The sequence below is a fragment of the Phoenix dactylifera genome, chromosome 17 (assembly GCF_051530095.1).
Source record: "Phoenix dactylifera cultivar Ajwa chromosome 17, Ajwa_hap1_PhDact_Kaust_v1.1, whole genome shotgun sequence".
Taxonomy (NCBI): domain Eukaryota; kingdom Viridiplantae; phylum Streptophyta; class Magnoliopsida; order Arecales; family Arecaceae; genus Phoenix; species Phoenix dactylifera.
Window position 1 is genome coordinate 5633591 of NC_143206.1, and position 72089 is coordinate 5705679.

At 41.1% G+C, this 72089-nt stretch overlaps 2 protein-coding genes across 2 annotated transcripts; one reads left to right on the forward strand and one right to left on the reverse strand.

Moving 5' to 3' along the window:
• Positions 1-4481: 4481 nt before the first annotated feature.
• LOC148699603 (non-specific lipid transfer protein GPI-anchored 12-like) lies at positions 4482-5160 on the forward strand. The gene is made up of 2 exons (XM_088713797.2): positions 4482-4812; positions 4893-5160. The coding sequence occupies exons 1-2, from the start codon at positions 4500-4502 to the stop codon at positions 5078-5080; spliced, it is 501 nt and encodes a 166-aa protein (XP_088569923.2). The 5' UTR covers positions 4482-4499; the 3' UTR covers positions 5081-5160.
• A 15825-nt stretch (positions 5161-20985) lies between these two features.
• Positions 20986-22203, reverse strand: LOC103695755 (hyccin). The gene has a single exon (XM_008777161.5). The coding sequence runs from the start codon at positions 22132-22134 to the stop codon at positions 21058-21060; it is 1077 nt and encodes a 358-aa protein (XP_008775383.4). The 5' UTR covers positions 22135-22203; the 3' UTR covers positions 20986-21057.
• Positions 22204-72089: the final 49886 nt, after the last annotated feature.

A 72089-nucleotide genomic window follows, 5' to 3' on the forward strand; every position in this document is an offset into this window, starting at 1 on the left:
TGCATCCAATTCTTTAGCATCTCTGTCATATATGAAGTTTCAACAAGCAAACAGTTTAAGCTTAGAACTTAGCTGCTGAGTTATTTTGACACAATCCATCGACAATAAACCAAATCAATAGTTCAACTTTTGGAAAGGGAAAAAATAATAAAGTACACAAGGAAAAAGCACAAAATAGATTGATATACTGGAGACTTGCATAATGCTATCTATAATTATAGGTTAAATTACAGATCCAAATTAATCGGTTGGCTCTCTGACTTGCACAATGCAAGTAGTCTATATATACTGGGTACCTAGGGGGGCCTGTTTAACCACCTTTATTCTGCATACTTAAGCTCTAGATGGTTTAGTTAATCTAGAGATTGCATTGCACGGTGTAATGTTGCACAAATAGATGAAGATTTATCCACTCTCTCTTCTTAAATACTGCTAATCTTTTTCCTTGAATGATAAATAAATCATCGCTGATCTCTGTTTTGCATGTACCTTTTTCATCTAAGAACTGCTATGTATGAATTGGGAACTCCAATGAGATTCTTATAGGTCTTCGTAAAGCAAAATCATACTGTTTTTGACCAGTTTATTAATGGAATTATGGCATTGGCAAATGCCCACATGTTTGGCTACAAAGATTGTGGTAGCATGCTAGGTAGGAGGTAATTTCAGTTCATGTCATGAGCATCCTTTCTTCTAACAGACTACGAGATTTGAGGAGGAAGCATGCTGTCTTCACTCTCCTATATGGTGGGAAATAGGTGGAGTTTCTTCACATATAAGGAAGATTAAAAGTTCCACCATCTTTACTCTGATCTTGAGATCATTGTAGGGGCTTTCATTAGGAGAAAAATATTTCTAGATCTATGGTTAGCAAAGGCAAAAAATTAAACTTTTTTTGTAGGCTTTTGTATTGGTGGGGTGACCTTAAAAAGAGACCTTTCCTGTAGTGTAAGAATTAGCAAAACTCGAAGAAATCACTATGGTGGATTCTTGTAATATTATTGGTGGAAAGGTATTTTGGAAGTTTAAATTCAGAAATTGCAACATCCATCTGTGTTCCTGCATTAGGTAATGAAGTCTGTACTGGCACCACCTACATTATTCAACAAACGGATCAACAAACACAACATACTGTGCTAAGGGAACCCACCAAGCTTAAAATCAGACAAAACATAAGCTACATTAGTTAAGCATGTATAACAGTGAAAACTGACCAAAAATGCATGAGAAATGATAAACTGAATATTTGTTGCATGAAACCTCTAGTGCATTTGATCTCTTTTTTTACTTTCAGTGCCTTTTCCCCCTTAATTTGTTCCCTTTCTGGTGGTCCACAAAATATACAAAGGAGTGCATGGTTAAATTCTCCCATGTTCGCTCTGATGTGTAGGACCAAACTGTACATATGCATATGCACGAGGAAAAAAAATAACCTTGTGAAAAATCCAAAGATGAATTGTGCCAATCTCTCTTTGTGCCAATCTCTCTTTCCAGCAATACAGATAAGGAGAATTAATAAAAACAAGTGCTAATCTTGTTAACACTATGAATTGTGCGAATCTCTCTTTGTGCCATTTGCCTTATGTCATGTTGGCGATAGAAAGGTTATTTGTGATTATAGGATTGTTATATAACAACATGCTGCGAGGAAAACGATTCAGAGATGTTGAGTTTCAGCACACATCCGTGGGATCTTCTTCCAATCAGTCCTTGCGGTCCCAGCAGCCCGATGAGCCCCAGCAGCACGAGTCTCATTCTCAGCATGAGTCCCATACTCAGCACGAGTCTCAGTCTGAGCACGTGCCACCGGCTGATTATCCAGATATGGATGACATGCACATCCAGGGTAATTTGATTTACATTTTATATATTAATTTTCTTACAATCTAATTGTATTAAATCATTTATCTTTAATATTTTAATTAATGAATATTTTATTTTATTTTTATAGATGGACTGGGGAGAGTGAGGAGGACACGAGGACCCACTCGAGCACGGGACGTGTGGAGCCTACGTGAGGATGAGAAGATCGTGGTACATTGCAATGAACTGGGGCAGCCCATCAAGAGGGCTGCAAGCATTTTATCGACTTTTCTAGGATCGATTGCGCGGAAGGGTCAATTGTGTCCGCTCAACTATACGAAATGGAATGAAATACTTCCTTCGTATAAGGTTGAGCTTCTTAAAGTTATTGAGGTAAAGAATTGAATTTGCTTACTATCATAATTTTATTTTTTGATATAACATTCTTTAATTACTTTGGTGTAGAAAAAATTTTTGCTCCCTAAAGAGAGCCATGATTGGGTGCTGAAGTCCGTCAATCGCAAGTGGAAAGAATATAGGGCTAAGTTAAAGGCGGACTGGAAGCACGATGGTATGATAGAAGAGGAGGTTGCCCGTGTTTGTCCTCCTGATGTAATCCCTCATCAGTGGAGGGAGCTTGTCCACTATTGGTTTTCCGCGAAAGCTCAGGTTGTATATATTTTTTCAATACCTTAAATTGTATTTACTAATAATTTAGATTACAAATTTATATTGCTTATTCTCTTTTTGGGAAGACATATTCCAACATTGGTAGAGCTGCACGAGCCTCTCAGACTGTTCCTCATACTTCAGGCTCGATGAGTTATGCTCGACGTAGAGCTGAATTCGTAAGTTTTTTTGAAACTCTTTGAAACTATTTTAAATTGTTCTATTATATAGCATGTATCATGATAACTAGCTTGCCAATATACCTTTTGTTGTAGATAGATGATAATGGGAGGGAGCCTGGTAAGGTGGAGTTTTATAAGATGACTCACACCCACCGAGATGGCAGTTTTGTTCGGGAGGAGTCAAGAGATATAGTTGTATGTATTCATCTTTGAATCTTTCAACGATATTTTTATTAGTTCTATTATTGGCATACATTAATATGACTTTTTCTTTTGAGAATATAGGACAGGGCAACAACTCTTATTTCAAAGCGCGTCGGAGAGTCATCATCATCCGACGCGACTAGTAATGTCGAAGCTCAGGTGCTCGCTGAATTATTGGGCCCAGAGCGTTATGGTAGAGTGAGGGGTTATGGCGTTGGAGTTACCCCCACTCAGTTATCTGCAGTAGGCATGTATACAAGAAATGCTGGGGAAGGTAGTAGCAATGCAGAAGTTAGTAGACTTCGGGCAACAATTGAAGATATGAAGGATCGCCATCAGGCAGAGTTGGCGGAGTTGAAGCAGAACCAACAAACTTTACAGTCTTAGCTTGAGCATATTTCATCTATATTACAGCGATTTCTCCCTCCCCAGGTAAATAACTATATGTATTTGATGACTTTACATAATTATCACTTATTTTGCATGAGTCAATGATTTTCATATTCCTAACTTTTAAAGTTTTTTTTTTTTGTAGATTCCTGATACTTCAACAGCTCGTAGAGATGATGATGGCGCTAAATCCGGTCCCTGATACTTTTTAGATTGTTATTTAAGGAGTTTTATATGTATCTTTTTTATATTTTTCAAAGAACATTGTAATTCTAAACTTATTAATCATATATGACAATATGAATGTTTTGAATGATTTGAATATTTGTGTTGATGTAAATGTAATGCAGATTCATATTGGCGTAAATGTTGATTTATGATATGCATGTGTTTTTCTAATATTTTTTTTAAAAAAATTCCACTCCCGACGCTTTAAAGCGTCGTTAAAAAGGCTTTTGCCGACGCTTATAAGCGTCGGCAAAAATCAACAACTATAGCGCCATGCAAAAGTTGCAGTCTATGCCGACGCTAATTCGCGTCGGCAAAAGATCTACAGCGACGCTTTACTAAGTGTCGGTAAATCCCGAGTTTTGCCGACGCTTTTCTTTAGCGTCGGCAAAAACCTTTCCCACTCAGGTATCGTTGACGCGTCTACAACGCCTGCTGTTGCGTCGGCGGGATTTTTGCCGACACTAATAAGCGTCGGTAAAGGTCATGAAAAGCGCCGGTAAAAGTTACTATTCCCGTAGTGTGATGTCGAAGGAAGAAAAGAGAGAAAAGGAAGTGCGATGATTGTCGGTGGAGGGCTATAAAGTGGAGGGGGTACTTTGTTATGGTGGAGTCTTAGGGTTCCGGTGATCTTAGAACTCCGTCTTCATCTCGAAGATATTGGAGAGAAGAAAGATTTTCTTTAGGAGCCTTTCCCTGCTGGGTAGTCTGCCTGTTGGCCAAGCATGAGCTGGTCAAGTGGATCTGATCACAAGGCGAGCCTCCACAGTCATTCCACAGGTACCGGGGCAATCTGCTGGTCCTACATGCCAAGCAATATAAATTCTGTGTCAGCTGTTCTCTTGTTTCCCATGAGCACGTCTGCCATGCATGTCCACAACGACTAGCTCATGACTCCACTTTAATGACCCATAACTTACTACACGAAACGCAAACAAGAAGGGAGGAGAATTAAGTAGAACGTTTCCATCTCCGGTGAAACCCTCCATGACGTCGATCATCCGGTCGCCAGCCCTTCTGCTCATGGTTCTCCTCTCTATGCTTCAATGCACGCGTTCCCAGGGACCAGCACCGGCGCCGGTGCCGGTCCTCGACTGCACCGATGCTCTGCTGAACTTGTCGTCGTGCTTGACATACGTGGAGGAGGGCAGCAACCTGACACGGCCCGAGAAGGGGTGCTGCCGAGGCCTCGCCGGACTGCTGGCCGCCGAGCGTGTCTGCCTGTGCCAACTCGTTGGCAATTATGATAGCTTTGGCATACAGATTGACACTACTAAGGTTCTCATGCTGCCTACTGTTTGTCGGCTTAATGCACCGCCGGCTAGCCTGTGTGCAGGTTAGCGATAGGAGCTATCTCTTGTGCTTAATTAGATTGTTAAGAGATGATATATGTGACTGTATGCTTGTACTCTGCAGTCCTTGGAGCTCCACTAACAAGTCCATCTCCAACTAGCGGTGGGCCTGGTAAGAGAAACCCTTACTGCATCTCCCCTCTTCCTACTTTTTCTGCTCCACTTTTTTTAGGAACATATAGATTCTCTTTTATCAGGAAAAAAAGAGGCAAAAAGTTTTATTGTGGTTTTAGTGATCTACTGAATGACTAACTTCTAGTGAGTTGGCCATCCACCTAGCTTGTGTAGAGTCCCGCACACGCACATATATATAGCCTAGTAGATCTCTTCAGGTTTCCATGAAAGGAAGAAATCTAGATAGCTTTTGTTTCTGTTGAGTTTTCCGTGATTTTTTTTTAAAATGAGAAGTTCTCAAAATCAAAATTGTGTAAAATGCATACAATGATTGTATAAATTAAGTTGTAGCCGCGATTTTATGCAAACTCCGCTGTAAAATGGTTAAAACAGTGGTTTGGTTCTATTTTACTAATATGTTTATAAGGAAGAAATTTAATACATTTTGGTTTTAATCTTTCTTCCAAAATCTTAAAATATATTGGCAGACTTTTTTTTCCGATACAAAAGAGACAAAGCTGCTACAATCATAAGTTCCAGTTTAAGACCAAGGTTCAAAGATCTTTTCTTAAAAAAACCATAGTATTTTGTTCTGGTTTAATAATGTGTTTATAAGGAAGAAATTTATAATCTTTCGCGCAAAATCTTTAAATATATTGTGAGTTTTTTTCTTTTTTTGATAGAAAAGAGAGGTACGTAGCAGCTATAATCATAAGTTCCAGTTTAAGCCCCATGATCAAAGATCTCTCTGAAACAAGCCATAGAATCATAGAAATCCAAGCTCCTTCTTTGCTCGACATAACCAACGTCATGGGTCAATCTTCTATAAACAAAAATACTAACACTATGGTGTCTTAAAATCTCCAGTAGGATCCAGTCCTGCAACGCCAGCCAGCGTCTCACCAAAAAGCAACAGCGGCAGGTCCATCTTCAGAACCACGGGCTCAGCATTCCTCTCAGCTCTCTGCTGCACCGCCATGGCTACCGCTACCTTCTGAGTTGCCAATGGTTGATCAGAGAACGTATACTGCCTGCCTCTTATGAAAGCGATGCTGAGACTTTCATTAATTTCCTACATCACCTTGTGATTTCTTAACACGCTACCAACAGATCAACAAAATTGTTCTTTTCTTGGTTTATCCAATACTATATTAAACTTTCATTTATTAATAACATAGGTCAACAAGCATGTTGAAATCATTATTTGTTCTAAAAACTTAAGCTTATAGGATCAGGATCTCTGCTCTGATCATACCATGTTGAAATCACGATTTGCCCTAAAAATTTAAGCTTATAGGATGGGATAGATTTATTTATATATTTTTATATTTTCTTACGAAGCCGTCTTCCATTGCTTTTTGGTGATCATATGCAACGTTTGATCTGCAGTTCTGGTTTCATATAAATTTCTTGGCTCACCAGTTACATGTGGCCTCCCTTAAAGCCATTCAACTCCCTGCCTGCCTTCCCTTGCTCCATGAGAGGTGCAGGCATCGAGGCGAGTCCGGGTTTCCCGTGGCCTCGTCCTCGTGGACGCATGGCGTCCATACAATGGTGGGTCCCATATTTGGGGTCCCCAAGGTCTGCAGCAATCAGCGTGCAGCTTCCACAAAGGATCAAGACTCATCCGTCAATTGTCGACAATTGTATCCCGTGACACATAAATCTCTTGAAATTTGTCAGAAGGAAACATGATGATCACGGAAGAAACATGATTAGTTACTCTTCCCAATTAGGTTAGGGATCCCGTGAAAGCTGATAGGGTGCGGCTGTTGGAATTTTATAATTTTTATTGGTTATTTAATAAGTAACTTTGACACAGCAAATAAAAAAAATGTTAATATATGCTATCCGGTTTAAGGCACACTATTGAAGGCATTCCCCTTATAGTAGAATTCGTTGGTCTAGGTGCAAATAGTTGATGATGATCTATTCCAAACATCAATGAATCACTACTTATTCTTCCTGAAGTGCACTCTAATAAAGAAAAATAAAGATCGAACTAGAACCAACCAGATCTATATGTAGTGAAAGTCAGCAAAATAGATTGATGAAAATCCCTCTCAATACTCTTTATATAAATAAATCTTCTCTTCTCAAATACTCAAAGGATATATTTGAGTTTATTCACTTAATAATCAATTTACTCTCTCAATTCCTTTTTCTATACTCTTGTTGCTCGATGATGGGAACGATGATCCCCTTCCCTATTTATAGATATGAGAAGGTAAGTGCAAGTGGGTGTTTATACATCCTTTCATTGGATGCATCCCTACACCACATGATCATTAGATACAATCATCCAACACAAGATCCATTCGATCATCAAGCTTTGCATCCTTTGAAATCATTATCATATTAGATGCATCAAATCAGATGCATCGAGATGCATCTTTTTGTAAGAATGAATATCATGGTTTACGAAAGAATGATTATTTGTGAAGGCGTCCTTTAAGCTTCTCTTGCGTGAGAAAGAATGAAATAAAGATAAAAAGTAAATATTTTTCACTTAACAAACCATATTATTTTCGAGATTACACTATCTAAAATAAGGATTTATATTTAAGTGGGTATTTGTTTAGTTTTATATCCAATATGGGACTATTCTAAAATATCAAAATTTTGAATTATTTAATTAATAAACCAACAATCTCCCATATAATTCAAAATTTTGAAAATTATATGACACATAAAATATATATGGATTAAGAACTGTTACTTAGTATTGATATATTCCATTTGTAGAGTTTGTAGTAAAGTCTTGAACTATACCATTTGGTACAAATCCCAGATGCTATACACATGCCGTGTCCATTTAGGTAAGCACTTTTCAACCTTGTACTAGTATTTTGGTGTTATGAGCGCAATTAGCTACAGAACCATTTAGGATAATTACCTTTCCTCTTGTCATTGCATTAAAAACACTTTTACCAGAATGGTACTATGAAGCAATTCTCTTTAAATTATATAGTTTTTCTCATATCATCATAAAATAACTTGTTAGTACCTATTGGACTTTCTTTTTAGGTTCCCCAATCTATAAGGTTGGGTTGCTGTTGTTTGTTGATCAATCTTAATCAGCTTTAGTCCTGTTCATTTCGTCAATTCTTTAACTTGCCCTCTTACAAGTCCTTTTGTTAGTAGATCTGTTATGTTGCTAGCATACCTAATATACTCCAATATTGTCTTTGAAGATATTTTAATATTTTTAATATCAAGACTAAGATCAAGCCCCCAACCACCCGGCTACAGCATGCAATACTTCCTCATAAAAGGATCTTATTTTACTTTTTCACTTATATTTAGGTTATTAAATATATATTATGATATTTCATATTTTAATCATTATTTTTTGGACATAATTTATTTTAATTTTTGATATTTACAAAGTTATATAGTTGAAATATTTAAAAATTAACTTCTATGTTTTACTATTTTTATATAAATTTTCTTAGAAGATCTTCATGATTATTTTATAGATTATATTAATATTAATATTTTATATTATATTTATCTTACATATTTTTTGATTCTTAATATTTTAATATAAATCTATTGAATTGATGAACTAATCCTTGACAAGATTAGTCTTCATGTTAGTTTAATAATCATGCTTTAAATCTTACTTATATGTATATCATGTGCGATCTACATCATGAATTCTAATCTCATCCTTTATGATTACAAAATAATATTAGTTTTTATCACTGAATTATGCTAAAAATTTAGTTTATATCTGAATAATATTTATCTTATATCTATATCCAATTATAATAAATATGGATATGCTTAATATCCGATTCATATCCATAATTGTTAAGAATAAATTTGGATACTAGTTTTGGTATCTATTTAATATCCATGCTTATATCTGTATTTACTAAAAAATACATATACAAATATGGACATACCGTGCCAATCTATATTCGATATGTTTTCAGTTCCAGAAACCAGAAGTAGAGGTTTTGACAATTTTTTTCAGAAAAAGTAGTGAAGAGGAAAAATTATGCCACCTAGTTAGTTCAATTGTGGCAAAAGGTATTAATGGACTTGATTGCATAGGCATGATCTACAAAATTTTGAGGATATAAGTGTCACGCTCTAAACCCATCATCTAGGTCGTCCACGTGACATGGCCATACAAATCCTAAAGTAATGCCCTAGAGATCATGCAAAGCCTATATTGAACATTTTCCAAATAATTTTAGAAATTTAATCAATAGTTAATCACAAATTAATCCAACTAAATAAATCCACTATGATTAAATAACTGTCATGTTCAATTACAAAATTTTCAAATATTTATCGATATCAGAAAATAAACTAACTAACGAATTAATAACTATAATGCTCGAACTCCACGCCTAACCCATCTGAGCTAAAGATCTTGTGACTTTGGGAGAAAAAATACAAGAGATGAATATGAACTTTCCAACTTAGTAAGAATTCCAAACCATTATACCCAAAATAAAATAATAGACATATAATCAGATAAACAATACGAGATAAAATAATTGCATAACAATATTCAGAAAGCTCATTCACAATAACATGCATATAAGTCATCAATATTCACCTTTGCGAAAAAATACATATATATGTATATCTAATTTAACTAATTATTCAAACAACAATTTCATATGTCATGTCATTCGTTTCTCATAATTTTAATTTTAGGTTCCATAGTAATAATTTTTTCAGCTTTGGAATAACTAAGATCATGACTGATAAATAATGTTTTCAAGAAAATATATATTTAGCGACTAAGATTCTAGTTGCCGAATAACCATATTTGGTCGCCGAAACCTTTTCGCGACTAGCATACCCTTCGTCACTGAACCCTAGTCACTGAAAGGTTTTGGCGACCAATATTGTGTGGTCACCTAAGGTATACCAACAACGACTAACGTTTGGTTGTCGAAGAAAATTATCAGCGACCAAATCTGTTGTCGCTAATTTCAACGCCGACCAAATAGTTGGTCATAGAAGGTTTGTCTTCCGCTGCCAAAAAAATGGTCACTGAATGTCTATCTTCCCCCCCAATAGTTTGGTCGCAGAATGTATTGGAATGTATTGGCAACAAATATTTTTTGGTGGCAGAAAGTATTAACCTGCGTTTAATTAACAATTCAAATTATAAGCTTAATATTTATTTTTGGGCTCGTTCCCAATCCTGTACAACCAACACAGCCTATCCAATATCCATATTGCACAATACATTTTCTTATCCAAATAGAAGTATACACAATGTTGGAGAATCCATAATCATTTATTATAAATATCATCATCTATAAGTCTAAAGTCAAGCATACCTATTAACCATACATCACAACGTTTCATCCATACCATATGTTAAGGTGATAATCATCACCAAACACATCAAAATGTAAATTAAAAATTTCAAAATATCTGATCTTGCTATTCATCCAAACAACCATCATGTAGACAAAAATATTCTTATACCAAGAGCTGGATTCTGTTTGTAGACAACTCCACCATGATCATCTGAACAAAAGCTATCCATGTACCAGAAACTAGATTTCACATGCTCATAACTCGACCATGTATCCGAGAAAGCAAAAAAAAATACACAATCAATAACCACATGTGAAAAATAATAAACTAAAATTCAAGTATAAGTTCACAATGACATTTTGCTTAATTTGGTCAAAATCTCTAAATAACCTACGTAATATAAATGAGAATATATACCAACGAGTATTTGTACCACCAGTTGAATACATGGCCCCATCATGATGGATAGATGACTTGTGTGTTTGAGTCTTTTCCTTTAAGAACTCTGTCACCAAACTTGTAAGATGTGCAATTTGCTTCTGTTTTTCCTCTCGCTCTTTCTTTTTCTCCTCACGCTCTCTCCTCTCCTGCTCCAATTGCCTCCGCAGCTCCTCACGCTCCATCTTCATCTCCTCCATCTCAGCTTTAAGTTTCTGCAACTTCCCAACATGGTTTTGTGACACACGATTAGGTGTGGAAGAAGATGAAGAGGGCTTCGGCCCAACCTCAAATCCAAGAATGTATCTCTTCCTTTTTCCAAATGCCTGCCTAGACATCTCCTCTCCTGCTCCATCTTCTCGCAAGCTCAATATCTTTGACTGTCAATGCAAAGATAACAGCAGAATTAAATATATATAACCTTGCAAAAGCAGAAACTGATTTAAATGATTATTGAGATTTTAGATACCTACATGTTTCACGGCGCAAATAGGATCAATCCACTCTTTGTTCTTCTTGGTATGAGTTTTCTTATAGAATTCTGGAAATTCAAGATTTTCAGAATCATTAAACTCCGGCTGCAAAGTATAATTTAGATTAGTATATAGCCACTATATAATAAGAAAACTAGAATAACTGTCAGATCTACTTGCATAAAAGGATTCCAAAAATATACTTGCAGCAAACTAGAATAAAAAATCTACTTGTAGCAAATTGTCTATTTTACAATAACTAAAACTATCCCATAGACTATTTCACAGGCAGTTCACTAAAAATATAGCCAGTACATACTCAAAAATATATTACCGGTATAGTCATTGTTGCAACAAATGATCGAGATCCGGAACAATGATTGTACTCAAGCTTTTTTCTATTCTTTTTGCCAGCTTTTGATCTCACTTTAAAAAAAATACAAATTAAAAATCTAAAGAAAACATTATGATCAAATATTTTACTTATAACTCTGAAGCACTAAATATGTAAGTTACCTTGTGTTCTTTGCTTTTCCACACATCGTCAATTAAGTGGCGCCAATCCTCTTGAGTCACATGTTCGTATGGATGACTATAAGGGTCTACATGTAAAACATTCTTAAGATGCTTGTAATGCAATTTCATATTGTGCCTCCAATTTCTGTGAATATTGTAGCATTTTCTGTGGACAGCTTGCTGAGCTACTAGATTAACATGATAATCATCCGAGATTTTGAACTTATCCTAAAAACATAAGTAAAATCATTATGTAGTATGATCAATGCAACTAGTACAAGTACCTAAAAAAATATTGTGCAATAAATAATTACAAGGACAGATTGTATGATAGCAGATTGAGTAGCCTCGTCTACGTGCCGCCACGTCGATATGCCCTTAATTGGACACATTCTCCTAATATATACCCCCAACAAATTGGCTACCTTTGGACATTAATACCACATAAAGCATTCCACTCATCAAGCACTGGAACAGAGAGCTTTTCTCCGCCATTCTGGGCAATGAGCTTATCAATTCCTTTCCCAACTGTCTTACCCCGCACGCGCTTTGATGATGAACCTGCTAAAATACTTAAATACTTTAGGCCATAAGACAAACCTGCTAGTGACAGACAAAGAGAACGCAAAAAAAAACACAAAACCACTGAAATGCCATTATTTTACCAAGAGTATCTTAGCAATAACAAGATTCAGAAAGATGAGTTTTCTCACCCACGCTGTTGGCAATAATAGGTGGACTTGAAAGCTCGTGGGTTTGCTGGGTAGAAAAGGTGGGGAGCAGAGTAGGTTGGGCAGCCATCACGGGCACAAGTTCAGCATCTCCAGAAGAATTCAGTCCTTCATTATCAGATGGTAGATACTCTTCATCATCATCGCCATTGCTAGTCTTGTTCGGTCCTTCATTACCATTTTGATTTGAACCAAACAATGCCTTGGACATGCCCGGTATGCCAAGAGCCTCTAATCTCATTGAGTTCATTTTTATCCTTTTTTGCCTTTGCCTTTCGTATCCCGTCAGCTTCTGAGACAAGCACCCAGGCTTCACAAATTTTTTACCTACTTTGTGCATCTTTCACAATAAAGACCAGACAGATACATTACATTCAGCCATAAAGAAATATGGAGTAAAAAGTACATCACACTCTCCATAAAAAACAGAAGCATGTAAGATAAAAATGGACGATTTTCATTAACATAAAAATGTGTTCATCTTTGCTATAGATAGATCATTAGAGAAATATATCATGGCTCTAAATCTAGATGTATCACTGTCACTATCAATCTCTTCTTCTTCATCGCTAGGCTCAACAATTACTTCATCGACACTCCCCCCGGCTTGATCTCGCCCACGGCACTGCAAAATGACCTCCTCTTGAATAATTTCAGCATCAATATCATATCTTCACAAATCCGTTGTGGTTGGCTCTTCAATGGAAATTGGTTCAACGTCATTGGTTTCATCTTGTTGGAACGCATGATTGAGAACAATGGTTTCTTCAACATCATTGGGTTCTAAATCACTCATCTATGGCACATCCCATATACCTCGATGCTTGAATCTTTGGACAACTTTCCAATTGCCACGTCTCTCTACAGTGTCATTAATATAGAATACTTGCTGCACTTGACTCGGTAGTACAAAAGAATCATCTTTGTACCATCGACTTCTTGTATCAATGCTAGTACAATGTGCATCAATGCAGAAAGTTTTTTTACTTCCAGTATTGAACCATTCGCATTGGAACAAAATGACTCGTTGTCCGAACAGATATGTTAATTCCCAAACTTTGCACAAGTAACCGTAGAAGTCAATCGGTTGCCCTTCGTGGTCCCCTTCAACAACTAACCCACTATTCTGGCTTTTACGATGGTTGTCACGTTCGATGGTATGAAATCGGACACCGTTACAAAAGCACCCTGAATATATGTTAACTATCGGACGAGAACCGTTGGCCAATGACCATAATTCATCAGTAACTTCCGATGATCGCTGGTTTCGAAGTTGAGTCATCTATAACCAAAAAGTGATATAATATGTTACTTCACTTTCAAATACAAGGATAACTCAAGGTGCCGACATGTTAATTAATTTTGCTTACGCGATCTTTGAACCACTTGAGAAATTCTTTACATTGTCTGTTTGTGATGTCAACTTCACTCTCACCTTGTATGTAGTTCTTGTGTTCCCTATTCGACATTCCGTAACGTATAAGTAACATATAAGACTAAAACAACTAAATATACAATAGCTGAACCTTAATAAGCAAGTTAAAAAAACATACTCTTGATATTGATCCACTTCTGAACTATTGTATAAGACAAACCATTCAGCCATCTCAAGTTCATTGACCGGCACATCAGGTCCCCTTCGGATTAACCCAAATGGTTGGGCACTTTGAGTGAAGACTACTAACCCCATGCCACGATCATCACCGTCATCATTCCTTTCTTCTCTGTTAAGCACTGTTTCGATTCCATCGAGGTACATTGAGCAAAATGTTGTACTCTCTTTAGAAATATAAGCCTTAGCGATAGAACCTTCTGGGTGAGCTCGGTTGGCAACAAATCCTTTTAGAACTCCAAGTAACCTATGATAAATAATAGCCTTACTATACGTATGATAATAACCTACGATAATTTCTTACATGTACAATAATATACATGATCACTATTCCTACCATACGGTTGCAAACAATTACCTTTCAATTGGATACATCCATCGATATTGCACTGGCCCTCCAAGAATAGCCTCGCGAGGCAAGTGAATAGCTAGATGAACCATGACATCAAAGAAGGCAAGAGAGAAAATCTTCTCAAGCTTGCAAAGAATAAGAACAATTTGGTCCTCTAATTTTTTCAAATCAGCTATTTTTAATGCCTTGGAGCACAATTGCTCAAAGAAATTGCTTAACTGAAATAATGCAGTATTAAGTTCTTTGTTGAGGTACCCACGTATTCCAATTGGAAGAAGGCGTTGCAAAAGAATATGATAGTCATGACTTTTCAGACCCGATAATTTACTACCTTGAGTACTTACACAGCTAGAGATGTTTGCCGCATAACTATCTGGAAACTTAATCGATTTTAAAAAATCACAAAACCCTTGTCTCTCTTGCGGGGACAATGTGTACAATGCTGGAGGCTTCTCATAAGATCCATTCGCCCGCTTTTTTAGGTGTAACTCCTTCCGTATACCCATATCTGCCAAATCCATGCGTGCTTTTTCTATATCCTTGCATTTTCCATCTACACCCAGTAATGTCCCAACAATATTTTCTGCAATGTTCTTTTCTATGTGCATGACATCCAAGTTGGATGCAGCTTGAGTGTTTTCCAATAAAGAAGATCAAACAAAATACTTTTTTTGGCCCAAATCGTGTCATCATCTTTGCCCATTTTTCTTTTCTTATTAATGCTTGGATGCTTGCCCAACGGCTTGTATGTCCCTGAATTAATTTGCTCCAAGATCTCTTCTCCCGTGAACTCTCGTGGCCTTGACCTGTCCTCACTTTTACCATTAAAGAGCTTGGTGGAAATATTGCTGGAGTTTTCAGATTTAGTTTTATGTTGCTGAATGTCTAAAGGCTAGTGGAGCTTCATTAATGTTCTAGGAAATTGTCTTCATTAATTTCCTAGGAGATTGATCTTTGACTAGTGGAGTTTCATTAATGTTCTAGGAAACTGTCTTCATTAATTTCCTAGGAGACTGAACTATGACTAGTGGAGTTATTATTGTTCTAGGGATTAGACTTTAATTAAAGGCTGGTAGGTTTCCCTTTGGGCTATAAAAAGGGTGTTCCTTATGTAAACAGGCAGATCTGAATTGGAATTAAAATTGTGAGGTTATTCACTTCTTTGGTTCTTCATTGAACTTAGAACTTATCAAGGCAACCCTTGTGGCGTTCAAGTGACTTATCATCCTGATTCTATTAGGGTGTGGCGTCAATAACCTTCTATACCTTTGGTTCATGTTTTGCTAAACATCAGGTCAAGGTTTCATCTCTTCCAAACTGATTTTCAGACTTTCTTGGGTTATTCATCAACTTGTTCGTGGGTTTCTAAGAATCTATCTTACAGGGTTCACATCAGTCCCTCTCAAGCTTCAAGTTGCTCGATCTTTAGGTGGAGGACCCCCGCCTCATACCGATGGCCGGCGATATCGGAGCGGGCCTCGGTCAGGCGCGCCTCAGAGGCGCGGAGCTCCGACCAGGCCAGTGTGTGCGAGGCCCTCTCTTCATCAAGGCGATCGACCGCATATTGCAGCTCGGCCTCAGCGGCCTCCATCCTCGCAATAGCCTCTCTCTGCGAGGCCTCAGCTTCACCGAGCCTTTTCTCGGCCTCTTCCCGTGCTCTTTGGCTCCTCCAAGAAAAAGTAAGCGAAAGTGAGTAAAGGTCGAGAGGACACAGAAATTGAAGCAAGGAGACAAAAGCGAAGAGATGATTTACTCGGATGGCAGCGCAGTAAGTTTGATTGACGAGACTGGTAAGGTTGGCAGCCTGGAATTCAGCCCGGTCAGCTGGGAGCAGCGCGCAGTGGAACATCTGGCGTGCAACGTCACTGTTGTGGAGGTTCGAGTCGTCCTCATAGACCGACCACTCTGGGCTGAAGGGCCTCCTCTCAGGGGGGCCCTCGACCCCAGACGAGCTTGGGGCATCGGCCCTCGACCACCTCGGGCGACTCGGTCTGGCCGAGCTCAGAGCAGAAGGACGAGAAGAGCTTGGGACCCCGAGGCTGCTAACTGGATCGGGACCCGAGCGCCGCAGGCGAATAACCTGGCGACTCGGCCGCTGAGAGATGGGGGCCGGGCAGGCTGGAGTCGCAGAATCGCCCGCGCCCCCGGAAGAGCCCTAGCTCGCACGCTCGGCAGGAGGAACTTCCTTCCGGATGAAGCCGGAAGTCTCGGCTTCAGGGCCCCTCGCCTCGGTAGGAGCAGAAGTCGAGTGTGACCTGGCCTTCTTCCTGGGCTTGGGTAGAGCCCCACCAGCCTCGGTTGCCCTCTTCTTTTATTGGGCAAAAAGAGCTGCGTTGCTGGTCACCATTTGCGATATGTCTGAAAAGAAAAAAGAGAAAAATCCCAAGTGTCAGGTCAGCACAAAAAATGATGATAAAAAAGAAGAAGGAATAAATAAGACAAAGGATGACAAAATGGAGGAGCAGTGCAGCTGCCCTTACCCTCGGGGCGCGCTGAGCTCAAGCTAATATTCCCCAGGGCCTCCTCGCTCAGGAGGTCGTTCAGAATAATGTCTCCCTCGAGGCCATGAAGAGCGTCGACGACCCTCTGCTCGTCCGCCGAAAGTGTGGGGAGCTTATTGATGGCCTTGAGCCGGGGCTGCCCCCACCTCGGGTCAAATCCCCACGAGTGTTCGGAGGAAAGAAAAAAAAATTCTCCTTCCACCCACGAATGGAGGAAAGAGCACCTCGGAAGAATGGCCTACCACCCCGAAGGGCGAGGTAGAGCCATTCCCCATCTGCCGAATTGGACTTTAACATGAAACACCGGCGGAAGACGTTCACCGAGGTCGGTATCCCCGTGCGTGAGGAAAAGGGATAAAAAACGGATGATGGTCCTCCACGAGTTCGGAGCGAGCTGCGTTGGGACGAGCTGATACGCCACTAGGAGCTCATTCACGAACTCGTGCAGAGGGAACCGCAGGCCGGCTTAGAGTGTCTCTATGTACACCCCGATCCAACCTGGAGGAGATCTCGTCACTCGGTCTTCCAACCCAGCGGGCCCAAGGTGAAACCCGCGTTGAGGGAAAAATCGGGCGTGGATCAACTCCAACTCCTCCCCAGTCAAGCCAGACCCAACTTCGTCCGGACCGTGACCCATCTCCGAGAGAAAGACAAAGGAGGAGGAAGAAAAGAAAGAAGCAGAAGGAAAAAAACCCTCCGAGCAAACGAGGGAAGGAGACCTACTGTGGGTTTCACTGGAAATGCCGCCAACCAAAGGTGGGAGATCAAGGCGACTGCCGGAAATCGCCTTAGAGCATCACTAGGAAAGACTGAGCGTCGACTCGAGGAAAAATGAGAAGAAGATGGAAAAAGAGGAAAGCAACAGCAGTGGCGGCCAAATGAGAACTTTTAGGGCCAGGTCGGGGTTTATATAGACCCCCCCAACGGCCCAGATCGACAGCGCCAGACCTAGCTTCCTGTCAAGATCGTGCCACGTGTCAACCCTGAAAATTGAAATGGCATATCGACTTGGATCGATGCTTTAAAAGTAGAATCGAGGCGGCGTCCCGTCGGATCCCGGGGCCTCATCATGAGTCCACGGCTCAAAACTGCCTCGAAAAGCGAACGGGCGTCGCCTCATGCACACAAGCCTTCATTAAAGACGCCCCAAAGCGCGCGGAATAGTGGAGCAATTTAAAGCTACTTGGTTCCATTGGCATAATAAAGACAATTGCTCCCTTCGCTCGAGGTCGCGAGCGGCTCGGACTCGGAAGTCGGAGGGTTGTGTTGGAAAAAAAATGGATTGTCACGAAGCACGTGAATGCATCGCCGGCACGTGATGACGGACGCCACGACAGCAACCCTCAAGGCGCCCGACCTCCGAGCCGCCCGACCCCAGGGTGCCCGACCTCAAGGCGCCCGACCCCGGGGCGCCCGACCTCAAGGTGCTCGACCTCAGTGGCGCCCGACCTCAGTGCGCCCGACCTCAACGGCGCCCGGCCTCAGAGGCACCCAACCCTAGTGTGCCCGACCTCAGAGCTGACAGCTGATCTAATTCCGTGATCTTCCGAACGACTGCCAACAATTAAATGCGCACGATCTCCACGGATCTTCAGCTTACTCAAGATCTCAGGCCATCCACGGCAACTAGTTGACTCACTCAACCCCGTCCAGTCATCCACGACAGCCCATTAATTCACACGATCATGCCCAATCATGACGGTAACTCATTAATTCACCCAGTCACATCACAAGTAACCCTGTATCCTCCCTATAAAAGGAGAACTTCTTCTTCTTGAAGAGGATTCTGATTTGGAGACTTAGACTCTCTCTCTTTCTGCACTAAAGTCCCTCTCTGACTTAAGCATCGGAGGGCCGGCGCCAGAAACCCCGACCACCGGCTTTTTGCAAGTCCCCCGGAGGACACGTCTCGTCGACGTACCGCCCGTACCGGAGCTCCTCCTCCTCAGCCAGTGGTCACCCTCGGGTCCAATTTCCAGCAATAAGACCTTTTTTTTTCCCCCTTAGATCAGTGACGCAAGACATTACATTTCATAGAACTGTTCAAGATAAGGCACAAACACTTGCGGATAAACGTGCTGGCCCTACCAAGTAGTTTATCTAATCCCAACACATTAAACTAGCAATGCTGGTAGCTTTTATTACTACGTTTCAACCAAGACTCAACTTCATGTGCGGTAATGTGCTCATGAGATTAATCTAGCAACCTCCATCTCTCAGGGGAAATGTTTTTTAATTGCATAACAAAGAGAGAACAAAAAAGAAGCCATACTATTTTAGTCTTGTTATCTATAATATACTTTAGTTCACATGCCAAAACTCAAGATTAATTATATAAGGTTCGCTAATCGTCCAAGTCTTGTGCTTGCTGAACGATTGTTCTTGTCATGAGATTAGCATTAAAAATTCAGAAGAAAACCTCAAAGCTTAAAGTATGATTAAAGAATATCAAATATGGATACTAATGGAATCGTCCAACACCTTTTAGTCTTGTTTTTTTTGTTGATCTCTTCAATGGAGTCTAAGAGTTCCTCTGACAGTAACATATTTGTTTTTTGTTTCAGAACCATCTGAAATATATTGGGAGAGCCAGTGGTTTTGGTGAAACCACTTTGGAAACAATGAAAGAGACTGATAAAATACAACTACGGAAGCTTAAGAAGGGATCTAGATAATCTAGCAGATTATAGGCTTTAAAGTTACGCTTCAATTCGAACATGTTCTAACTTACAACTTGTGCATTCTAATTATCCAAGTTTAAATTTAACAAAATGGATTAATCTTCTCTGTTGCTTGGTAAATTATGGATTTGCCCAAAGATAATAACTAATGATCGAACTGCTGTTTGATTATGTACTGGTGGTATAACAACCTCTGGCACAGCAGTTTTCTAATATTACTCGTTGAAATCGTTCTTACATTTTTGTTCTTTCTTCTCTTTCCTCACCTGGGACGGTACAAACAACCTGAAAGCATAATTCCATCTTTAGAAAGCTAAATAGCTAGCTATCATCAAAGTAGACTGCATAAATACATACATACATACATACATACATATATATATATATATATATATATATATATATATATATATATAGCCGGTGAAGTATGTATGTATGCATGCATGCATGATAGCTTTCATCAAAGTAGACTACATAAGTGCATATATAGCCGGCGAAGTACGCTTGCATGGACATGCATATTCATGTCTATGCATGCATGCACGGATGCATGTATATATGTATGTATATATAGATGGATGGATGGATGGATGCATGCATATATGCATGCATGCATGTATGTATGTATATATGTATGCATGTATGGATGGATGTATGTATGTATGGATGTATATATGTACACATGCATGCATGTATGTACGCATATATGGACGTACACATGCATACATGCTTAAATGGATATATGCGTATATGCATATATGCATGCATGCATGGATGCATAAATGCTTATATCCATTTAAGCATGCACGCACACGTGCGTGCATGCACGCACGCAATTTCTTCCAACATTCCACTGTAGTAGTTTCTTTGTCCAAAATATTTAATACAATAAAGAAATGTTAATTGCTATATAAAATGATTCATCCTAATACTCAGTCACCTAGCTTTACTCATTTTATTATATTAATCCTTTAGAAAACTCTGTTGGAAAGTTCTTAGGTAATTGCATATATATATATATATATATATATATATATATATATATATATATATATATATAATTGAATATTGTCTTTTTGAGAAGATCACGCTAAATGGAAAATGTAGTGCAATAAATATGTAAATTCACATCAATCTAATGTTTTAATACACAAATATAGCATTTTTTTTAATGTATGAGAAATTTTTGCAAGCTAAAATGGTAGTCTTATAAAAGACAAAAGGCCGACATATTTTATATATCATATACTCATGTAGAAGAACAGATTCATATCTATCTCATGACTTAATACATAAAACATGAGTTTGAGTGTGTGGGAAAATTTTGTAACTTTAATAAATATGATAGTTGATATAAAATTTTAAGCATATTCATAAAAATATTAATACGAGTTGAATGAAACAATATTTTTATAACATTTTCAATAGGACTTGCCTTGGCCGGTTGGCACTCCTCTTCCCTTTCGAAGGTTTGGCAAATCTTTCTACATTTAAGCTAAAAAAAAGTAATTCAATTTTACATGTCATTAGCTAGACTTTGCTCAATCTTTGCTCTCTCCAGTGCAGCGAGATCATCGGAATCGCTCACAATGGGCGGCTCTAAAATAGTATCACCCGGCATCTTTGCCAACCTGAGGAGGCTCCTGGATGCAAGAATTGCCTGGGGATTCACATCATGCAGCGCCCTCAAGTGAAGGCGCTGCGCTGCCACCAGCGCTGCTTCCTTAAGCTCTTCGGAGTTCGAACCACCAAGAAGGCAATACCCTATAATCCTCAATATAGGCTGGAAGAGCTCCCATGGTAGAGGAATCTTTCTCCTCTTCTTCCCATGCTTTTCTTCACCACTTTTTACTTGAACTGTTTCTCCTTGTTGGTCAGCACAAGACGCATCAGACTCGAAGTTGCCATGTTTCTCCTCCTCCAAAGGCCCGTTTTGGCCCGCCCAATCCACACAAAACTCACAAAACTCCAGCTTGGAAGAGAGGGGCAGGTCGTGTATCTTGCTGTAGTATAGCTCCAATGCTACTCCAATAATTCGAGCTCGTTTGGTGGAACGCACCGTGCCACATGGCTCCAAAGCAGGGGAGAGCACCGCTATGTTGAGATCCACAGCTTGGCTCTTGGTGGGGGCCTTGGCCTCGTGGTAGAGGCTTGGATTTGTGAGGTTGGGAAGCATCACAGTTTGAGGCTCGCCGCCCCGAATCACGGTCTCGTGCGCGTAGAGGGCCAGCATGACAGCCTCGAAGCCAGCGAGGGGCTTCCGAGAGATGGCACGGGAAAGGTAGACACCGACGATGGTTGGGAGGAAGTTGAGAACAACGAGTTGGAGGCCCGGGTCGGTGGACTGAAAGGTGTCATACAGCCAGCGGCAAAGGTTGTCGTCGCCGGAGCCGGAACCGGGATGGCGGAGGCGGCTGGAGATGTCGTGGGAGATGTCTGCATCATGGAGGAGAGATGTGGCGGGGTTTTCGGAGAAGGTCAGGGGCTCGGGGAGGGGGCCGAGGATGAGGGAAAGGGAGTTGATGGCGGCCTGGGCACGGTGGATGGATTGCCAGAAGGTGGCGGATTCGGAGGGAACAGCATCGGAGGACATGGGGTGGGGTGGGATAAGGGACAGGAAGGGAAGGAGGGGAGAAGTTTGGGGGCTGGGAATTGTCTGGTTTTGTGGAGGAGAGTGGAGAAAAGGAAGAGTTGGAGGAAAGGGTGCCGGAAGTATAGGAACGGCTTTCTTTTAGCGGCACGAGATTTGAATTTGACCGAGTTGGCTTTGAAAATTTTTAAAAATATTTTTTAAAAACGAAGGATGAGATCCATTTCTCCCATTTTCCTGCTAACCACTCATCCATTGTTGTGAAAATGAATTACATTTTTTTAGTTTAGATGTAGAAAGATTTGCCAAACCTTCCAAAGGGAAGAGGAGTGCCAACTGGCCAAGCCAAGTCTTATTGATAATGTTACAATAATATTGTTTCATTCAACTCGCATTGATGCTTTTATGAATATGCTTAAAATTTTATATCAACTATGCATATTTATTAAAGTTACAAAATTTTCTCACATATTGAAACTCATGTTTTATGTATCTAAGTCATGAGATAGATCTGAATTTGTTCTTCCACATGAGTATCATTTGTTATGATGATATATGAAATATGTCAGCCTTTCACTTTTATAAAACTGCCATTTTAGCTTGCAAAATTTTCTCATGAACCAAAAGAATGCTATATTTTCGTATTAGAACATAAGATTGATGTGAATTTACTTATTTATTGCACTACATTTTCCATTTAGCATGATCTTCTCAAAAGGATAATATTCAATTATATATATATATATATATATATATATATATATATAAACGCAATTACCTAAGAACTTTCTTACAAAGTTTTCTAAAGGATTAATATAATAAAATGAGTAATGTTAAGTGACTGGATATTTGGATGAATCATTTTATATACCAATTAACATTTCTTTAATATTTTGGACAAAGAAATTACTATAGTGAAATGTTGCATGCATGCATGCATGCATACATGTACAACATACATGCATACTTGCATGCATGCGTGTATGTACGTATATATGCATTTATACATGTATGCATGCATATATGCATTTATGCATATCCCTATTTGCGTGCATACATGCATGCATGCGTACATCCATCCATACACACACCCATCCATCCATACATACATCCATGCTTCCATCCATACATCCATACATTCATACATACATTCATACATCCATACATACATATCCATACATCCATAAATACATCTTTACATCTATACATACATACATACATGCATGCATGCATCCATCCGGCCATCCATCTATACATGCATACATACATGCATGCATGCATATATATATATATATACACACACACACACATGCATGCATCCATGCATGCATGCATACACACGAATATGCATGCATACAAATATGCATGCATCCATGCATGTCCACTTCGCCGGCTTTATATGCATTTATGCACTCTACTTTGATGAAAGCTATCATGCATGCATGCATGCTTCACCGGCTATATATGTATTTATGCAGTCTACTTTGATGAAAGCTATTTAGCTTTCTAAGGATGGGGTTTTGCCTCCAGGTTGTTTGCACTGTCCCAGGTGAAGAAAGAAAAGAGAACAAAAATATAAGAACTGTTTCAAGGAGTAATATTAGAAAATTGCTGTGCCAGAGGTTGTTATACCACCATTACATAATCAAACAGCAGTTCGATCATTTGTTATCTTTGGGCAAATCCATAATTTACCAAGCAACAGAGAAGATTCCATTTTGTTAAATTTAAACTTGGATATTTAGAATGCACAAGTTGTAAGTTAGAACATGTTCGAAATGAAGCGCATCTTTAAAGCCTACAATCTGCTAGATTATCTAGATCCCTTCTTAAGCTTCCCTAGTTGTATTGTATCAGTCTCTTTCATTGTTTCCAAAGTGGTTTCACCAAAACCACTGGCTCTCCCAATATAGTACAGACGGTTCTGAAACAAAAAACCAATATGTTACTGACAGAGGATCTCTTAGACTCCATTTAAGAGATCAACAAAAAAAGAACAAGACTAAAAGGAGTTGGACGATTCCATTAGTATCCATGTATGATATTCTTTAATCATACTTTAAGCTTTGAGATTTTCTTCTGAATTTTTAATGCTAATCTCGTGACAAGAACAAGTGTTCAGCAAGCACAAGACTTGGACGATTAGTGAACCTTATATAATTAATCTCGAGTTTTGGCACGTGAACTAAAGTATATTATAGATAATAAGACTAAAATATATGGCTTCATCATCTTTGTTCTCTCTTTCTTATGCAATTATACTTGGTAGGGCCAGCTGAAACAGATGCACTTTTATCTGCGAGTGTTTGTGCCTTATCTTGAACAGTTCTATGAAATGTAATGTCTTGTGTCGCTGATCTAAGGAAAAAAAAAAGGTCCCATATATGATGGCCTACAACAAGCGCAGATAGTGTAGGTTGATCAATGACAAGCTAATACTTGGAGTATTCCATTGTTGGAGACATCATGTTATTTGTGAAGAAGACACTTGTCACCTTCTAAGAGGAGCCACTTGTCAAGAAGATCCAGTTGATATGCAGCCTTTTCAAATATTTTACATGGTATATTGTTGTGTTGTGGTTTAAGGCGGCAATTATTTCTTTTACACTTCAGCCAAATAATCTTTTTGATTTTGATAGTGTTGCATCTACTATTGCAGAGAGTTTGGATGCCTATTTCATATCCTCCTTTTATTTTCTCTTTGTAGTGAAAGATAAGGTAAGACATGGATCTCTTGTTGATTTCAACTGATGTCTGATACATGTACATCATTTGACTCAATATATCATCTTACAACCCTTTTGCTGTTGTTAATTAAGCAACTTCGTGTTAATTGTGCAACCTCGCAACTTCATTACACCATGTGATCAAATGTAGTTGTAGTCCATAACGCACATATATGTACCAGTATAAACTAATTGGAAAGCAATAGTCATGTTTGTAATCCTCCAAGCTATCAACAAATGAACTATACCATTTGATCCCTCGCTTAGTCAAAATTGTAATAAAATGCATCATGGAGGGATTTGACATGAATCAATTGATTCGTTAAAATTTATTACCACTCTATTCGGACATGAAGTCGAGGGAAGTTTAGTATTTTCTTCACTTAATATTTTTTTTTGATGAAGTTAAAAGGGGTGCAACGTGAGGACTTCCCGTAGAATCAAGGTATATGTATCTGTACAATATTAAATCACAAGTCTTGTCCTTTTGAAAACAATCTTCTCAAGACTTGCAATTTCTCTCTCTAAAGAGACTTACTTGCAAATTCCCTTTTATGAGTTGGACTCTTGATTATATGGCAAAGCATGATGGTCAAAGACTACTTAGAATTTTAATTTCTAAAATTATAATGGAAGATTATTGCAAATTCTTGTTTATATCTATATATGATTCACAAGAAAAGTTCTGAAGTAGATTATAGAACTCCTACTTAAGTCACAGGTGACATCTACCTATAGGATTTTGCCAAATGGGTTTTAGTATAGGGTTTGGGATGGCTCGGATATTTGAAAAAAATTTGCTCGGCTACCATCCCTCTATGTAAAGAACCAAAATATTCTGTACCAAAAATAATCAATAGTGAAGTTTAATATGTTGATGGGGTAACATGCAAGGCGTGGCACAAGTGGTTGTATTCTCCTTTGTTTCATAGGTTTTTCTAATCATTGCATGTCAGTGATACATACATATGTTATAGAGGCCGCAAGAGGTGATATAGATTGTGGGAGGGCTTAGTCCATTAACCGGCTTGAGAACTCATATAGGCCCAAAATTCCCGCACAAGCCCATTTTTCCCCAGACAAATCTCAAAGACAAGAAAGAAAAAAATAAAAAAATTGGCCTCATGTGCCTTTCTGGAATCCGGAAGAAGTGGATTCCTGGAAGGAGTCCGTCTTCTTTCTGGACTCTGCTGGCATCCTGAAGTCTAGGGCTCATCGGAGCCCAAAATTTTTCGATAAGAGGAACCCTGTTAACCCCATGGTTGCAACGGTTTACTATTTGATTTTAATGATAACAAATAAATGAATTTAGTTCATTATTATGATTATAGCAAATGAATAAAAATTAAAAATTAAGATTTATTTTGAAGGCAAATGCTGGAATTCTAAATGTATGTTAGTATTTTTTGTATAACTTTTTATTGGAATATGATATTAATGCAATTTTTGTTGATCTGGAAAGAAGAATTATTTATCTAAAACTTTTATATTCAATATATTTTTAAATTTGAACGTTAGCTATAAGTAATAAGGTCTGCAATCTATCTATCCATAGCTGTAATTTAGGCTGACATATGTTTACATTTTTAGCTGTAACTTTTCAACCAAATATCCTTTTAAGATAATTCTTATCAGGTTGGAAAGAGACTTATGTGTCTAAAACTTTTATATTCAATATATTTTCAAATTTGAATGTTAGCTATGAGTAATAGGGTCTGTAATCTATCTATCTATAGCTGTAATTCAGGCTGACATATATTTATCCTTTTAGCTTTAACCTTTCAACCAAATATACTTTTGAGATGATTCTTATCAGATTGAAAAGATAACTTAAAGGGTTACAACTTTGTTTGCAGCCACTAAGTCAAATTCAGCATATTGATATGTCAAAAAGGTGCTGCAAAGTAGAAAATCAAATCTGACCCGAATCTGCCTACATTAAATGTGTTGAAAAAGAATTTCCAAAGCTTCAAATTATTTCAAACGGAAAAATAGCTTTCCGTAAATCTCCTCTTAAAGCAACCCAGGAAAGCCGTTCGAAAGGTTGAGCTACATCGCCAGCGCTATTGGAAAACCTAAGCCTATAAAAGAAGCTTCATACCTCATATTGCAGCATGAGAGAGTTCCATAGGATTTGAAAAAAAACCAAGAGAGTATTGTGCTTATAAGTAAAAATCATTTCTTATTGAGAAATTGAATGTAGTGCTTGTATTTGTTTATTCTTAAGAGTTGTTGAGCTCTTGTTAGCTTGAGTGATAGAGAGTGATTACTTGGAAGGATTGTACTCTAAATAAACAAGGAAGTATTTGAGATAGTAGATCAACCAAGGATTAGCTCGAATATCACCAAGTGTAAATGTTGTTTGTACCTAGAAGATAAGCAGTTTGTAAAGCTTTGGATAAGCATAGTGGATTAAATCTCAGAAAGGAGTCCCGAAGAGTGGACGTAGGCTCACGAGGAGACCGAACCACTATAAATCGTCGCATATCACTTTTCTTTCCTTCACTCTTTATTTTTCAATACTTAGTTGTATATTTGTGATTATTATTTGCTATATTTGTTGATCTAGTTTATCTCATTAGATTTAAAAACTTGAGGGGATTTGATTTTATTTCTGCAAAATTTTATTAAACCCAATTCACCCCTCTCTTGGGTTTGCCACTCTGGGCCAACAATTAGTGTTAGAGCAAGGGCTCTATTTATAGGCTTAGCCGTCTTAAAGTAGATCATGGCAACCATAGTAGGAACCTCTCTTGCCGAAGGTCAATCGACCAATGGACCACCTTTGTTTAGTGGTTTAAACTATAACTATTGGAAGGCCAGAATGAGAATATATGTCCAAGCTATAGATTATTAATTATGGAAGGTCATTGTAAATGGGCCTAAAATACCAACTAAGGTTGTAGAGAGAAAAGTCATTAGCAAGTCCGAAAATGAACGCGATGAAATTGATGTGAAACATATTCAAATGAATACTAAAGCTATAAACTTGTTGTATTATGCATTAGAACCTAAGGAGTTCAATAGAATTTCTACATGTTAAACGGCTAAAGAAATATGGAAAAGATTAGAAGTAACTCATGAACATATTAATCAAGTTAAAGAGTCAAAAATTAGCATACTTGTGCATAGTTATGAACTCTTTAAGATGAATGCTGAAGAATCTATTTCCGACATGTTTACTAGATTTACCAATATTACTAATGCTTTGAAATCTCTTGGTAAATCTTATATTAATGTTGAAATGGTGAGAAAAATTCTTAGGTCTTTGCCAAAAAGTTGGGAGCCAAGAGTCACCGCAATACAAGAGGTAAAAGATCTTACAAAACCTAGCCTGGATGAGCTTTTGGGTTCTCTTATGACCCATGAGCTATCCATGGAGCCGGAGGAGGAGGATAGCAAAAGAAAGAAAGGCTTAGCTCTTCAATCATCCATCACTGATGAATTAAGTGAAGAAGATGAGGATCTTGCTTTGCTTACAAATAAATTTAAAAGATTTCTAAGTAAAAGAAAGTAAGGGGCAAAACGATTTCAAAAACGAGATGCGGCCAAAGATGAAATCATATGTTACCAATGTAAGAAGTCGGACCATATCAAATATAATTTTTCTCAATTAAAGAAGTCAAATAAGAAGGACAAGAAGAAAGCCATGGTAGCGGCATGGGGCGAAAGTGATTCAAGTAGCTCTGATATATCTCATATTGCAACATAAGAGAATTTCATAAAATTTGACGAGAAATCAAGAGAGTATTGTGCTTATAAGTAAAAATCCTTTTTTATTGAGAAATTAAGTATAGTGCTTGTATTTGTTTATTCTTGAGAGTTGTTGAGCTCTTGTTAGCTTGAGTGATAGAGAGTGATTGCTCGGGAGGATTGTACTATAGATAAATATGAAAGTATTTGAGAGAGTAGATCAATCAAGGATTAGCTCAGATATCACCAAGTGTAAAGGTTGTTTGCATCCGAAAGACAAGCAGTTTGTAAAGCTTTGGATAAGCATAGTAGATTAAATCTCGAAAAAAAAGTCTCGGAGAGTGGACATAGGCTCATGAAGAGACCGAACCACTATAAATTATCGCATATCACTTTTCTTCCCTTCATCCTTTATTTTTCAATACTTAGTTGTATATTTGTGATTATTACTTGCTATACTTGTTGCATCTAGTTTATCTCACTAGATTTAAAAACTTGAGGAGATTTATTTTAAATTTCGTAAAATTTTATCAAACCCAATTCACCACTCTCTTGGGTTTGCCACTTCGGGCCAACAAACCCCCCTCTTTTTCCTCTATCTCATCCCAAACCCCCCAACTGATTGCTGGTGAAATTTATGGAATTTTTTTAATTTTCCATTGACTATTTGGCAATCCACCTTCCGTTCTCGTCGAGAAAAAGACCAAATACCTCGTTAGAGCCAAAGTATGGCCTATAAATCTCTTCTCTTCCTCTTTCACAGTCTTCTAGTCGTCGCCGCTGCCTCATTTGGAGCCAGCGGGTCATTAGATTTCAAGAAATAGGGTCTCCCTTATTTTTCTTTTTCTTCTTCTTCCCATTCGGCCGGCCACCACTGCTGAGGGTCATGGCCGTTGCTGCAGTCGAAGTCATTGCTGGTATTGCCGCTGTTGCCGGAGGTTGCCTTCATGAGGATGGTTGGCCATGGCCTTTCTCTCTATTTTTCTCTTGTTTTGTCCCTTATCTTCTCTCTCTTTCTCTCTCTTGCTATCTATCTCTTCTTCTCTTTTCTCTCTTTGTTTTTTTCTCTAAATATCTTGCAGACCAATGGAGGGTCCATGTAACTATGTGGGTTTTGGTCAACCCTAGGAAGGATCCCAGGTCGGCGTCAAGGGTTTCGGGTCATGTTATGCAAACCTAAGAGGGCCCCGAGTTGGCATTATGCAACCCTAGCATGGTTCGGGGTCGGTGTTATGCAGCCATAGGAGGATTTCGAGTCAATGTTATATGGTCATAGGAGAGGTTTCAGGCTGACCTTGTTATGATCGTCTGCCATAAACCATGATCGGTTATGATTATTCTGATGTCGAGATTTGGCTCTCTAGATAGGCAATTGTCTGGGCAAGAAGGAGTTGAACTTTGTCCCTAGATTTATAGATTGAGAAATGGATAAGTGTTTGCTGTACTTGAGGTATAGACCAGTAGAGATAAGAAGTCCTATACATAATCACCTATATGGATAATATATATTTTGTATTAGATGTCGGTGATTTTGGGATTTGCATCGTTTGCCATGTAATTGCTTATTTATTTTTTATAAGAAAATATAAATTTATTTTTTTTATTATTTAGACATATCAAATATCAGTGATTATGGTTTCTTGGATTATAATTTTTTCTTGATTATTTTAGAATTTGAGAAAATATAATATGAAATTACATTTTCTCTAATATGGATAAAATGGAATAATTGCTGAATGAAAGGATTTGGACTAGATATTAGTTTGTTACCGTGGGCTGAAGCACGGATATTAGTTTGTTACTGTGGGCTGAAGCATGGATATTTTGATTTATCACTTTGGGCTGAAGAGCAAATATCTTAATTTACTACCATGAACCGAAGTGCGGATATCTTGATTTGCCACCACGGGCCAAAGTGCGGATATTATGGTTTGCTACCACAGGCCAAAGTGTAGAATTATGGTTTTCCAGTCACAGACTGAAGCATGACTATGGATAGTCCAAATTAGAAAAATAATTATTGATTGGAGATTTGAATAAAAATGGAAGATAAAATATATGAAACCACTATATGATAATATCTTTTATGTTTTTTTGTAATAAATTGTATATTGGATGGCGTACATTTATGGATGCATATTTATATGGGTTTAGTTGAGCTATGTTGAATAATTGGTGTAGGATTTTATAATTTTTGCCTATATTTTGATATGGTTTATAATTAATTTTTATTTTTAACTTATTTTATCTATATTAATGTGAGTGTGTGATATTCTTACTTGGCTGTAAAGCTCTTACTATCTCTTTCCTTCTTCTTTTAAAGTTCCAAGATGCATAGTTTCAGATGGTATGAGTTAGTGTATTTTCTGATATCGATGAATATTTGAAATTTTTGTAACTGAATAAGTTAATTATTTGATCATAGTGGATTTATTTAGTTAGATTATTTGTCTATTCACTATTGATTTAATTTTTTGAGATTATTGAAAATTATTTATCTTAGGCCTTTATGATCTCTAGGGCATCGTTGTAGAGTTCATGCGGCCGTGTCATATGGTTGACCCACGTGATGGATTCGGGATATGACAGATTCCATATAACTTTTGTAATCGTTAAGTCTTATTGCTAGGGTAATTTTTTCCACCTTACTACAATATAATAAATTAGAAAATACTAGCATGGATTATGAAAAGAGACATATCGAGGTGCCATTAGTTGACATCACTTTTATTTCCCCAAAAGATGGATATTATTTAGGAAAATACATTAATGATATTGAGAAAGTATTGTAGTTAGCAAATCAAACCTCTACTTCATCCACATATTGAGTCGCTCCAATCTGCATTGCAAAATCATACCTCTTTCGACAAACTCTGATTTGTATTGAAAGTGCTTGTTTAGTTTTGCTTGCCTTCTCCCTTTATTGGCTTAACAAATTTGATGGAGCTTTGTTCCTCCTTTTCTCACACACACACACACACACAGAGAGAGAGAGAGAGAGAGAGAGAGAGAGAGAGAGAGAGAGAGAGAGAGAGAGAGAGAGAGAGAGTCCTCTGGCTACAGTGAAATTTGAATTTAGCAAATCTAGTAATACAATTCATCCAAGTTAAACTAAAGTTTTTGCTAGCACACCACAAAATATCATTCTTAATTCTCATGACCATAGCATTATTAACCCCATTGTGGGACCTGTATCAACCCAGGATCTCATCCAAATGGCTAGCCGGAAGGTATTATTTGGGTTCCTTGATTCTATATAAGTACTTAAGATCTATCTAGCAAATAACCGATATGAGACTAAACACATGCCCGCACGGGTCTTCACATACTCTCCCCGTTTAAGCCCTGATATTCTCGTCACGCTAAGGGTTCAAATGTATTCAAATTTAATCACAAACACTACGATCGGCCCGTGGTCAGCCCCAATAAAACTATGTTGTAGTGTCTCCTAGTTCACATAGGTTATAGGCTGGGTCTGCTCTGATACCATTTGCAACAACCCAGAACTTCATCCAAAATGGCTAGCTGGAAGGTATTATTTGGGTTCTTAATCCTGTATGAGTATCTAAGATCTACCCAGCAAATAACTGATGTAGGACAAAACACACGTCCGCAAGGGTCCTCACAGAACCATTGGAGAAGAATGCAAGGACAAAGTCCTTGATCCTGCCGTAGAATGTTACTGAAAATAAAAGTCAGCTCCTAATTGATAGCGGATGCATGGCACATCTAGGTTCTGTTCTGATGCTAACTTCAGTTGGATTTGTATGTAATGGTTATTGTGAGAGTCATTCATTTTGTTCCTTGAACCAGTATTCTCATTGGTGAGAAGACACAAACTATTTGATTAAGATTTCAAAATGATAAAAATCCTGATGTAAGGAAAGGGAAAGGGTAATCCCTTGCTTCCGAACAAAGACAATTGTACCAATGATTCACAAATAGCTTGAAGGCTAAACTAGTAAAATAAAATAATTTCTTTAAGTAATATGCATGAGAGAGAGACAAAGTTCATCTCAAAAGAAACCTACCTACAGACCAAACTATTATAGCCTTAGCTAGTTTATATGTCACATGTTTTGGAAGTTTTCATGAAAGGAAGAGAGGGTAGTTGACCACAAACAAGCCAAAAACTCCTTCAGCATAGGGCTTTATTAGTTACACTTTGTACTTGGATGCCAACATCAATGCTCTGATGATTTATAAGTGCCAAATGGGGTGAACATGGACACGTTTGGTCTTGGTTTCCATGCTCGAGAGGCATGGCTTTGCTAAACTGGAATAAAGCTTACACCATGCAACGAACCAAGGGAGCAGAGACACTTTCTTATATCTACTAAAATCTAGTGAGAAATCCCTAGATACCCGTTGTTTACGAACCCGATGCTTCCTTATCCATCTCCTATTAGTTTTACCTTTCACACATGTTTTTGTTTCTTAAACATCTAAAAGCATGCTCTTTTTCAAGCACTAGGGCATGTGCTACTTGTTTTTAGTAACATACAACATGGTGATTTTGGGATCTTGAGCCAAGGAATGGAAAAGAATTTAGAAGCACACATGCATCACCTTTTTCCATGTATTTTCACTTCATTTGTTTAGCTGAGAGCATTAGCATGTTAAGTTCCAAAGCTAGTCCACTGTTGCTTACTTTCTGGCCAATTACAGTAACTTGCATCCCTGTAGACATGCAAGATTTCTTTACTTTACGTAATTGGCTCAATAGGGAATTAGGACAATCATTTTGTTCAAAGCATCTGTTAGGTGATCTAGCTTCAGAACCCGCTCGGTTGTGGCATGTTTAGCTCTGAATACACGCCATCATAGAAGGAAAAGGACTTTCTTTTCGTTGAAATAACTAAAAATTAATTTGCCTGTCTGTAGGCAATTAGGGGCCAACAATTACCTTTCAAGAATGAGAATAGGAAAAGTTTTATCCTTGTTTCTGTTATTGCATAAAAAGGAGGCATTTTTTCCTTTAATTAATCGATGTAGGTTAGGGCTGTAAAATTGTTGGCTATTATCCAACTGTATCTGGGTTCCTATACGATTCGGATCAAAGTCAGATAGAAGTTTTAGAATCCAATCAGATTGGATAGATATTCGTTGGTTTTCCTGGATATGAATTCAGATCTGGATTTTCAAAATTTGAGAAAAATTATAAAGTACTGTCACTACTAAGGACAATCATTTCATTGAAAGAATGTATTAGGAGATCTAACTTCATAGTCCACTCAGCGGCGGCGTGTTTAGCTCTGAATAAATGCAATCATAGAAAGAAGAGGACTTTGTTTTCTATCAAGAAAAACGACTTTGTTGAAATAACTAAAAATTAGAGGGGGAGGGAGGAAAGGAGAGAGTGACAGAGAAGCGATGACGGGCCAGTAGCTTTTAAAAGTGGGGAATGGAAAGAAGGATTCAACCCATATTCTCCTACTTTGTTGCTACACACTTAGCCATGAAGGAAACTTTACTACTTGTTATATAATAATGCTTTTTTATCATACTTGTTTTCTATTCACATCATAAAAACAATATATATCACATGTGATTGATTAATTCTTTAATAAAAACAAATCCTTTACACTATGATGACAAAATGAACTATTTCAGTTTTTCTTCGTGACATTTTCAAAGCTATGTTGTTTCAAATATTAAAAATTTAATTTAAAAAAATTCTCAGATTCGATATGGACCACTTTAGCCACTACGAGTATGGCTGGATAGGGTCCAGGAACAAAATTAGCCACATGGGGAAGCTAAGTCGGAGGCCAAACTTTCGGAGACCATAACTTGGTCATATAATATCCGATTGTAATTAAAAAAAATTTAATCGGGCACTTTTTTGCGATCTATGACGTGTCGCCATATCCTTTGAGAGGCAGTGCCTTTAGCGATCAAGCCCAAATTCTATTATTTGAAGTCAGAAATGGGCCGATTAAACCGAAAGTTTTCTTGTTAGATAAAACTTTGACCAGATGTAGCTTTCTATCGAAGAAGAATAAAGCAAAGTGACAGAGATAGAGTTGATGTAGAAGTCGAGATCTACCTCCTCAAAAGTTTAACTTTTTCTAAAATATCTCTCCTAGTAATATCTATTTTAGGAAAGAAAATCCTATTAGAATTAGGAGGAGAAAACCGATCTAAATTATGCAAGCATGGATCTTACTATTATAAATAGAGACTATGTACCTCAGTTTTTTTAATCATCAATAAAAGAAAGGGGGGCTTAAGCTATACTTTCGTAATTCTTTCATGTTCTAATTATTCTTTGAGAAATTCGGGTTAGGCGGGTTAAAAAAAATCTTTCTTCTCTTTGATAAGATCAAAATTATCAATGCATATAGTATATACATAATTCTTTTACAAGTTCTCTATAAAATAGATAATTCTTAATTATTTGTGTATTATATATATATATATATTAAAATTTAATGCTAACATATTTTTGATCTAATCCAATCAAAAATTGAACCAATGATCAAGACTCGTGGTTGAATCAGTCTCCATACGACTTTACTGACTATGATTATAGACCATTATTAGTTAATTGTGCATCATGTGCAATCTTGATATTGGTTCCCTATCCATCCTTTAAATATGTATTGTTTATGTTGGTTTTCATTATTAAAATCCACTAAAAATCTGACTTATATCCAAATGATATCCAATTTATATTCATATCTATTTAGAATAAATATGGATATGGTGTATATATCTGATTCGTTTCTATATCTATTTAGAACAAATATGAGTACTAATCCTGATATTCACATCCATACTAATATTTATATCGAAAATATGGATGTGGATAAAGATATTCTAATATTCAATCTGTATTATTTCCGTTTTCAGCCTCATGTATCAATTATAGACTCTTGAAATAAAAAATTCAGATTATAAGTTGCAAACTACTTTCAAAGGATAGTTGAAATTTTAGTGTTCGTAATAGAATAGACCTTTATCTTGAAAAATGCGTAAAATAATTGATGTGCTTGTCCTGTATTGGGGGCGGAGGAAAAGAAAAGGAAAGACTTTGCTAGAGGTGTACCAACTCTCAATAACAATATTCAGGTGCCCTTTTTATCAGCTGCATGGAGATCTTGATTTACTGGCCCAGACATCAGAAAATAAGGGATAGATAAGAGACCTTACTTGAATGTCAACTTGGATGAGCCATCTGACTGGTGGTTGCAATGTTTTAAACCTTTTACATGTGTTAACTTGCACTGACTTCTTGGATGTAAAGGATAGGATTCAAAATAGATACCGAAGAAAAACCATATTGCCTCAGTCCATTATTCTGGTTACATTTTTTTGTATTTTCCAATTCATGATAAATTCATGTTTGCACCACATCTTGCCAAAGAATGATGAGAAATATGGTTTCTAGAGCAAAGAGAAGATGCTATAATAAGTATTCATGATGAATATATAATTACTTATTGTTGCTGCTAGAATCTGGGTTGAGATTGGTTGGAATTGAAAAGTGTGCTGAGGTTGGCAGGAATTGAGGTTCATTGAGGTCGGCTGGAATTGAAGAGGAAGGCAGGATTGACCGGCTAAGAACATTTTCATCTTTGAAAACACCTAATTTGCCACTAGAAACTAAAGAATGCAACTGACCAAATGAAAAATAATACAAATAAGAGTGCCAAAGACCCATAAAGGAAGAGGATGATGTCGAAGTAGCTGCAGTGGGAGGAGAGGGGGAACCCGAGTGAAGTGAACTCAAACAAGCATTCGACTTTATGCTCAGGGCCGGCTCGAGCCTTAGGCGACTGAGGCGGTCGCCTAAGGCCCCCGGCCCATGGAAGGCCCCACACTGGCGGCACTGCCCGCTGTACAGTTTTTTTTTTTTTTTGTGCCTACATAGCTTTCACATCCGAAAGCTAGCAGGGCGACGAGCGATGGCTACGCCGCTACAGTGCGTCCCGTCTCCCTGACGACAGATAGGCTACAGCCCCCGGCGACAGCTACGAGCCTATGAGAGTTGACAAGCAATGGGCCTTTCCTCCCCCTTCTCTCCTTCCTTCTCTGCTGGTGCTTTTCTTTTTTGCTGAACCTTCCCAGTGCTTCTTAACTTCAGTTCCTGTTCTTCGGCCCTTCCCTAGTTCCCTTTTCTGTCGGCAGACTCGACTGTCGGCAGGCTCCTCTCTAGCTCTCCTCGCCGTCCTTGGCTCCTCCGACCTCCAGCCTTCGGCCTCCAGCTCCTCGGCTCCGCTCTAGCCTCTAAACTTCTAAAGTCCACCATCCTCCTCCTCCGGCTCCAAGAAGGCAAGAATCCGGCGAGTGGCGAGCCGCCGGCCGGATCTCCTCTCTAGTTTTTGGGCTGCTTCTGCTCCGGAGTCTGGATCTCCTCTCTAGCTCTCCTCGCTGTCCTCGGCTCCTCCGACCTCCAGGCTCCGGCCTCATCGGCTCCACCACTCCGGCCTCGTCGGCAGTGGTGAGAAATGAGAATCTAGAATCATGGTTCTGTATCACAGTATCAGTTATTCTTTTGCATAGAAGCTTAGAAGTAGGGTATGGGAAAAGCCAAGGGAATATACGGCCAACTTTTAGATTTTAGAGTATAGGATATGTGCTGGACAACTGGAGTTGTAGTTAGCGAGGGAATTAATTTTAGATTTTAGGATATGTGCTGCCGTGCTGGATATGTGCTTTAAATGATTGAAGTTTTTCTATTTGGAATCGTCTTAGGTCTAATTCCTATTACTTTGGCAGGATTATTCGTAACTGCATATTTACAATACAGACGTGGTGATCAGTTGGACCTTTAATTGAGTAACATTTATCTTTTTTGATTGACCTCCTCCCTTAGTGGGAAATCGTTTGGTATTATCTCGATGGTACAAATCGTCTGCTGTCAAAAGCTATTTGGGATCCATTCTATTACGATTTTTTTTGTCACTTCGGAGCAAGTGAAGTTACTGCAGAATTGCTTAGACTTGCTTGATTGGACTAGCTGGACTTAGCGGATTTACCCCCTCTTGCTTTGTCTGCCCCCCTGTTTACCCCCATATCCCCTTTTTGAATGAGGACCCCTCGACTTTGATGGGGAACATGCAGTCAGGAGCTTCCGGAGCATCAAGCTCTTCGGCCTACGGCCTCGTCCCCCTCAGGGGGAATATTCCTATACTCTGAAATCCGGTTTCCCGAAATTTCAGCTAATTTATAGAGGTTTTAAAAGGAATTGCAGGATGATATCGTCAAGAAAGAGTAAGACTTTGAAACAATTTCATTATAGATTGGTTGTGACTTCGGCGGTTCGGCCTCTTATCACCGTCGAGTTCGGCACTATTCAACCCCTTATCGCCATTGAGTTCGGCACTATTCAACCTCTTCTCGGCACTACTTGTCGGGATATGAGTTTGTTTTTCTTGACACAATCAAATTTTATCATTTTCAACTTTCTTATATTTTAATTTGTTTGTGGTATTTTTTTAATTGCTTTGTTTGATAAATTATTTTTAGAATAAAATGTCTAATAGAAAATATGAATGTGGATATGAAAAACTCAAAAAAAAAAGAAAAATCGATAAACTCATTCAATCTCAAAAAAAAGCTCTAGATAGATTTGTTATCACAAACAAGGAAAAACCACATCAAATTCAACTCATATTAGCAACAGAACATGCATCCGAAATAGAGTTAGAAAATGACATAAAATTATTTTTAAATAAAATTTAAAAGTATTTTATATATATTAAAAAAATTTATTATTTAAATAATAAAAAAAGGCCTCTCGTAATGAGTTCGTCTTAGGCCCCCAAATATATTGGGCCGCCCCTGTTTATGCCCTATCACAACAATCTGCTTTGTCTATGGATCATGTACAATACAACCATTATGGGAAAATTGTAACCATGTCACATATGGCTGACCAATAGATAAAAGATTTAGAATAACTTTAAGGACAAGGTATGTATCAAGAAGAGATGAGTAAGAGGCTAGAACATGACCTACGTGGCTAACAGGCATAATAGATCCATCAACAGTACCGTGTGATCAGATATTTTGGAAGAAAATATGGTTGGATCAGAGGTCATGTGGTTACAACAGACAGTATCAAAAAATCAAGTCGTGGTACCTAGAGCAGCAGAAATGGCAGAAGAGAAATGTTTACCACAAAGCCATAGAGGATAGCTTGGTGGGCTGTTTAACATTCCTAATAACAAGTTGCCACAATTTCTTGTCTTTTAGAAAGCTACACATAGCTTGAGACCAAGCAACATAATTGCACCATTCAAGATTATCTCGAAGGGTCTGGCGATTGCAAAACGTTTCTCTCCGAGAATATTGTTTTCAAAATGTAAAAGACTTGCGATTTAATATCTCGACACTGATATACATATACATACATTACAGATTATAATTACATTTGATCACATGGTTTAGTGAAGTTGAGAAGTTGCTTAATTAACAACAGCGAAAGGGTTTTAAGATATATTGAGTCAAATGATGTATCTGTATTAGCCATTAGTTCAAATCAGCAAGAGGTCCACATCTTACCTTATCGTTCACTACAAAGAGAAAATAGGAGGAGGATATGAAATGGGCATGTAAACTCTCTGCAAAAGTAGATGACATACTATCAAAATCAAAAAGACCATCTGGCGAAGCGTAAAAGAAATAGTTGTCGCCTGCACCACCACACGACACCACACAAAGTAAAATATTTGAAAAGGCCTCTTATCATCAACTAGATCTTCTTGACAAGTGGCTCCACTTAGAAGATGACAAGTGTGTTCTCGACAAATAACCTGATGTCTATAATAATAGAGGGGTGGTTCTATATACACCCCCCCTATTGCTCAGGACACCCCCCAAAAATTAAAAAAAAATTAAATACTCTTTACACCCCCCCCCCCCATTTGCTAAGGACACCCCTAAAAAATTAAAAATTCCTAAATTACCCCCCACCCTCCCCACCCCCTCACCTAAATTGCTCTCTACGCCCCCCAAACCCCCCCCACCCCGCTCTTCCCCTCCAAAACACCTCGCCAACGCCCAAAACCCCCCGTTCCCCCTTCTCCCTCTCGTCGCCGGCATTCTCCCGATCTCCGACCACCTCGCCGGCTTCTCCCGGAACCACCTCGCCGGCTTCTCCCGAAATTTTTTTTTTCACGGTTCGTGCTCCGTTCGGCACTGAATCGCCGAACAAAAGGCTTCTGTTCGGCTGAACAGTGCCGGACAGAAGCCTTCTGTTCGGCACTGTGCAGCCGAACAGATCTGTTCGGTTGAGGGTTGCCGAACAGAAGGCTTCTGTTCGGCACTGTTCAGCCGAACAGAAGCCTTTTGTTCGGCGATCCAGTGCCGAACGGAGCACGAACCGTGAAAAAAAAAAAAATTCGAAACAAGGTGGAACACGTACCTTTGCGGCCGATTTTTCGTCCCAAATCACTAGTTGCTTGTCCATGCTTCGAATGGGGCTTAAATCTCCTTCAAAGATCGCCTAAACGATGTAAATGGATCGAGGGGTTTAAGGGGGGTTTGAGGGGTGTTTTTTTTTTTCTTTTCAAAACGAAACGGAGGAGGAGGAAGGGGGGGTGTATGAGAAAATTTCAAGGGCAATATGGTAATTACACTAAAGGTTAGTTTGGGTATTTTTTTTTTTTGGTTTTTGGGGGGTGTCCTTAGCAATAGGGGGGGTGTATATAGAACCACCCATAATAGAGCACTCCAAGTCTTAGTTGCCGTTGAGACAAGGCACACGAGACATTTTTTTTTTTTTTGATTAGTGACAGGACATGTCACAGAACCGTTTAAGACGAGGCACAAGCACTTGCAGCTAACTAGCTGGCCCCACCAAATAGTTAGCATAATATCTGCCGTTAACATAATATTAGCTGCCGAGATTTGCTAGGTCAGGTCAACGATATTCATTGTCTATTGATTTATTTTTCTTTATTAGCTACATAGTTATGCTTATATAAACCGATGTACATACTGTTGTAAACATACAATTCGATGTACGGATATTTAATCCTCTCTTTCACTACAAAGTCTTGCAAATTTCCTTTTGGGAGTTGACCTCTTGATCATATGGCAAAGCATGATGGTCAAAGGCTACTTAGAAATTTAATATCTAAAATTATAATGGAAAATTAATGCGAGTTCTTGTTTATATTCTATGATTCACAAGAAAAGTACTGAAGTAGATTATGGAACTTCTACTTATGTCTGGTGGGTGCACCAGACCTCAATGGGTTCGGAGGCTTTACACCCGGAGTTGAGCGTGTAATAAGAAAGCCTTCTTTTCATTTGACGCCTCCTTCCCTCCTGAATGGACCTATCAAAGTCACAGAGACATACATCGATCTCTCGGTCCCCTAGGCCGAGCTCAATATATATCTCCCCATTTTGCTCTCCGCATGCAGGAAAGTTTTTAGAAAATTTTCTTCTGATATTTAGTAGCGACATCGAGTAACCAAGCTTCGACATGTCTCATCATAGAGATTGAATGTAATTTTAGAATTTGCGATTAATGCGCAAACTGATAGACTATGCCCAAGGAAAAACAAGATTTGCTCTTTTATGTTAATGTTTATTGTTGCTGGAAATTGGACCCGGGAGCGGCCGTCGGCTGGAGAAGAGGGGCTCCGCTACCTGGGTGGCGGCGCGTCGGCGGGCGGCGTCCTCCTGGAGACCTGCAAGAAGCCGATGGTCGGGCTCTCCGGCGCCGGTCCTCCGATGGTTAAGTCAGTCAGGAGTTTGTATGGGGGTGGAGATAGCGGTAAGAAGTCGGAGTCCTCAAGTCGTCGTCGAGTCATGCCATCATCAGCGATTAAGTGGGTTTGCCGTAAGAGGCTCGACGTCCGTGGACGACAGAAGCCATACGCTTTAATCGTTGAGTGAACCGGAGATCATCATGAACCATATTCATTTAATGGTTGAGTGCGCCGAAGGCCTGCAGAGGCCACGCGCATTAATGATCGGGTGTGCCGGAGGCCTGCAAAGGCCATGTGTATTTATGGCTTGACGACGGTAGCAGGATATGGTGAGATTGAGTATCTGGAGTAGGGCTCCTTTAAGGGCTTAAGCTGGGGTCGAATACTTAGGCAAGGCATTTCGGAATTCAGCGCCTGGTCGGGTGCCGAGCCGAGGCAGTTGCCGAGTCGGGCGCCCTTAGTTCGAGCGTAATCAGATCGGCGCCTTCTGGTCGGCGCTTTCTGGTCGGGCGCCTTCTGGTCGGCGCCTTCTGGTCGGCGCCTTTGTTCCGGGACGACTTGGGTTTTCCCCCAACACTACCTTCCGACTTCCGAGCTCGAGCTGATTACAGGCTCGAGCGCGGGAAGTAGTTTGAGTCGTGTTAATGCGGTTTAGGAAATTTTGAATTACCGCGCGCTTCAAGGCGCTTTTAATGGGCGGCGTCTCCCCTTTCTCGAGACGTTTCATCATTAGGTAACCTTCTGGCTTCTCAAAGCGTCCTCGCGTCGTGGGCTCATAATGGGACCACACGATCCGATGAGGCGCTTTTATGTTCGAAGCGTCAGCTCGAATTAAATATGGTACGTTAATTCTCGGAGCCGACACATATTATGATCTGGGCGGGGAGTAGCGCTCTGCTTCGCAGATTTGGGCCGTCGAAGGGGTTTATATATAAATCCCTCCTTGGCCATCTCTGATTTTCCTCCCATTGTCTTCATCTTCTTCCCGTCTCCTTCTTAGTCCGAAGCGGCCGATTCTCCATCATCTCCGGCGAATCTCTGCAGGTGTCCTTCTTTTTCATCCGCTTGGGACCTCTCCCTTCTTCCTTTTCCCTCTCTTTCTTAATGGGGCTTGGTCCGAATGAGGTTGGGTCCACAATAAGTGAGTTGGAGGTGGAGATGTGCGAGGAATGGTTTTTTCCTCTGCAAGGATTCCGTTTGGAACCCGCTAAGTCGGGGGACCAGGTAACGGACCCCCCTATAGGTCGGATCGGAGTGTACTCGGAGGCACTCTGGGCCAGCCTACGATTTTCTCTTCATGGGTTTGTGAACGAGTTGCTCGGGGAGTACGAAATCGTTCCCGTGCAACTCGCTCCGAATGCATGGAGGACAATCATTGGGTTCCTGTCCCTGTGTATGGCGTACGGGATCCCGTCTTCCGTGAATGTCTTCCGGAGACTTTTTTCACTAAAGTCTAAACCGGCGGATGGAGAGTGGCTCTACATCGCCCTTCGGGCGGGTCGGCCACTCTTTCATGGCGCCCCGTCGTCCATTCATGATTGGAAGAGGAAATTCTTTTTCTTGAGTTCCGAGCGACCATGGGGGTTCGACCCTAGGTGGAGGCGGAGCCGGCTCAAGATCGCTAACCAACTCCCCAGGCTTTCCTCGCGCGAGCAGGGAATCCTTAACACTATCTGCAGCCTCGGGGATGGCATTCTTCTGAGCAGCCTCGTGAGTGAGGATGCCCTAGTCAATGTCGGTCTGAGCTCGGCGCGCCCTCCGGGTAAGGGTCGTAATTTTTAAGGAATTTTCCCCTTTGCCTTTTTCTCGCAATATTTGACCAGTTCCTTTTGCTCGTCTTTGCAGACATTGCAAAAATGGTGACCAAGAGCAACGTCCTGTATGCTCGTTTTCAGAAAAGGGCAGCCGAGCTTGCGGGAGAACAGCCTGGGCCGAAAAAGAAGGCGAGGATCTCGGCTGCCGTGGTCGCCGAGAAGAGCGCTCCTCGTGCCGAGCGCTCCGAGGCTGGTCGAGGAGAAGGCTCAAGTTCTGGGGGCACGAGCTCTGCTGAAGCTACGATGGCGCTTCCGTGCCCGGCGCCGATTTCTCAAGTTCCCGGTCGGCCGGGAGTTCCGAGCTTCGACCAGAGGGGAACGAGCTCTACGGGAGCGTCCGTGCCTGCGTGCCCCGCCCCAATCCCACAGCAATCGGATCGGCTGCCTGACGACCCCAACTCCCTGGTCCCGAGCCAGGGTGCAGCCAAGAGGCTGTGGAACTGCATTCGCCGAGCCCAGCAGGGCCTAGCCCACCGGGCCCGCCGGAAGGTCATCGGGAGAGAGTGCCCGACGCCCCTGGCTGGGCGGTCTTCAAGGGCAATTCGGCTCTCGATAATCCCCAAACGGCGCGCGAGGTTTTTCGGGTTGCACTACTCCCGGCCGACCAGGCCAAAATCCGGTCCATGAGCTATGGCGCTTTCATGGACACGACCCTTTGTTCCGCCATCCGAGTAAGTTAAACCTTTACATTTGTGCCAGTTTGTTTTGAACTGGACTTGTTTCTCATCTCCCTCTTTTATAGCACCTTCACGAGATCGAGACGCTGATGCATATAGTCCAAGACTACCGGGACCGGGCCCGAAGGCATCAGCGCGGGCAGGAGGAGGCCGAGGCAAGGTGCCTCGCATCCGAGGCCGAACAAAAAGTGCTCCAGACGAAGGTGGAGGCGGCCGAGGACAAGATTCGGGCTCTGACCACCGAGCTCGAGGAGGAGAAGGGCGCACACGCCCTGGCCAAGTCAGAGGTGCGCGCTGTAGAGGCGCGTCGGGCCGAGGCCACTTTGATGCTCGCTATCCGCGAGCAAGAGGTGAAGGAAGTTCACCTCAAGGCCCAAGAGCTCGAGGCCCGCTTGTCCGAGGCCCAGTCCCTGCTCGCCGTCCGCGAGCAGGAAGTGAGGGATCTGGAGCGAAAGGCCAAGCAACGCGAAGCTCGGGAGAAGGTGGCCCGGGAGCAGGCCCAGAATGCCGTTAAGCTCTTCCGTGAATCGGAAGAGTTTCACGACCTGCTGGAGGAGGAGGGCGTGAACGGGCTCATCCAGGGCTTCAACGACTTCCGTAACCAATTACGGCGACTTCTCCCTAACTTCGACCTTGATCTGCTTCAACCGGGAGCGGGGGTTGAAGAGTTAGAAGCGGGTACTCCGGCGGTCGACGAAGCCGCCGAAGAGGCTAGGCTGGCTACCGAGGAGGGCCCAGCGGGAGCGCCCGAGGCTGCTCCCGAGGTCGCCGGAGACGGTCGCGCGGGGATTTTGGCTGCGAAGGGCCCAGGTGTCCCCGAGGCTGCCGAGGACAATGGGACCGAGCCCTAGGGCAGTCGTTCTTTGCATCTTTGCATCTTTTATCACTTTTGTAAAGAAGGATGGCCTTCACATTGTTATACGGCCAGGCCTCAATTTTGTACTTAGCCTTCGGGCTCTTTTTAAATAAATATCCTTTTCCAAACTTGCACGATTGGTCTAAGTTCCGATCCTCAGTAAATCTAAATTTCTCTAATCGAATTCGCTTTAAGTTTTATGGACTTGGGTCTGCGGTTTCAACTACGTCCGTTACGTAGTTAGACCTAAGTTTAGATTTGGTATATTTGCCAAGTCCCCGAGCTCGGGTCTTAAGTTCCCGTTGCTCGAACCTTCGACCAACGATGTCGCGGTATCTAGGTCTAAAGGATAATGCACTCAGGCTTATCAAGCCTTCTCGAGCTCGGCACAGAATTCTGCCGAGCCCTAGGACCAAAGGTCACTAACCCGACTCGAATTTTATTCGTACTCCGCAAGCTCGGACTTTTAGTTGCCGGGGCGGATTGTCGGACTTCTTCGACTTAAGCGGGTCCGATACGGGTCCCAAGCTCGGGACAGAGTTTCGCCGAGCTGCCATATAAACTGAGTTAAGGTTTGCCGCCGAGCAGTGCATGCGGGGCAGATGGGATCAGGCGACGATCGGCCCGGCCGAGCGCCCTGGCGCTGGTCGAGATTTTATTTATGCACTTAGTCGTTGCAGGAACGAATAAAATAATGTAATCATAATCTAAAATGTACCTTTTGTACTGTTAGAGCCGAGCATCTCCTGCTGAGGTTGGCAGTTTTGCTTGGCCATTTTTGAGGGTGCTCTCCTGCTCGGGGTCCACTTCCGGGGGACGCCGGCGCATTAGGAGAATTGGTCGCCATCAGGGATGTTTATTACCAATCATGAACGTATAGTCGACCACGAACATTTTGTCGATCACGAACATTTTTGGCGACCACGAACATTTTCGGCGATCATTAGCGTTTGTTCGGGGGCCGCAAAGGTACTACCCCGTCGTTTCGAGGTATCGGGGCACCCCGACCGTACTCGAGGTATTCGATGGAGATCGAGCCGAGCTCGACGGTCGGTGGAGGTCGAGCCGAGCTCGACGGTCGGTGGAGACCGCGAGGGTACTCCCATCATCCCGAGGGATCGGGGCATCCCGACCGTAGTCGAGGTATTTGATGGAGATCGAGCCGAGCTCGACAGATGGAGATCGAGCCGAGCTCGACGGTTGGTGGAGATCGAGCCGAGCTCGACGGTTGGTGGAGATCGAGCCGAGCTCGACGGTTGGTGGAGACCGCGAGGGTACTCCCGTCATCCCGAGGGATCGGGGCATCCCGACCGTAGTCGAGGTATTTGATGGAGATCGAGCCGAGCTCGACGGTCGATGGAGATCGAGCCGTGCTCAACAGATGGAGATCGAGCCGAGCTCGACGGTCGATGGAGATCGAGCCGAGCTCGATGGTTGGTGGAGATCGAGCCGAGCTCGACGGTTGATGGATGTGGAGTGATTGATTGTAACCCTATTTGATTTTGATGAGCTCAAAGCATTTGAGTATATCTTATGTTTACTAATGAATTCAATCTAGTGTTTCAGTGATATCCCTGTAAATTTATGGTTAAGAGTCTCTAGATTTGGTTCAAGACAATTTGGATAAGTTAAGAAGTCTATATGAACCATGGTCTGAGACTCGAGTCGACTCCGGGATAGTACGAGTCGACTCCAAGCATATCAGAAGCATTGGCACAGGCTCGAGTCGACTCCGAAACATTACGAGTCGACTCCGTCTAAGAACAGACAGACAAACAGAAAGACCCAACTTAGAATCTGTCAGCGAGTCGACTTCTGAAGTGCGCGAGTCGACTCCGATGCTTGCCGAGTCGACTCCAGGGTAGTATGAGTCGACTCCAGGAAGTTACAGACAAAAAGTCAGAGAGCAGTTTTTGGACCCTGAGAGCTGAGTCGACTCCTGAGGAACGCGAGTCGACTCCGATGGTTGGCAGGTCGACTCCAAAGAAAGCGAGAGTCGACTCTCAGTGTAATACAAGGCAAAAGTCAGAGAGCAACTTTCGGACACTGAGGGCCGAGTCGACTCCCGCAAAGGCCGGGTCGACTCCGAGACAGCGCGACCTCAAAAAGATAGAAGACAGTATTTGTGTCTCTGAGACGCGAGTCGACTCCAAGAAAGTTCGAGTCGACTCCAAGGCAGCGCTACTCCAAAAAGACAGAGAACTGTTTTCCGGATACTGAGAGCCGAGTCGACTCCAAGACTAGACAAGCCAAAAGACAGAAGATCGAGAGTTCGGGCTCTGAGCACCGAGTCGACTCCCAGAATTCACGAGTCGACTCGAGTGAGCCAAGTTGAAGAATACATCCATGGACTCCTTGGCATGAGCCGACTCCAAAAATGCCAAGTCAGCTCCAGACTCTGGGGAGTCGACTCCGGGTTAAGTCGAGTCGACTCCCAGTCGAAAAGACCACTTTAATTCAAATCTGGAACAGTTGCCGAGCCGACTCCAGAAGAGCATGAGTCGACTCCTGCTACAGCCGAGTCGACTCCAGATCGCGCGAGTCGACTCCGATCCCAACGGACACATTGTCAGGATGTGCAGAATGTGCAGAATGGCTAGAAAAGTATGTCTAACGGCTAGTTTCTGTGGGGAATGGCTTAAATAGCCACAGAGGACTGTAGCAAGGGGGGAACGAGAGACTCCATTCAAAGCTAAAGTGATTTTCACCTACCAAACCCTCTCTAGAGAAAATACAAGAGAAAGAAGGAAGAAGTGCATTGAAGTCCATACTCCCAACGTCTTCTTCGCATTCAAGGCTCCTCATCTGACAGCAAATCTTCTTCCCACTCACGAGGAGATTGCAGAGTTCGAGAAGCCTCCTTCCTCAAATCTTAAAATCTGTTTGAGGGCTTCTAACTCTTCTTTAGTTATATTGTTTATATTTGCTTTTCAAGAAGCTATTCCTGTATTCTTTATAAACTGTTTTCTTGTCACTTGATTCAATCGGAGGATTGAATCAAGGGTGTAGAGGTTGGTTGGTGAGCCGAGGGTAAAACCAACGTGTAAGGGTTCGATTGTGATCCCGGAAAAATAATCGGGTGGTTCTAGTCGGTGAGCCTGGAAAAACCGACTGAGTTCGTTGTGACCTCGTAAAACAACAAGTTGGGTTGTGAGCTTGTAAAACAACCGGCTGTAATCCGAGGGGTTATAGTGAATTCTCAAGTGAGACTTGGGGAGTGGACGTAGGAGCAAGGGTTAGCTCCGAACCACTATAAAAACATTGTGTTTGTGATTGCTTGTGTCTCTCTCTCTTACTCTCATTTCACTCACAGCACATAGCAACTAATTAATCATCTTGCAAAAGTATTAATTAGTCATCCACAAATATTTTTAACTGTAAAATTATTTTAAAACCCAATTCACCCCCCCCCTCTTGGGTTGTCTATCTGGGCAACAAGTGGTATCAGAGCAGGAACTCTTTTACCCTAAGAGTAAAAGATCAAAATGACAACCCCATTTGGATCTTCCCATATTGAGGGCCAGTCCACCCAAAGACCCCCATTCTTTAATGGATCCGACTACTCATATTGGAAGGCTAGGATGAGAATATTTATCCAAGCCCAAGACTATGAGATGTGGACCATTATACTAAATGGACCATACATTCCATCCATATATGTAGAGGGTGTCACTGTACTCAAACTTGAAAAGAATTGGAATGACAATGACTTTAGGAAGGCACAACTCAATGCCAAAGCAATGAATGTGCTCTACTGTGCATTAGATAGGAATGAATTCAATAGAGTCTCTACTTGCAATTCTGCAAAAGAGATTTGGGATAGACTTGAAGTGACCCATGAGGGCACGAATCAAGTCAAAGAATCCAAAATAAATATATTAGTTCATAAGTATGAGTTATTTAAGATGGATTCTAATGAAACAATCACTTGCATGTTCACTAGATTTACTGATATTGTCAATGGCCTAAAAAGCCTTGGCAAAAATTATACTAACAGTGAGCTTGTCAGAAAGATTTTTCGCTGTCTACCAAGGTCATGGGAAGCCAAGGTGACGGCAATCCAAGAAGCCAAGGACTTGAACAAGCTTCCACTTGAAGAGCTTCTTGGATCCCTAATGACGCACGAGCTAACAATGAAGCAACACAGCGAAGAAGAGTCCTCCCATAAGAAAAAGGTAATAGCTCTCAAATCTACATCTTCTAACAAAGATTTGTCTTGCAGTAGCAGCAGTGAAGAAGAAGATCATGAGGGAGATGATGATGAGGCTCTTCTCGTGCGCAAGTTCAGAAAATTCATGAACCAAAAGAAGTCCTTTCATCAAAAGAGAGGCCCCTCAAATTCCTATCACAAGAATAAAGGTAAGAAAAGGGAAAATGAGGGGATTGGATATTATGAGTGCAAGAAGCCGGGGCACATCAGAGCTGAGTGTCCTTTACTGAAGAAGGGGAGCAAGTACAAGAAGAAGAAAGCCCTTGTCTCCACCCTATCGGACTCCGACGCATCATCATCATCATCGGATGAGGAACAAGAAGAAAAGGCCAATTTCTGCTTCATGGCCAATGAAAATGAGGTAACATCCGAAACGCATTTAGATTTTATCTTTAATAAACTGTATGATGCATTTAATGAATTAATGATTGAATATAAGACTATAAATCTTAAGAATAAAGAACTAAAGCTAGCTAATCAATCTTACCTACATAAATACGATAAATTAGTTAAGGATAAGGACTTTATCACCAAAGAAAATTTAGAACTTAAGACAAGCAACCAACTCTTAATTCAAAAAACTAATACCTTGAGTAAAGATAATGAAAAACTAACTAAGGAAATTTCAGAACTTAAAAATAATAAACAAATCTTAAATGAGAATCTCACAAAAGACTTGAACATTCTAAAAATGGAAAAACAAACACTAACTAAAGAACTTGAAAAATACAAATCTTTGGTTGAAAAATTTACATATAGTTCTGAAAAATTGAATATGATACTTAATAGTCAACGAGCTGTATTCAATAGAGCTGGTTTAGGATATAAACCTAAAAATAAGCAAAAAGTTCTTAGTAACTTCTTTGTTAAAGCAGGAGAAAGCAAAACTAAGAAAATAACATGTTTTTGCTGTGGAACATTAGGACATAAAGCAAATGTGTGCGATTATAGAAAAGAAAAAACTAAAAAAAAAATTAAAAGAGTTTGGGTTCCAAAAGGAACCAACATTACTAACCATGAAGGACCCAAGAAAACTTGGGTACCTAAGATTATATGATTTGCTTGTGTAGGAGTGTCTTGCAGCCAAGGTCGACAAAAATTGTTGGTACTTGGATAGTGGCTGCTCAAGACACATGACGGGTGACAAGGATTAATTCTTCACCCTTGAAGCTAAGAAGGGAGGTGCTGTGACTTTTGGAGACAATAACCAAGGTCACATCATTGGTATATGTAAAGTACAAATTACCCCTTCAACCTTTATTGATAATGTTCGATATGTTGATGGTCTTAAGCATAATTTACTTGGCATTAGTCAATTGTGTGATAGAGGTTTTGATGTTTTGTTCAAACCATCACTATGCATCATAACCAACTCAAATGACAATAGTTTAGTTTTTAAAGAAATAAGACGTGGGAATGTGTATGTTGTAGACCTTGAGGATCTTGCCAAACATAACCCCTGTTTAGTTGTTAATGATACTAAGGATAATGATGCTAGTTGGTTATGGCACCGTAAGTTAGGTCATGCAAGCATGGACACAATATCAAAACTAGTTAAGAGAGATTCCGTAATAGGTTTGCCAAAACTAAAGTTTGAAAAGAATAAAATATGTGAAGCATGTCAATTTGGCAAACAATCAAGGAACTCCTTTAAATCTATAAATTGTGTCTCTACCTCTAGACCTCTAGAACTACTACACATGGACCTATTCGGACCAACTAGAACCACAAGTCTAGGTGGAAATAAATATGGTCTAGTTATTGTAGATGATTATTCTAGATACACTTGGGTCATGTTCTTAGGCCATAAGGATCAAGCATTTTCAGTCTTCAAGAAATTTCACAAAGAAGTAACAAATGCTAGAGATACTTCAGTCATAGCTATTAGAAGTGACCATGGAACCGAATTTGAAAATCATTTATTTGATGAGTTTTGTAGTAAAAAGGGGATAACTCATAATTTTTCTGCACCTAGGACACCACAACAAAATGGAGTTGTGGAAAGAAAAAATAAAACTCTAGAAGAAATGGCTAGAACCATGTTATGTGAAAGTAATCTTCCTAAGTACTTTTGGGGAGAAGCCATCAATACCTCATGTCATATATTAAATAGAGTTTTATTAAGACCCATTATAAAGAAAACACCTTATGAACTTTGGAAAAACAGAAAACCAAAAGTGAACTATTTTCATATCTTTGGATGTAGGTGTTTTGTTCATAATAATGGAAAAGATAATCTAGAAAAATTTGACTCTAAATCTGATGAGGGTATATTCTTGGGATACTCTGCAACTAGTAAAGCCTACAGAGTCTTTAATAAAAGAACCCTAGTTATAGAAGAATCCATTCATGTTGTTTTTGATGATTCTAGTGATATCTCTTCTAGCAAGAGAGTTAATTTTGATGATGATACGGAAATTCTTGAAGAAAAGATTGATGAGATGACATTACACGATGATGAACAAAAATTAATTGGAAATGCATCATCAAGCCAAGAGGATATGATGGATCATGGGCTAACTAAGGCTTGGAGGTATGCTCACGGGCATCCTAAGGAATTGATTTTAGATGATCCATCTCAACCTGTTAGGACTAGAGCATCTCTTAGGAACTTAAATAATCATCTAGCTTTTGTCTCACATTTTGAGCCCAAACACATAGAAGAAGCTGAAAAAGATGTAAATTGGATAAACGCAATGCAAGAAGAATTAAACCAATTTACTAGAAACAAGGTATGGAATCTAGTTGAACGACCTTCTGAATATTCAATTATAGGTACCAAATGGATTTATAAAAATAAACTTGATGAAAATGGAATTGTAATAAGGAATAAGGCTAGACTAATAGCAAAGGGGTATAATCAAGAAGAAGGTATAGATTTTGATGAAACCTTTGCTCCTGTAGCTAGACTTGAGGCAATTAGACTTTTACTAACATTTGCATGCTCTAAGGACTTCAAATTATTTCAAATGGATGTAAAAAGTGCATTTTTAAATTGGTATATTAATAAGGAGGTATATGTAGAACAACCTCCTGGTTTTGAAAATCATCAATACCCTAATCATGTATATAAATTGAACAAAGCACTTTATGGTTTGAAACAAGCACCTAGAGCATGGTATGAAAGACTTAGCAAATTTCTACTAGATCATGAGTTCTCTAGGGAAAATGTAGATACAATACTGTTTCTTAAAAAGAAAAACAAAGATTTATTATTAGTACAGATTTATGTTGATGATATTATTTTCGGTGCTACTAACAATCGCCTCTGCGAAGAATTTGCTGACTTAATGCAGAGTGAGTTTGAGATGAGCATGATGGGAGAGCTGAACTATTTCCTCGGGCTTCAATCAAACAATCAAAAGAGGGGATCTTCATCAATCAAGCTAAATACATCAAGGAGATGCTTAAGAAGTTTGATATGGAGGGAAATAAGCCAATCAGCACACCCATGAGCTCATCATGCAAATTAGACCAAGATGAATCAGATAAATCTGTAGATCAAAAGTTATATAGAGGTATGATAGGATCTTTATTGTATCTCACTGCAAGTAGACCTGATATCATGTTTAGTGTATGCATGTGTGCTCGATATCAGTCTAATCCTAAGGAATCTCATCTAATTGCAGTCAAGAGAATCTTTAAATACCTAATAGGAACAAAGAATATAGGTTTATAGTATTCTAAAGAATCTAGCCTGAACTTAATAGGATACACAGATTCAGACTTTGCTGGTTGTAAACTTGATAGAAAAAGCACCAGCGGGTCATGTCAACTCTTAGGAGAAAATTTAATCTCTTGGTTTAGCAAGAAACAAAACTCGGTTGCATTATCTACTGCTGAAGCTGAATATGTTGCAGCCGGGAGTTGTTGTGCTCAAATCATGTGGATTAAACAACAACTTGAAGACTATGGCATTAAACAAAATAAAATTCCCATTAATTGTGATAATACAAGTGCCATTAATCTAACTAAAAATCCAATTCAGCATTCAAGAACTAAACATATTGAGATAAGACATCACTTCATAAGAGATCACGTACTGAATGGTGATGTGACACTTCAATTTGTTTGCACTGATGATCAATTAGCTGATATTTTTACAAAACCCTTAAGTGAAGAGAGATTTAGTGTGCTTAGAAGGAGATTAGGAGTGATTGATCCATCCTAGTGGTATTTTCCACTAGTTCATTGATTTTGATGATTAAATTGTGTTAAAAATAGAGTTTCTCAACTATGATCATCAAATTAGATCATAACTTAGTGAGTGTCCCTGGTTTGGTACGAAAATAGCATGATTTTTAGGTGCGTGCCAGAGTTCGAGTCGACTCGAGTAAGTTTCAGAGTCGGCTCATAAGGAGGAGTCGACTCGCACATAGACGGGAGTCGACTCGAGGACAATGGAAGCATAAGGGGAGTCGACTCGCGCATACTTCGGAGTCGACTCGAGGTCGAGTCGACTCGCGACTCAGTGGAGTCGACTCGAGGTCGGGATCCGGGTTTTTTAACCCTAATTCAAGCGTTTAATCAACACTTCTATTCACCGCCGCCACTGTTCAAAAAATCCTAGAGCCGTCTCCTAGATCGTCTCCGACCGTCCTTAGGACTTTTTCCGTCGACCTTCCTCCGTCCATTAGCGTTTTACCCCTTTCTAGGTCGACCATGCCTCATAAAGCCGTTGTCCCAAGCCGGAAGAGGCCCCAACCCGCGACCGGCACCGAGCGATGGTCCAAGGCTCGGAACGATCCCGTGAGGGCACAACCTCCGGCTCGTTCCCCGCCGAGGCCCGCTCCCTCGCGTCCGTGCGCCGGGAAGGCGGTCTCCACCGGGAGATACGTCAACTTTGACTATCTCTCCCGGGAGGGCTTCACCATAGGAGAGAGGTTAAGGGCCCAGGGTTTAGAGTTCTTCTATTCCCTAGATCTCCCCACATACCTAGGGCTAGTTAAGGAGTTCTACGGTACCGTGCATAGGGGCCATGGTGGGATAGAGGGAACGGTAGCCGGTGTGCCATTGTTCATTTCGGAGGATATCATTGCTCAGATCCTCCATCTTCCCCAAGTTGGGGTATCTCCTACACATCCAGAGGACAGGACTGAGGCCCTTACGGCCATTTTAGAGTGTTCACCCCACTCCCCATTAGATGAGGTGTCCGCCAGCTCACTGTCAGTTGAGATGCGGCTCCTCTTGAGTATCATCTCTAGGACCCTCTTCCCGAAGACTGGCCGCTTCGATTTTGTTTCTGAGAGGGACCTAGCCCTTATGTTCTACATCCTCCAGGACACCCCAATCAACTTCCCGAAACTCATTTACAGATACCTATGTGAGCCACTAGATAGGCCTAGGCTCACCCTTCTCTATGGTATGCTGTACACATTGATCTTTAGGGAGTCTGGGATCCCCATTCCTGAGGGGGAACCCTCTCGCGGTCTGCGATGGACAGATCGCATGGGCGAGGGGACCATGCACCGGATGGGTTTTCATAAGGTAGAGAGAACCTGGGTTAGGAAAACATCTACCTCCACACATACTACCAGACACTCCCCCAGTCCTGACCCTGATTCGGACATTCCTACCTTTCCCTCCACTTCAGTACCCTCCACCTCAGCCGGACCCTCCTCCTCCGCTCCACCCACTCAGCTGATGGAGGTCCGGATCTCTCCTGAGCAGCTCCGGGAGTCGCGACAGGACATAGTGAGGGATCTTCGGGACGACCTGCTGAGGGAGCTCCGAGGTCCAGCGACTGCTCCCTCCCCTACACCCTCTTCTGCATTGGTTCCTTCCCTGTCAGCCGTGACCGAGATGACGGCCCATCTGCGGGAAGAAATCTACAATGTCAGGAGCCTGATACAAGCCCAGTTCTCTAGCATGAGTGATGTCACACGCACCACACGGCAGATGCGAGATGACATCCGACAGGATATGGGCACCACTAGTCAGGGGGCCGAGCGCTTGGCGAATGTGCTCATCGCCAAGCTGGACACACTCCAGGAGACAGTGACCGAGCTCGACACGACACACAGCAGGGCCACCTCGGCCATTATCAGACAGTTAGAGCACGTCACCAATGCGGTCACCCTACTCGTGGAACAACAGTCCTGACAGCCCAGGGGAGCCGCATCCTACTCGAGGAAGCCTTAGCTCTTTTTGTATTTTGACATGTATTTACTGCTTTACTTATTGTATTCACAAATACATATACATCAATACAATGAGTAGACAATTTTCTTCAATATTGTGCACATTTATCTCTACTTGCTTGTGTGTTCTGCTTACCTCCTTTTTGATACGATGACAAAAAGGGAGAGAAATATTTAATAGATATGTAAAAGAAATCAAAATGAAAATCAAAAAATTAAAACAAACAATAATTTGTTCTTAGTGGATTTGATACCTCGAGGCTCATTATCTCTCTATTGGGGCTCCTAATGGAGTAATCTCCAGAATCTATTCAAGGGATATTCTGAGATTAGTTGAATCCTACTCAAGAACAAATTGACAGATTTTCCCTCTAAAAACCAAAAATTTCAGTTCAAAAGTTTCAATGCACTAAAAGAAAATTCAGAGAATCAAAACAAAGTTGAATGCATATGTTGAGGGGGAGAATCTGAATTTTTAAGAAAGCAAAATCATTAAATATATATAAGCCAAACAATTGATTGCATGATATGAAGGCTTATATAATTCCAAATGAAAGGGGGAGCTTTAACTCCAAAATTTATTGTTTCACACCTTTCAAGTTTGGATAAATTAAATAACCAGATATTTGAATTTATTTCGAAATTGTATTATAAATTTCCTTGTTTGTTGAGCAATTCACTTTACATATACTCAATGTTTTGTCATCATCAAAAAGGGGGAGATTGTGGAGTGATTGATTGTAACCTTATTTGATTTTGATGAGCTCAAAGCATTTGAGTATATCTTATATTTACTAATGAATTCAATCTAGTGTTTCAGTGATATCCCTATAAATTTATGGTTAAGAGTCTCTAGATTTGGTTCAAGACAATTTGGATAAGTTAAGAAGTCTATATGAACCATGGTCTGAGACTCGAGTCGACTCCGGGATAGTATGAGTCGACTCCAAGCGTATCAGAAGCATTGGCACAGGCTCGAGTCGACTCCGGAACATTACGAGTCGACTCCGACTAAGAACAGACAGACAAACAGAAAGACCCAACTTAGAATCTGTCAGCGAGTCGACTCCTGAAGTGCGCGAGTCGACTCCGATGCTTGCCGAATCGACTCCAGGGTAGTATGAGTCGACTCCAGGAAGTTACAGACAAAAAGTCAGAGAGCAGTTTTCGGACCCTGAGAGCCGAGTCGACTCCTGAGGAACGCGAGTCGACTCCGATGGTTGGCAGGTCGACTCCAAAGAAAGCGAGAGTCGACTCTCAGTGTAATAAAAGGCAAAAGTCAGAGAGCAACTTTCGGACACTGAGGGCCGAGTCGACTCCCACAAAGGCCGAGTCGACTCCGAGACAGCGCGACCTCAAAAAGACAGAAGACAGTATTTGTGTCTCTGAGACGCGAGTCGACTCCAAGAAAGTTCGAGTCGACTCCAAGGCAGCGCTACTCCAAAAAGACAGAGAACTGTTTTCCGGATACTGAGAGCCGAGTCGACTCTGGAACAGTTCGAGTCGACTCCAAGACTAGACAAGCCAAAAGACAGAAGATCGGGAGTTCGGACTCTGAGCACCGAGTCGACTCCCAGAATTCACGAGTCGACTCGAGTGAGCCAAGTTGAAGAATACATCCATGGACTCCTTGGCATGAGCCGACTCCAAAAATGCCAAGTCAGCTCCAGACTCTGGGGAGTCGACTCCGGGTTAAGTCGAGTCGACTCCCAGTCGAAAAGACCACTTTAATTCAAATCTGGAACAGTTGCCGAGCCGACTCCAGAAAAGCATGAGACGACTCCTGCTACAGCCGAGTCGACTCTAGATCGCGCGAGTCGACTCCGATCCCAACGGACACATTGTCAGGATGTGCAGAATGTGCAGAACGGCTAGAAAAGTGTGTCTAACGGCTAGTTTCCGTGGGGAATGGCTTAAATAGCCACAGAGGACTGTAGTAAGGGGGGAACGAGAGACTCCATTCAAAGCTAAAGTGATTTTCACCTACCAAACCCTCTCTAGAGAAAATACAAGAGAAAGAAGGAAGAAGTGCATTGAAGTCCATACTCCCAACGTCTTCTTCGCATTCAAGGCTCCTCATCTGACAGCAAATCTTCTTCCCACTCACGAGGAGATTGCAGAGTTCGAGAAGCCTCCTTCCTCAAATCTAAAAATCTGTTTGAGGGCTTCTAACTCTTCTTTAGTTATATTGTTTATATTTGCTTTTCAAGAAGCTATTCCTGTATTCTTTATAAACTGTTTTCTTGTCACTTGATTCAATCGGGGGATTGAATCAAGGGTGTAGAGGTTGGTTGGTGAGCCGAGGGTAAAACCAACGTGTAAGGGTTCGATTGTGATCCCGGAAAAACAATCGGGTGGTTCTAGTCGGTGAGCCTGGGAAAACCGACCGAGTTCGTTGTGATCTCGTAAAACAACAAGTTGGGTTGTGAGCTTGTAAAACAACCGGCTGTAATACGAGGGGTTATAGTGAATTCTCAAGTGAGACTTGGGGAGTGGACGTAGGAGCAAGAGTTAGCTCCGAACCACTATAAAAACATTGTGTTTGTGATTGCTTGTGTCTCTCTCTCTTACTCTCATTTCACTCACAGCACATAGCAACTAATTAATCATCTTGCAAAAGTATTAATTAGTCATCCACAAACATTTTTAATTGCAAAATTATTTTAAAACCCAATTCACCCCCCCCTCTTGGGTTGTCTATCTGGGCAACAATTGAGATCGAGCCGAGCTCGATGGTTGGTGGAGATCGAGCCGAGCTCGACGGTTGGTGGAGACCGCGAGGGTATTCCCATCATCCCGAGGGATCGGGGCATCCCGACCGTAGTCGAGGTATTTGATGGAGATCGAGCCAAGCTCGACAGATGGAGATCGAGCCGAGCTCGATATCGGCGCTCCGAATTTTTGCCGAGGCGTCCGGCTTCTCGGTTCAGGCTGCATCCGAGTAGGGTCGTATATACGAGCTGGGCCGGGTCGTCTGGGAGTCAGCATTTAGATATCAGGAGAAGTTTAGCACAATTAAGCAATTATGAGCAAGTCATTGTAGAAAGGTGAGATTTATGATTGAAGCGGAGAACCCCTTGGGATTCTATTGGTAGTACACCCGGAGATTTTCGGAACTCCAACTTCGTGGGATGGGGGTCCCGTCGAGAGATTCCAGTTTGTACGCCCCGGGTCGTTGGACTCACGCGACTCGGTAGGGTCCCTCCCAGTTCGGAGCCAGCTTCCCTTGCTCGGCCGGCGGGGAGGCCTCAGCTCTTCTAAGGATGAGGTCCCCCCGCTTTGAAGGATTTGACTTTGACTTTAGCATTGTAGTATTGCGCTGTCTTTTTCTGGTACCTTGCCATGCGAACTCGGACGGCTTCCCTCGTCTCCTCGATTAGGTCCAGGTTACCTCTGAGCTGTGAGAAGCTGGTGCTGGCGTCAAAATACTCTACCCATGGAGAAGAGAGTCCGATCTCCAGCGGGATGACAGCTTCTGTCCCGTACGTCAGATTGAAAGGAGTTTAGTCGGTGGGCACACGGAACGTGGTCCGATAAGCCCACAGGACGTTGTACAGGTCTTCGACCCACTATCTCTTGGACTGGTCGAGTCTGGCCTTGAGCCCCTGCAAAATAGTACGATTCGTTACCTCGGTTTCTCCGTTCGTCTGGGGATGCGCGACCGAGGTGAAGCGGTGATCGATGCCAAGCTCGGAGCAAGATTCTCTGAAATGGGTGTTATCGAACTGGCGACCGTTGTCTGATATGAGGACGCGGGGGAGTCTGAATCTGCAAATTATCGACTTCCAAACGAAGTCTCACATCTTTTGGTCGGTGATCCGGGCAACTGGCTCGGCCTCCACCCATTTAGTGAAATAGTCGATAGAGACAATTAGGAATTTTCTTTGTCCGGTCGCCAGAGGGAACGGTCCCAAGATGTCGATTCCCCATTGGGCGAATGGCCAAGGGGAGCTGATCGAGGTCAGCGGAGCTGAGGGCCGTCGTTGGATATTGGCGTTCCTCTGGCATCGGTCGCATCTCCGAACGAAGTCCAGGATATCCTTCTAGAGTGTCGGCCAGTAGTATCCTTGGCGCAAAATCTTGTGCGCTAACGCTCGTCCCCCCAAATGATTTTCACAAATCCCCTCGTGGACTTCGCGCATCGCATAATCCGCTTCTGTCGGGCGAAGGCACCTGTGGAGGGGAGAGGTAAAGGATCTTCGATAAAGCTTACCTTCGTATAGTATGTACCGAGCAGCCAAACGCTTGACTCGACGAGCCTCGCGTTCATCGCCGGGGAGGACTTCATCCCGCAAGTAGCTGATGAGCTCGTCCATCCAGCTCGGCTCAACTTCAATGCAAAGGGCTGGCTCGGGCTCCTCTGTGCTGGGTCTTTGGAGGTACTCCAGTGCCGCTGCTTTTGGAAGCTCGCTCATGCGAGAGGACGCCAGCTTTGATAGTTGATCTGCTCTGAGGTTCTCCGTCCTGGCAATGTGTTGGATGTGGAAGGAGCTCAGAGTCGAAGTGGGATCCCGCACTTTCCGAAGATACTCCTGCATCGTGGGCTCTCTGGCCTCGAAGTCACCCAGGATTTGGTTCACAACCAGCTGGGAATCGCTGAAGGCCCTTAGGTCCCTCACTCCTAGCTCCCTGGCCAATTTGAGCCCGACGATGAGTGCTTCGTACTCCGCCGCGTTGTTAGAGGCGGGGAACTCGAAGCGCAGGGCCTGCTCGGCGACCACTCCATCTAGACTGGTGAGGATGAGGCCCGCTCCGCTACCCCCCGAGTTCGAAGAACCATCGACATGCAGGGTCCAAGTCGGGCTCGGGGTCTACTCCACTGGCGCTAGCCCGGGCTCGGGCTCGTCCGGCACGGTGCACTCGACTATAAAGTCGGCGAGTGCCTGTGCCTTGATCGCCGGCCTGGGTCGATACTCGAGGTCGAACTCCCCAAGCTCGATAGCTCACTTGGTAACCCGACCGGCACGATCTGATCGCTGCAGGATCTGCTTCACCGGTTGATCGGTCAGCACGGCCACCGTGTGAGCTTGAAAAGGGCCGGAGCCTCCGGGCTGAGACGACCAAGGCGTAGGCGGTCTTCTCCAGCTTTGAGTATCGGGTCTCGGCATCCCTCAAGACCCGGCTTGTGTAATATACCGGCTTCTGGAGCTTGCTCTCCTCCCGAACCAGGACCGAGCTCACTGCTACAGGAGAAACAGCTAAGTACAAGTAGAGGAGCTCACCCTGCTGAGGCTTCGTGAGCAGCGAAGGAGAGACAAGAAAACACTTGAGCTCCTCGAAGGCTTGCTGACATTCGGCCGACCATAAAAAATCTTTTGGCTTCTTGAGAGCCGCAAAGAACGGAAGGCAGCGCTCGGCCGATCGGGAGACGAATCTTCCGAGAGCTACAACTCGGCCCGTAAGCCGTTGCACTTCCTTGACTGTTCTCGGGGGCGTCATTTCTTAGAGCGCTCGGATCTTCTCAGGATTGGCCTCGATTCCTCGCTGTGTAATTACGAAGCCAAGGAACTTGCCCAAGGTGACTCCGAACGCACACTTGGCCGGATTGAGCTTCATTCGGTACCTTCGTAGTGTGGAGAATGCTTCACTGAGGTCGGTCACATGATCTTGCGCCATTTTGCTTTTCACCAACATGTCATCAACATAAACCTCCATGTTTCGGCCTATTTGGTCTTTGAAGATCCGGCTGATCAGCCTCTGATAAGTTGCTCCAGCATTCTTTAAGCCGAAGGGCATTACTTTGTAGCAATAGGTACCCCCGTCGGTGATGAAGGCCGTCTTTTCCTCATCCTCTGGCGCCATCCGAATCTGGTTGTACCCGGAGAAGGCGTCTATAAATGTCAGTAGCTCGTGTCCCAAGGTGGAGTCCATGAGCCGGTCGATGCTAGGGAGTGGAAAGCTGTCCTTTGGGCAGGCCTTGTTCAGGTTGGTGTAGTCCATGCACATGCGCCATTTTCCGCTGGCCTTTTTGACAAGGACCACATTGGCGAGCCACTCTGGATAGGATATCTTCCGGATGAAGCCGGCCTTGAGGAGTTTGTCGACTTCCTCAGCTATCGCCCGTTGTCGCTCTGGGGCGGCGCTTCGCTTCTTTTGCCGCACGAGTTTGCAGGGCTTTACTTGGAGCCGGTGGACCGCGACCTCCGGGTCTATCCCTGGCATATCTGCGGGCGACCAGGCGAAGACATCCATGTTGTTCTGCAGGAAGCTGATGAGGCGATTCCTCTCGCGAGCGTCAAGGCCGGAGCCGACCTGCATGGTTAGCTCAGAAAAATTTTCTTGCAGGGGAATTTGAATGAGCAGCTCACCAGGCTCCACCCGATTCTTTTGAGGGCCGACTCGCGCCTCTAAGGTCTCGGTCGAGAGCTTGTCGTCCGTTGTCGGAACCGGCTCCCTGGCTGGTTGCTTCGCCTCATGGGTCGCCATGTAGCATCGTCTTGCTACCGCCTGGTCCCCACGGACTTCGCCGATTCCTTGGCTGGTGGGGAATCGCATGAGTAGGTGGCGGGTCGAGACTACGGCTCGAAGTGCATTAAGCCCCGGTCGTCCGAGGATGGCATTATAAGCCGAGGGCAGACGCACCACGAGGAAACCCATCCTCACGGTACTTTCTCGTGGGGCGAGTCCGACTGTGACCAGAAGATCAACCTCGCCCTCCACTAGGACTGAGTTTTCGGTAAATCCGACCAGCGGGGTGTTCATCCTTCGCAATTGCTGCTGTTCCATCCCCATTCTAGAGTAGGCGTCAAAGTACAAAACATTCGCCGAGCTCCCATTATCAATTAAGACACGTTTTACATCAAACCTATTCACAACCATAGAGACGACCACAGCGTCGTCATGGGGAGTTTCAACTCCCTCCAAGTCCTCATCCGAAAATGAGATAGTCTCCGAGGCGTGCAAGCACTTCGGAGTGGTTCCTTCCTTCGGAGCTCCTCTAACCGAGGCTCCGCCTTGTATGGTATTGATGGTGCCGGCGATGGGCCTGTTGGCATTTGGATTTTCGGGCTGTGTGGGATTCTCCGCCGGCCTTCCTGCGGGCCGGTTCCGTACGAACCGGTCAAGCACTCCTCGGCGGATGAGTGCTTCAATCTCGTCCCGGAGCTGGAAGCAGTCCTCCGTATCATGGTCGTGGTCCCGGTGGAAGCGGCAGTACTTTCGGAGGTTGCGCCAGGCCCCGGGATCCCGTCTTGGGGGCGGGGGCCAGAAATAGTCCCGGCCTTCGATCTCCATGAGGATCTCGGTCCGAGGAGCAGTAAGGGGAGTGTAATTTTCGTACCTCCCGTTGGGTATGCGGGACCGTGGTGGAGACCTTGGGCGAGGCGGATACCTCTGACGAAGTGGTCCCCGCAAACGGGGCGGACTCTTCAGACGAGGCGGATTCTTGGCTCGGCGCGGGGACGGGCTTCTGGGATGGCCTCGCTCCTGGCGCCTCTTTTGCTTTTTGGAGGCCTGCTCGGCCCCGCCCCGCCTGGAAGCGACAGCTTCCTCGGCCTTTGCGTATTTCCGCGCCCAGACCAGCATCTCAGTGAGGTCAGCAGGAAAATTCTTCTCGATGGAGAAGAGGAATCGATAAGACCGGGCCCCCGTCTTTAGCGCTGACATGGCAATTGACTGGTCAAGCTCCCGAACTTTCCATGTTGCGGCGGTGAACCGGTCCAAATATTTCCTGAGAGACTCTCCCTCCTTTTGTTTTATGTCGAGGAGGGAGTCGGAGGTCCGCCGCTGGGGTCGGCTGGCAGCAAAATTGCTGGCGAAGTGCCTGCCGAACTGTTCGAAGGAGGAGACGGTACTGGGCTTCAGCCCGGTAAATCAAAGCCGGGCTGCTCCTCGGAGTGTTGCTGGGAAGGCTCTGCAAAGCATAGCCTCCGAGGCTCCCTGCAGGGCCATTAAGGCCCGATAGCTTTCCAAGTGGTCAAGGGGGTCGGTCCTGCCGTTGTAAGGCTCCACCTAAGGCATCTTGAACCTTGGCGGGACCGGCTCATCTTCAATTTGCTGGAAAAAGAGGGACCTCGTGGTGAACTCGAAGTCACCATCACGTCCCGACTTCCTGCCGCGGAGCGCCTCAATCTGGCGCTCCAGCTTGTCGACTTTCTTGTCGAGCTCATCATTTGGGGGGACCGCCGCAACGGTCCGCTCTGGCGCAGGTTGCCCTGGGACTGACTCGGCTTCTGACAGTTGTGGCCAGTCACTAGGACCCCTCACCGGGTGTTCCCTTCAGGGGGAGGCCTGAGCACGGAGATCTTGGCCTGGGAGGGGCAGTCCACTTACAGGAGACACCGGCTGAACTGAGGCCGGAGGGAGTGGTGCCGCCGGGATGCCCCTAGGTTGCAGGCCTTGGACAGCGACAGCCAAGGCCTGAACCTGCTGCACCAGGGCATCAAACTGCTCCGGCCGAACTTGGGGAGTCGAATCGGCCGGAGGTGGCGAGTTCTGGACAGAGTGTCCGAGGCTAGGTGGAGGATGCGGGAGGCATTGGAAGCTCCCTTGCTTCTCAGCTTCATGGTCGCGACTCGGGCCCTTCCTCTAGCGCCAACTGTTGCTGGAAATTGGACCCGGGGGCGGCCGTCGGCTGGAGAAGAGGGGCTCCGCTACCTGGGTGGCGGCGCGTCGGCGGGCGGCGTCCTCCTGAAGACTGCAAGAAGCCGGTGGCCGGGCTCTCCGGCGCCGGCCCTCCGATGGTTAAGTCAGTCAGGGGTCTGTATGGGGGTGGAGATAGCGGTAAGAAGTCGGAGTCCTCAAGTCGTCGTCGAGTCATGCCATCATCAGCGATTAAGTTGGTTTGCCGTAAGAGGCTCGACGTCCGTAGACGACATAAGCCATACGCTTTAATCGTTGAGTGAACCGAAGATCATCATGAACCATATTCATCTAATGGTTGAGTGCGCCGAAGGCCTGCAGAGGCCACGCGCATTAATGATCGGGTGTGTCGGAGGCCTGCAAAGGCCACGTGTATTTATGGCTTGACGACGGTAGCAGGATATGGTGAGATTGAGTATCTGGAGTAGGGCTCCTTTAAGGGCTTAAGCTGGGGTCGAATACTTAGGCAAGGCATTTCGGAATTCAACGCCTGGTCGGGTGCCGAGCCGAGGCAGTTGCCGAGTCGGGCGCCCTTAGTTCGAGCGTAATCAGGTCGGCGCCTTCTGGTCGGCGCTTTCTGGTCGGGCGCCTTCTGGTCGGCGCCTTTGTTCCGGGACGACTTGGGTTTTCTCCCAACATCGATCTCTCGGTCCTCTAGGTCGAGCTCAATATGTATCTCCCCATTTTGCTCTCCGCATGCAGGAAAGTTTTTAGAAAATTTTCTTCTGATATTTAGTAGCGACATCGAGTAACCAAGCTTCGACATGTCTCATCATAGAGATTGAATGTAATTTTAGAATTTGCGATTAATGCGCAAACTGATAGACTATGCCCAAGGAAAAACAAGATTTGCTCTTTTATGTTAATGTTTATAATTGGGAATAATTTTTTTGAGGCTACCTTGTTGGGAATAAATTATGACTTCATTTTAATAATCATATATCCATAGAATTTTGTGGGTTGTCCCTATACAATCAATTGCATCAATACCTTTTCTTACAGTTGAACCAACTAGATCACATTTTTTTTTTCTCTTGACTATTTTTCTAAAAGATATATGTGCCAAAGCTACTATTTATGGTATCAAATGTTCTCTATTTGTCTAGCATGATTTATTCTTGCAGACTATAATAACTGGCCATATTTCGCTTTAAAAGTGTGGCGTTGCCGCGTTGGTATGGAAAAAAAAATCATGGCAGTTTAAATCTTTGCCTCTCTTTTGCTATCAAAGTAAAAAATAAAATTATTATATGTTGTCTCTTCGCGTACATCAATTTCTTTTCCAATGGCAGGAATGGGAAGTCTACTTTAGGATAGGAATCTACTTCCCAAATAAAAAGAGTAAAGAATCAAAGAGGAATATTAGAACATAAAAAAAAGAGAGGGCGAGGGGGTTGACAAGGACAAAAGGTTAACCTTTTGAGGTGACTCTTAACCTAATCCAGCAACAACTCTTTTCGGTAGTGATGCAAATGACAACTTACTTTCTTGAAAATGAAAAGAAAAAAAGATTGTGTTTGCTTCTTCAAAATGCCTCAAATGGTTAGATGCAGATGATCTTTCCCATCCATTTCAAATATCCATCACCAATATTAAAAAATAATAATCTTAGACATTTTTTCACTTAACTATTTTCTTAAAAGGAGTATTTGCCCAAGCCACTATTTTTAATATCCAAATGTTCATTTTGTCTAGTTTGATTTATTTTTTTTGCTAAAAAGTTTGATTTATTTTGATAGATTGTATTAACTAGCCATATTTCTCTTTAAAAGTGTGGCATTAATATGTCAAAAAATTATAGCAGTTAAAATCTTTGGCTCTCTTTGCCAATGCTACTTATCAAAATAAAAGATGTTACTTATCAAAATAAAAGAAAATTATTATATATCATATCTCCACTTAAATCAATTTCTTTTGCAATTAGAGACATCAGGAATACACCTCCCAAATGAAAAGAGTAAACGATCAAGGAGGAATGGTAAGACAAAGGAAAAATAGAAAACAAAAAGAGATATTGACAAGGACAAATGGCAAGCATCAAATTCTTTTCAAGATTGATAACTAATAACGGACACACCAACTGATTTCGAAACTTCATCTTAAATTCTAAGATGAATGCAACACTTCCACTACTAGACTGGACTTGGTTTTATGAATTCGGCTTAGTAAAGAGATAACATCAATACTTATTAAAAGAAAGATGAACGATATAAGAAGCTCGTAATAAATGCCCTAATGCTATAGGAAAAAAAATCATATGTAATGTAACAAACAGCTATTTGGTTGAACCAAACAACCTTAGGACAACTCAAATCTAATTCCAGCCTAATACAAGGGTGGATTAATTTGATTTATAATATCGACATGGTTCGTCGGCGCATACTAGTGCAAAGTGCCAACCCGTTATTGATAATTTGACCTTAAACTTTTTCTCTATACTAAGATTAGGCTCCCACGAATTTCAAATAAAATTATCTTTACTAATAAAGATAAAGTTGGCCATAAAACCTCTACTATAAAATCCTCATAAAGGATTTAATAAAAAAAAAGCTTCATGACAGAATATCTAGCTATATATGTCATTATCTCAAGCTCTTCTTACAAAATTCTTGTGTTTGTTCGAAATTTTAAAATAAAAAACAATAATATCATGTAATTATATGCATAGGTTGTGTCATACTATATTTAACAACATAATGAAACAATAGTAAAAGAGGAGGAAGATAATCCTTCAATTATACAGTGATAAGCCAACAAAAATAATGATAATAAAGTAAAGTAAAATGAAAAGGACATGAGAGCCCTTGCCGACATCAAAATCTGCCATGTCCTGTGCGTCACGGCGAGTAAAGCCCCACCACAAGTAGAATCCACAGCTTTCTCTTTGCGCATGGAGTGATAGAAGAGACTTTAAGCGGGAGTCACATCACAAGGGAAGCACAACGCGAAGAAGGTGGCGGGTCCCCTTTGAGAATGAATCCACTCTTAGCAGCAATAATATATATTGATTTCACCATCAATTTTAATGGATGCATGCTGGACTTTATTGTTAAAGGCTAGCTCGGACTCTAGATTAGTTATTACCGATAGGTGTCATATTTTTGATATATCTATTTTGAGGGCAAAGCTCAAGACAGCTTAGGTTAGCCTGTGTGATCAAGTTCGATATATTCTGCGGGCCAGTGCAGTTTTACTGAAGAATGACTCAGTGACAGTGATTGGCTGGATCCAGAAGGCACCGTCAGCAGGTTGGGTGCCACCTTTTGCTTCGAAATATTCGGGCCATGATTGGTAGGATGTTGTTTTACAGGTTAAGCATATTTATAGAGAGGCCAATGAAGCTGTGGATTAAGTGGCCTCATATGTGGCTCACCACTTCGAAGAGCCCAATGAGTTGATATCGGAGAGTTGTCTAGAGCGCTCCGGCACTTGTTATTTTTTGACTTTTTTGAATATATTCATATTAAAAATGAATGAGTCATCTGTTGTAGCAAAATAATAATAATAATAATAATATATTGATTTAATTGAAATAAATATTGAAGCTACACCGAAAATAATCTTTTTTCGAAACATATTGGAAACTTCCTCTTCTAAATTCTCATTTCCCACTACTATGGAGGGGGTCGTCTAAATTCAATAGCTTGGATATTGATTTTCTTCTAGAACTTATTTGATTCAAGAGAAAAATTTTCGTTTACTCAACAAAAATTTCGTTTACTAAAATGTAATTTTTGAATGTTGATGCCTAAATACATGATATTCGAAAAAATAGTTTTTATATGTTTAGTTGATCATATAAAAGTGGTACATTATAGAATAATTTATATTTAGTTGAATATCTACTTTTTTTCCAAAAAAATTTATAAAATATCTATTATATTCTTAATAAAGAAAAAAACCTATTTTGATTTTATCTAAAAGCTTAAGTGTATTTTTGAAAAAAAAATGATCCCAATTTTCAGTTCTATATGCCACCTAGACTTTTCTTTTCTATGAATTGCAGTAATCTTATTTTTCATAAAAAAGTTTTTTTTTTTGAAAACTTCAGTCTTTTTTTTTTCCGTTGACCATATTATTTTCTCTTCTCGTTCTACGAATCAATCCAGTTATTAGTTTTGGGTGTGGTTTAATGTGACGGTTGTATAATATGATATGATAGCTGCTATAATTTTTTTCAGGCGCTTAGTTATGTTGGATATGTAATGACAAAAAAATATAATGATCATTATAATATATTATTAGGCATTATAATGATCTACTGTAATGCAAATAAAAATAACTATTCTATTTTTTAAAATATTATTTTAAAAATAATATTTTATCAGTATCCTCAAAAAGTATTGCATGGGCCAAAAACTAATTTTTTCATCAAGTGGACAGTGATATGAAAATTTTCATTATTTTTTATTTTAGTTGTTTTTTCAATTATAATATTATTATAGCAGCCACTATATAGAAGTTATTTTTATTATTAAAAAGTTTGAAAATAGTATACTTTTAGGCAAGTAATGGGCTCCCATTAAATTGCTATAATGGTCAATAATGATCATGGTAGGAGCTATTGCAACAAAATAGCATCAGATTGGATCACATCCAATCGCTTGGTTTGAAATTTATTTTGCCATTGGAAATTAAGATCAATCTTGATTATTTGTTACTTGATCAACTAATTCAAGCCTAATTTCAAATTGAGTTGCATTCAAGCCTATTTTGAATGAGTTGCTGCTATTTATGGAGTTAAAATCAATTCAGGCTTTATTTAAGATCAGTTCAACCTTCAATAAAACTCATCAAGCTTAGCTCAAGCTTCATTCAAGTTCACGTCAAGTTGAAGCTTAATTCAATGGTTGATTATATGCAAACCTAATGAAAGTAATTAAATTTAATGATATGATTATATGCTAACTAATATATGTCACAATGTATTTCCAATTCAAGCCGTAGTAAGCCAAGCTTAATCAAGCTACATTGTTTTAAGGCTCCACTTGAAATTATTTTCAAGCCACAAACCATCTTCAAGTTTAACTCAGCTACATGCAAATCAAGCTTGAATCAAACTCATTTTGAGCTGCTCAAATCAAGTGACAATCCTACCCATGAGCAAAGTTTTATGCCATTTATTTTCTTTTTCTTATAGACAAACTATCAAACAAAACCATTAGTATCCAAATAATTCTTAACTAAAGGCTTACCTCAGACTATCAATAAAACCATTGCATTTTTCTTTTAATATTGATCATGTGAAAAAAATTTTTTGCTAGTTAACATGATTACTTAATTAAAAAAATTATTTTATTTAGTTGAACAGTACAAATATAATATTAAAATTATAATTATCAATCCTTTGTATCAAAATAAGTATGAAAAAATATTATCAAATAATGTTATTTTTAAGCAACACTTGTCGGAGGGACCACCACATAGTTCATTAGGGATGAAATGGATAAAAAAGAAAAAAAATTGATCCGATCGGGGGAAAATAATAATTTTCTCAACCGGCTTAACTCGAAACTCTCGAAAAAAAAAATAGAAAAAGATAAAAAAATCAGCGAAAGTAGGATTTAGATCCTCTTTTCTTTTATTGATTATTGATGATTCCAAAATTTAGATACATAGCCTCTACTTTTAATAGCGAGAACTGCCATTGTATAGTTCGGGGAGAATTCCTCTTCCAATTCAAATCGGACTAATTTTCCTAAAATAGATATGACTAATAGGAATAAACTCAAAATGGTTAAAATCTTATAGGAGATAGATCTCAACTTTTTTATCAACTTTTTTTCAATCGCTCCATCTAGTTATTCTCGAATTAGGAGATATGCCCGATCAAAGATTTTTTTCAAAAATAAAATAAAATTAACTAGCCTATTTAGGAGCCCAATTCGGGCTTGATCGTACCTGCACAAATCCTCTTAGAGGATGGTGCCATGTCATAGATCGTAAAAAGTTGCTCGATTTTTTTTTTAAAAAAAAGAACATCTAAATCGAGCATTATATGGTCAAGTTATAGCCTTCAGTTTTCAAAAAAAATACTTATTGAGCTTGAGATAAAAAAACAAATGAATTATCCTTAAATAACACACCAGTATGTATCAATCTTGGAAAATTTACAAGTGTGAATCCATTTATGTTTGCCTCAATCCTATAGGTGAGTTTATATCCACTCAATCACATCGAAATAATACTACCTTAAACTTCCATAATAATCCAGCTTAAAAAATATCTGTTAGGGCGCCATAATAATTTTTTTTCGTTCGCCTCAACTATAACCCCACTATTTTGGATTTTTCTAAATTTCTCACGCTCTTTAGTATGAAATTTAAAACCAATTATAATGAACCCATCATATCTATTGACAATATTATTCGGATCTCGAGCAACGACTATTAACTCATCTCATTGATACCTAAAAAGAATTATAAAAGTAATGATTAATTCTCTCTATAGAAATTAAGAAAAAAGCTTAATATATTAGACATCTAACTTGTTTGAAAAGTCATTTTGGAACTAACTCAAATGTATCAATACCCTCCCATAATTGTTTCAATTCCTCTATTAAAGGCTATAAAAAAACATCAAATATTTCAAATATAATAAATACAGAAGAAAAGAAATCTTCGTAAAATTCTTACAACCTGCATACAGTTTTTGATCCCAAGCTTTTACTAAGTTATCATACCGAGTTGTGTCATCAGAATGTATAGGCTCTTCAACATGCATAGGATGTAAGTGTGGGGGTTTCGGTCCATTGCAAAGTGGAAATTTAGTTTTTTACTTCGGGCCATGTGTCGTACACAGCGGGTTGTGAGATCCAAATAAAACTCCATCAATTTTTCGATCCACTTTTTAAACATAAGATAGCAAGCATGTGTCCCAAAGTCTATGACATATGGTATGTGGATTCAAAGCAGAAACTTAGTTTTCCCTTGAGAGCAGACCTCACCCACATCCTCTATTTGTTTATGATGAGCTCTCATCTTTTAATTTAGGAGTCAACGTGCAGTCTTGTTTAATTAATTATGATAAATATGGCTTTTTCAATTTTAAAATTACAGTTAAGCATTAATAATTAAGCATGCCAGTGAGCTAATGTCAAAGCTGATGAATCAAATTCAACTAAATATTGCTTTCATACCTTTCTCTGCCTCTTTAGCTAAGATCAAGTCTAGTAACAAGATATTTCTTTCATGCCTTCGTATTGGCCCCTGATATTGGAGAGTTATCTTTTGCAAACCAAAAATTGTATAAATTTGAATAAAATCACATTACAACTATTACTGGTTACTATCATAGATGGGATGGAGATTATTACATGATTAAAATCTAGTTGTCCTATCAATCAAAGTTGCCTTTGCATTAGTGCGGAAACGCCAAAAGATATCACTTTCATTATTGTAGCACTGATAGAGCATTCAACGGCTGTCATGCATCACCCCTGCCTCGCCTCATGCGCATGTTGCTCCACCGTGTTGGCCCACGCGTTTGTACGTAAATTTGGAATAACCTACTAGCTAAAACACAACCTTAGATGAGGACCCATCAGTTAAAAATCATTTATTAGATATTATGTATGGTGTAATAGATTATAATAGTCATTTATTAGTTAAAAATGTTTTCCCATCTCATACATAACCACAAGAGATGGTTGATTGAATGAAGAATGTTGGTTCAATAGTTCGATATACATCAAATAGTAGAGATTCATGCACATTCACTTGCATCATATAAAAAAGTACTTTAGGAACCATGCAATAAGATCATCTATAACACAGCTCTTTCATTGGAGTTACCCTACCCCGGTCCATATTATTCGGTGACATTGGGAAAATGGTAGTGTAACTATTTCTTGTAGAGGTAATTGACGCTCCGACCCTTGATTGACCACCATTTGATGTTTAATCTCTGTTGACTGAAAGTTTAATTTCCATCCCATAATTTATAAGTTGTTTAATTAATTTTTACTCCTTGATGCTATAAAAAAATATAAAATATATAAATAAATCTACCTCATCCTATAAACTTAAACTTTTAGGATAAATGGTGATTTTAACATAGTATCAGAATAGAGGTTCTGAGTTCGAACCACAATTACACACATATAAGCGTTTCTGCAAGAACAATACAACCATATATAAGACTAGCTCAAGGTGTGTGTATAGGACTAAAAGTTAAATGTTAACAGTTAAAATGGCAGTCAAAAAGAGTGAGGAAACATTAAGTTCCATTTTTGATAAATCATCTTAAAGCTTGGTGCATGCCTTTTGAGGGAGGGAAAGCGTTTTGGTAAAAGCCCTAATTCTTTGAGTATTAAACATACTAACAGTTTCTAGGCAGAAGATAATGGCTCTTAGAATAACTTATTTAGCACTATAACTGGCCTTTATAACACAATAGCTGTTGCTATTTCAAAATTTAAACTTTTGCTTCAAAATTTTCTCCAAGAAAGTTTATAGCTTTTAAAAATAGCAACTTTTATTGGGTGTACGGTGATTTGAAAGTAATGCTAATCTTTTTCTATTATTATTTATTATTTTCTATTACAATATGTTACAAATTACTATGAGCATTTAAAAGTTTGAAATTATATA

Bases quoted from the DNA above. Each gene is read 5' to 3' on its own strand.
- LOC103695755 (XM_008777161.5), bottom strand. From the start codon at position 22,134: ATGTCCTCCGATGCTGTTCCCTCCGAATCCGCCACCTTCTGGCAATCC.
- LOC148699603 (XM_088713797.2), top strand. From the start codon at position 4,500: ATGGTTCTCCTCTCTATGCTTCAATGCACGCGTTCCCAGGGACCAGCA. The intron at 4,813-4,892 runs GTTAGCGATAGG...TGTACTCTGCAG, and splicing joins GCCGGCTAGCCTGTGTGCAG to TCCTTGGAGCTCCACTAACA.